The 66520-nt window shown below is 50.0% G+C and overlaps 1 protein-coding gene across 2 annotated transcripts; it reads right to left on the bottom strand.

The window, feature by feature from the left end:
- Positions 1–10862: 10862 nt before the first annotated feature.
- On the bottom strand, positions 10863–42586 carry SHISA8 (shisa family member 8). 2 transcript variants are annotated; one of them, XM_032787126.2, is made up of 4 exons: positions 41414–42586; positions 15283–15410; positions 12129–12299; positions 10863–11580 (listed from the first exon to the last, which is right to left on the bottom strand). In XM_032787126.2, the coding sequence occupies exons 1-4, from the start codon at positions 41974–41976 to the stop codon at positions 11198–11200; spliced, it is 1245 nt and encodes a 414-aa protein (XP_032643017.1). In that variant the 5' UTR covers positions 41977–42586; the 3' UTR covers positions 10863–11197. The 2 variants fall into 2 exon arrangements, with proteins under 2 accessions (XP_032643017.1, XP_032643025.1); XM_032787134.2 differs by having other exon boundaries at positions 12129–12278.
- Positions 42587–66520: the final 23934 nt, after the last annotated feature.

Below are 66520 nucleotides of genomic sequence, written 5' to 3'. Positions count from 1 at the left end.
CTCATTGACATTCCTTTACCAAGCAGAAACTAGGCACCAGCTGCTGGCTCTCTTTGCAAATGGACGCAATGAGGCTGAGCCACTCTGTTCTTGTCAGCAGATCCTCCAATCAAAAGCAATGCTGTGACTTCGATTTGAACCGAGGTTGCTGTGGCCATGGCACAGAGTACTAACCGCTATACAATCATTGCCAGCTTTTAGCTGATGAAGCCACAGAGGGGGAAATGCTCAGTTCTGTGCTCTCGGGGCGGCCACCTACCTCACCTATGGCCAGAGCTATTTCTCAAGTCTCGCTATTACTGTCACAGTTAAAATTGCAACAAAAGAAAAAAAGACAGGAGGCCAGCCTGCTGCCTGTCCACTTTTCTTTCTTCCTCGCCCCTTCCCCATCTGCCACTACGTTAGGCTGGGTGATGGTCCTCATGCCCTTGGTCAGAGTATTTCCCTTTGTGACTCTGAAGCATGCCCCGACGTGCAGGTCTTGAAGCTGGGTCCAGTGGCTGCAGGCGATGTAGAGGCTTCTGCTAGGGCAGGGCAAGCAGGCAGGGGTCATCTTGTGGGCTAATTGTCTCTTTTGGAGATAAAAATCAGTACTGTGATGGTGTGTAAACGGAGGTTGCTATAGAAGGAGGTGAGGAAGGTGCATTTTTTTTCTCCTCGGTCAAAAGGCAACATCCTCCCCACCAGAGAATCAAATCCCCATCTCCTCCATGACAGGTGGGGATATTATCCACTATACTAATAAGGAACAGGGCAGAACCTTTCCCTCTACAGAACTCTTATAGGCCAGCTGTGGCCAGGTTACACAGCATCAAGGGCCCTGCTGGGCAACAACACCCCTTGCTCTCTTCTTCTTTCCCAGGCCAACAGCCCTGGGAAAAGCCCTGTCCCTCCTCACATGCGGTTGCCTCTCACGCTCATCAGAAGATGCTTTTGATATGCCCCATGCAGGTTCTAGGGCTGCTGAGGAGGTGATATTTGCTACTCAGCTTCCTGGATCCATCAGTAATGTCCCTGGAGTCCAGAGAGGCTACTGATGAACCCAGGAAGCGAAATAGCACATACTGCCTCCTTAGCCACCCCAAAACATGCATGGGGCATAATAAAGCAAAAATTTCCCCCCAAAATCTCTGCAACCGGGGATCCAGTGGCCTATTATACCCACCACCAATGAGGAAGGCTGAATATGAGACTGTTTTCAGGAAGCTATCTTGTGCAGTGTTGTTAAATTCACCTTAAAGAGAAGATAGGCTCCCAAAGTTACATCGCTAAAAGCTATTCTTTTTATAACCAATCTGATTACAATAAAAGCTATGGTGTGCATTAGCTGAAATGAGATTTAACCAATCAGCTTTCTATGGTGTTTTTCTGGTTCCAGACTGTACCGCTTATGCCTTGGTTCTGAACACACACATTCCCCATACCAAGCAGGGGTAAAAGTACCTCCCAGGTTTGAACCAGGGTAGAACACTTACAACTTGTCCTTTTAGGAGGTTCCAGTATTGGCCTGTGAGAATAACTCCTTATCTGTTGCTATGGTAAAACACTCCTATGTCCTGATGCTGACAGTCTTACTATCTACTTAAGCCAAAACTTACTTTGGCTAATGCAAGGTGTTATGGGATACTTGGCATAAATGAAGAGGGTTATAAGAAGCCACAGGCCAATTCAGACAAGCCTTCGGTCATGCATGTGTGAGTATGAAAGTGGGTTAGGACTGTGGTACTAACACTTTCTTGCTTCCCTTGAGTGACATGGGAACAGTCCCAACACTCACCACTGTTGTTTTATTATTTTATTAATAAAGCTTTAAAACTTAGACACTTGGTGTGCTCCATCATCTCCTCCCCTAAAGATCCTGTAGCCTCAGCCTGATGCCCTGGACAGCTTGGTAACAGAAATCTGTCACACTGTCTATGCTGCAAAGCAATAGGGCTCATACCCTGAGTCCCAGCTTAACTTGAGCTCACGCCCTCCAGCAGTGCAGGGTCCTGGAACCCTGGTTTTGAGCCCTGGGTTAGCACAATTGTAGATGCAAGGGGAGGAGGGGCTTAGGCTTAAACTCAGGCTCAAGCACAGGCTTATACTGCAGTGTAGACATACCCATAGAGCCAGAAGTATTGATTGTAATAAAAATAACTCAGCATCACGCAGTTTATTCATGATTTAGGTCAGCAAGCAGGAAACCTTGACTTACATTGTTTTTTTGCGCTTATACTTTTTAGTTATTTTCCTAGAGAAAGGTTGACTTTTATTGTTTGGTAACAAGCCTTGTTACTGAGGAGGAAGTGGTAGCTGTATTATTTTGACTTTAGTAAAGCTTTTGATACTGTCTCTCATGCCTTTCTCATAAACAAACTAGGGAAAACTAACCTACATGGAGCTACTATAAGGTGGGTGCATAACTGGCTGGAAAACCGTTCTCAAAGAGTAGTGATCAGTGATTCACAGTCAAGCTGGAAGAGCATGTTGAGTCCGGTCCTGTTCTATTCAACGTCGTCTTAAATGATTTAGATCGTGGCATAGAGAATACACTTACAAAGTTTGTGGATGATCCCAAGCTTGGAGGGAATGCAACTGCTTTGGAGGATAGGATTGAAATTCAAAATGATCTGGGTAAATGGTGTGATGTAAATAGGATGAAATTCAATAAGGACAACTACAAAATACTCCACTTAGGAAGGAACAATCAGTTGCAAGCATACAAAAAGGGAAATGACTGCCTAGGAAGGAGCACGGCAGAAAAGGAGCTGATGGGTTATAGTGCATGGATAGCTAAACAGTGTAACACTGTTGCAAAAAAAAAAAAAAGTGAAAGTCATTCTGAAATGTAAGTGACACAGGAGAAGTAATTCTTCCACTCTACTCTGTCCTGATAAGGCCTCAGCTGGAGTATTGTGTCCAGTTCTGGACACCACATTTCAGAAAAGATTTGACTTTCTCCAATTTGTCTGCAGGAGAGGAACAAAAATGATTAAAGTCTAGAAAACATGACCTAGGAGAGTGAAAAATTGTTCTAATTAACCTCTGAGAATAGGATAAGAAGCAATGAGTTTAAATTGCAGGAAGGGAGGTTTGAGTTGGATATTAGGAAAAACTTCTTAAGTGTCATGGTAGTTAAACACTGGAACAAATTGCCTAGGGAGGTTGTGGAATCTCTGTCACTGGTGGTTTTTAAGAACAGGTTAGACAAACACCTGTCAAGTTATGGGTTAGTAGTTATTGGTGCTGCCTTGAGTGCAGGGGACTAGACTAGATGACCTCTCCAGGTCCCTTCCAGTCCCACTCTTTCTTTGTTTTTAATATCATATTAATAATACATATATAAGCCCAGCATATATTGGTCAACACAGAGTACTTCTCTCTGCTGTAGTACGTAACCCACCAGGCATTTAGTTTAGCAGAGACCATCCCTGACACAAGGTACTAGTAAAGGGGCCACTCTGAAAGAGCCTCGCTCCTGTTAAAGACAAACGCAGCAAGAGGAGGGAGGATCAAAGTTAATTACATTTGCTATGCCTGTGACCACCAGGGGGCAGTAGAAATCTAGCAAAGAAATAGCATGTGTCCAGGCAAAGGAAGGACTGCAACTGGCTGGGAATTTTTCACCAACTAATTTTTTTTGTCAGTTGACACTTATTTGCTGGTTTCGATGAATTTATCAACTTGAAAACACTTCGAAATTTTTTTGCAACTTTCTGTTTAGTTTTGACATCTTTTGAAATGAAAAGCTCCAGTTTTCTAGTTAAAAACTACTTTTTGTGTATCTATTTAAGCTAATTACAGTACCTTTAAACAGAAGTGATTAAATCAAACCGGAACACTTTTGACCCAAACCAATTTGTTTTTGGAGGGAGGTCAAGAAAATTGTTGAGCTCTTGATTTTTTTTGTCTTGGTTCAGCGTGGGAAAGTCTTTTTAGTTGTTGTTGTTGTTTTTTTTCCCTTCAAAATCCCAGCTTTTGATGAAATGGGAAAAGTTTCCTACTCAGGTCTACTAAAGACTTCCAATGTTACTACCATGAAAGGAAGAACTTGTGCTACATCTGATGGGTTTCTCTGGGGATAGTTTTGATGGACATAAGAATGCAGTGGTGCCTGGGTACCGGTGTGCTGATGGGTTGAGCGAATCTGGGCTTTTGCCCCTGCCCATTTCAGTGTTTCTGATTACTACAGTGCTGTACGGTGTAACAGGCATGTCTGAAAGCCCTGAAGCAATGGCCAACTTGTTCTCAATGGATCAGTGATAATCTGCACAGCTGGGGTTGGAGCTGCACCAGCACAGAAGTCTGGTCTCCCTTGGGCTTTCTGAGCAGTAATGATCAGGACACTAGCAAAGGCTTGGGAGGAGTGGAGGTGGTCTCAAAGGAGGCCGATGTAGCTGAGGCGTCTGTTATCGGGTGCAGAATAACTCTTCAGCTGTGCAAGTTGAGTTTTATGTTGTGCTCATCATTATGGTAGGAGAGCCCTAGTCACCAGATTTCTGTGTGTAGCCATTTATTCTAACTGGTGACTGCCCAGGGTCTACCCTCTGTGCTCTGATTGTGGACTCTCAAGTTAAGAAGGGTGGTGTCTGGTTAGATCTTGGTTGGGAGAGCTGTGCTGCAAACCAAGTACTTCCTAAGCAGTGGTGGCAATTCATGCTCAGGTGCACTGAGGCAGGAGGTCGCTCATTCAGGGCCGCTGCTCCCAGCGGTGCTGTGTGTCAGATGAGCTGGGACCCAGCCTCTGACCCTGGCTTGCCAGTAAAGATTTTATGGCACTTTTCACCAGGCTGGTGTGTTAGCCCTGCAGAACTGGCCATTGGCCTCCCGCTCTGATAATTCCATTGTCTGCCTAGAGCCCCTCAGCTAACCTCTCTTGGAGGCATCACTGCCTGCTCCAAACTGCTCTGCAGCATCACTGCACAGGGCAGGGTGGCAGCCTGCTCCCCCAGAGATGACTGCATCTCGGGACTCCGGCCTACTCTACACGGTGGATCGGGCACTGTGGGATGGAAAGTGCCATTGAACTGTAATCCGTTCTCATTAAAAAATGATGGGAGGGTTCTTGCGGGATTTCACTGAGAGTCCCCCCACCCCTTTTCCCCCACTCAGGAAGCGAAATCAGGTTGGCAGAGTGTCGCTTTTTGTTTGGAGAGTCTGTGCCTGTTCTGCTATTAATACTCTGGGGGGACTCCCTGGTGTAAGATGTTAGAATGAGGACAGGCTGCTCTGGGCACTTGCAGCGCTCTGTCTCCGGTTCTGTTGCTGGGATTTTTTTTGGCGTGGGTGGGTAGGGGGTGATTCATTGCTGCTCCCTCGTCCCAGCTGTGCAGGAAACCACCAGCAAGGTGCAGCTGCCCTGATAAAGCTGACGGGGCAGGGGCCTGCTGTCACCCTCAGGGTAGCAGCTGCCTGGCAGCTGGTACGTGTGGGTGAGGGGCACTGAGCCACCCCCGGAAGGCCTGAACTCTGCACTGGCCCGGTGCCAATGCCAGCCTTTGATTTCTGCCACCACGAATTGGCAGGGGACAAATAGGAGGGAGAAAAGACTGATTAGAGCAGCACGTGCTTTCCCCATGGTTCCTTGCTCCTGGGACATGCTTTGTATGGTACGGTGCAATACCGATGTCTCTCATAAACCGTGGGGGGGGGGGGGAGCTGAAGAATTTCCCCCACCTGGGGGCCTTTTCTCCATCAAAGGCTCCGCAGCTTAGTGGGGGGAGCAGGGCTCTATTCCCTACCCTGAGAGTGATTCACTGTATGACCATAGCACATAACTTCTTACCTGCCACAAAAGGGTCTGACTGTCCCTTGCAGAGCACCTCAAAAGGCTCAGCCAGAGCCAGGGCGGGTGAAACGCTCCCAGGTGCCCCAGGGTCAGGCGCTTCGTACCTGCCGTGGTTTATGAGGAAGCTGTTGTGCTGCAAAGGGCCATGCAGCTGTCTCCTCCCTGAAAAACTGGTGTGTTAACAAAGGCAGGGACAGCTGCTGCTTGGAGGGCGAGGAGTGAGGGACCCCAGGTCCAGTGGGACCAGCTAGCCTGTGGTGGGAGTGAGCTAGTGCCAGGCTGGCACTGGGCATGAGCTGGGCTCAGGCTGTCCCTGGCAGAGGCAGGAGCTGGGTCTTAGATGCCTGTGGTCTCAGGGGCCCAGGCAAGGGGCCCGCATGGCAGCAGGGCAGGGCGTGAGCAGGTGCTGGGCTGGCCGTGGGGCAGGGTGTGAGCTGGTACTATGGTCAGGGGTTGGGCTCCAAGCTGGTGCTGGCCTCAGGGGTGAGCTGGGCCTGAGATGAACACATCCTGCTGTAGCCCGTGTAGCTTTACATATGGCCCGAGCAGAGGTTGCGTCCTCTCATGTTGCTAAGGATGGCTCCTGAGTCCAGCCAATCTGTCGTTGCTGTTGCCCCGCTGCTCCTGCTCCCGCCAGCTGGCCCCCCTGGTGCGGGAGATGGGGACGGTAAAGCACACAGGGTTTTATACAGCATCGGAATAGCTGACTACGCTATCTGCAGCCTGCTGGCCCCTGGCCCCTGCATGCTGTTGTGTGCCTGGCTGCTGCTCGGACCTCGCAGCAGGAACCTGCCCCCAGCCGATCAGCTGGAAACTCCTTGCTCAGATTGACAGTATCCAGGGTCCAGGTGTGGCCAAGGGCCCTGGAGGGCTAGGTGCGGGTGTGGCTGAAGTGGGGCTATGTGATAAGTGTAGCTGCACCTATGTGGCCCATAGACTTTAAGGTCAGAAGGGCCCATTATGATCATCTAGTCTGACCTCCTGCACATTGCAACCAGGACATACAAACTCTGCACTGATCCGTCCATTCCCATTAGCAGCAAACCCGCGTTTGCCCTTCTCTAGGTTTGGAGCTTAAAGTTGCTGCAGCTTGACCAAGCGCTGGCTCCTACCCATGGTCAGAGCTCCTTCGGAGGGGGGCTGATGTGGCCACGGCTGGCTGTGGTGTGGGGGTGGGGACTTTGAAGGCATCTGTTCAAGGGCTGCTGGCGCTGGCAGGAATGTGTTTAAAATGCAGAATGCTTTCCATGCGAGCATTGCTCCATTTGTCACAAACGGAGAAAGAACAGACCCACCCCCTAGGGGACATGATTAATCCTGGGTGCCCCAAGTGGGTGGGAGCTCTCTCAGCTGAGCACGCGCTGCACTGGGGAAGAAGAGTTATGGGGTGTGTAAAGCAGCCGGTGCTGGGGGAAGTTGGGTGTTGATTGCCACCCAGACCCATAGTGCTCTTCTGGGCACAGCTCTGGGGGATGAGGCTTCCTGGCCCACTGCCTTCTTCCGCCCCAGGGTTGAGATGAAGGCCCCATGAGCCCTTCTTCAACCTTTCTGCTGCTGGGAATAGTACAAGGCCCACGACTCCCTGGCCCTATGGAGGTCACAGAAGACCAGAGTGCAAATCTGTGCCTTGACCCATGCCGCAACCTTCCTAATAGGCTGGGCATTGTACCACCCTCCCTGTATACAATGGGGGCAAAGGGGAGGCAGCGCAGGCTCTCAATGGGGACAGCTCTACCCTTAGTCACTGACATGGTCTTACTTCCCCACAGCAATCAGCATGGGGGAAGTGTCCCAACCCCACGCACTGACCCAGCTCCATTACGCGTCAGCCTCAGGCTGCTCACGTGCTGCTGTGACAGGCTGGTTCCTGGTGCTGAGAGACACTGAATGAAGCACAGCTGGGCTGAAGGGCTCCAGTAACTTATGTGCCCTCCCCGCCCCCCCCAGCCAAGCCAGTAGGGTGGAGGGGAGGCCATGTGGCCCTGTGTCACAAGCCCTTGTGGGGCAGGGAAGTCCTGTTCTGCCCCTTACTAAAGCCCACAAGGCTTCAACGCTGGTGTAGCTCTTTCTGGGCCTAAGGTCATGCCCAGTGGCTGAGACCCTTGGGCCTAAAGCTGCCAGAAGCAAAGGGGCGGCTGGATGTGTCTAGCTGAAAGAGAGGCCCTCAGAAATGCTGCGAACACCCCTTAACCTGGGATCGCAGGTCTGCACATGCACAACAGCCACTGGACACGCACTCAGTCTGGCAACAGGGGCACTTTTATTTCTGTAGGCGGCGGGGGCAGAAAGTGGGACTTACAAACAAAAATGACCCAGGGGTGGCAGGACACAAGGTTTGAGCCCCTGTGGCCATAGCCCTGCCCCTCGTACAGCCAGTGCCCTGGTTCTGCTCTGGCTGTCCATGGCCGGGCTGTCCTACCCAGCCCTCTCTCGCGTTGCCCCCTCACAGCCAGTTGCACGGCTCAGGCCCCTAGGGGTGGGGGTTGCATTTATTGCTAAGGGATCCAGCGGCTCAAAGGACCCAGGGCTGGAATGAAGAGAATGGGGGGAGAGGAGCCTTTCCCCTTTAGGGCATCAGTCCAGCCCCCAGCCCCCATTGGCAGCTTTGCCAGCTGATTGCTGCGTGGTGGCTTTATTCCAGCATCTGCCGGAGGGGCCAGGTGGCTGCAGTGCTCTCTGCCTCACACACCTGGCAATTGGCACTGATTGGCCTCCTTGTTCGCAGCCTCAGCAGAGGCCAAGAGCCAAATGGGCCTTGATGCGGCAAAGCCCTTTGATTTACAAAAAAGGCCAGTTTGGGCTGCGAGGGAGAGTGTGCTGTGGTTGCCTGCACTGCAGGGCTAAGCCCAGCCTCACCCACTGCAGGGCTTGGGCTGGCACAAGGCCTAAAGTCACTTAATATCCAGGCATCAGAAACAATATGGAAGCCCTAGTTCACCAAGGAGAGGAAGCTGGGCAGCTGGCCTGACCTCAGCATGAAGTGGGTATGCAGCCCTTGGTGGGGTCTGCACTGGCTGTCATTGGGGGTGCACACCTCAGCCAGGCGCAGACATGATGGGCCCACCGCATGGGCTGGTGCCAGAGGAGGCAGCCCATGGTGCTAACATGCCCCTGCCCCTCAGGATTGAGCAGAGGTCCATGCCTATTGGAGGCTGTTCAGTGCATTGTGCAAAGGGCATGCACTGAGTCCTTCCCACCAACGCCTGTGCCACCATGCAGCAACCAGAGCGCAGCAGGAAGGAAAACTGGCAGCTCTTTGTCAGCTCTGCAAGGCCCTGAACTTTGTGTGAACGTCAAATTAGCAGGGGAGGAAGCAAGCCGGGACTATTAGAACATTTTTGTTCCATTTTTCTTCCCGCTCGTCTCTCTCTTGCCTTGTGGACAGATGAATGGCGGGGGGGGAGTGATGGGGGTAAAAAGGTAACCCAGTGTGGCATGTTTACCTTTAATAGCCGGTTCAGCTAAGAGGTGTTGCGGCTCATCAGAGGAGCTGTCCTCTAGCTCAAGCATTAGTGGCTTATTATTCTGGTGCTGTAGGTCCCCAGTTCACATCTGACCTCAGCAGTGTCACCTGTACGCACCCTGCAAGCTGTATCCATGGTTTGGCCCTGCTGATGGCCAAGCATGTGCTTCTTGCCCAGGTGGTAGAAATACAGCTGCAGAGAGGGACTGCTCAGGGGCATGGCCCCTTTACAGGGCTTGCACTCCGCCGGGCAGACATTAGCCACACACATGGCTGTGGTACAAAGCCCTTTTGAAAAGGAATGGAGCAGAATTAAGGAAACAACGATTGACAAGGGCAGCAAGTGAGTGACCCGCACAGGTGACTAGAAAAGCCCAGCCCCTGCAAAGGGACAAGCAACGTGGCCTTTTCCCCAGGCTGACCGCTGCAGTGGCTTTTCAAACCTAGGCCGGGGGTGGGTCTCAATGGCTTGGGCACAAAGGAGATTGAGCACCTCCATGGTGGACCATAATGATTGGTTGAACATGGCCAGGGAGCCATGGGCTGACCCAGCCCCAGACCCTCTGGATACAGTTCCATGAGGCTGGGCAGCGGCTGCTGGGTGGGGCTGTGACCCAGGTGGCTGGTGTGTGCAATAACAGCTGGTAGAGGTGTGACTGAAGCCCAGCAGCTCCAGCGCTAGCAGCAAGCCCAGCGGCCAGCTTGGCACTGCTGCCTGCTCTGGAACCTGTACGAGTGGAGAGGAGAACATGGCTGAGCCTGGGGCAGGGCTGTGGGGGAAAACGACACAAGGTTGAGGGGGAAGGATTGAAGCACATGACACCTATGGCCATCACACCCAGCGTGGTGGGAGAGGTCAGGCTCTGCTCTGGAGCCACAACTCCATCCCAAGCCCCACACACTCTGCTGGGCTGTAACCTGGCAGGAGCAACCATCAGGGCCTCGTGCTGGGCAGTAGCTGCAGCCAGAAAGGCTCCATGGAAAATGTGATGCAGCCAGACCATGGAGCCTACCCACTGAGACAGCTTTGCACCCCCTTTAAACCAGCGTGCCGCCATCAGCCCCCACCTGAGCTGCCAAAGCCAGTGTTCAGCCTTGCCCCTGCTGGCAGAATGTCCCACAGAAACTAAAAATAATGGTCAGCGCCCCGTCCTCCCCCTGCGCAACCTCAGCCAGCAGTCACTGTTTACATAGGACCTATATTTTGCTACTCTGCATCCAGCAGCTGCAGCCCCACATTCACCTACTGACCCACAGCTCTGGCCTACGGGAGCTAAATGCAGCAAGAACTGCTGGGTCAGCTAGGCCCTCATTCGAAACATTCAAAAATGAGTGTAAGAAAAATCCCCACCCCGACTCAGCGCTGGTGCCTAGCGTGTGCAGGGGAGAAAGCTGAGCTGGCAGTGAAAGGAAATGTCAAACTCCTTGTGAGCCCTTGCCAGCTGCCCTTTTGTACAGTTCATTTATACTGGCATGACTGGTGGTTGTGTGCCCTTGTTTAAAACCCACATGGCGGGGAAGAGGGAGGGGACGGGTTACACATGCGAACCCAATGGGCCTTAATGGTTATTGCAATTGCTTGTCTCACATCTCCCACCGTTGTCGTTCCTCTTGTGGGTGGGGTGGAGGGTGGTGCCTTCCCCCTAGCTCCCGTCAACATTGACTGTTCTGGTACAAGTGTGATGTGATGGACAGGTGAACTGGAAACAACAGCCGTGCATCAATCACAGGGCAACATGCATGCCTGTTTCACCATGCACGTTATCCGCGTACTCTTAGGAGGTGTGGGCACCTGTGCTGGTGGGTATTTCCCTCACCTTCCTCGTCCCTCCTGACACCCAGCCTAGTGCCACCAGCTATAATGGGGAAGCACCTCTGGTACTTTGCTAGCTGGTGGTCTGGGCTGGCAAGACGGTTAGCCCCAGAGGCTGCTGGGACATAAAAAGAAAAGATAAAGGTTCTTTTTAGACAGTGACCTCAGTCTTGCTATTGGTCGAGAAGGGCCGCGAGGGCTGAACATAGTGGGTGGGCGTCTGGCTGAAGACCTCTGGCAGCTTCTCCACGCTGAACTGCCGCTTGTTGGCATAGATCTGTCGGTGGACATCAGGGGGGTGGTGATGGCTGGGATCCCAGCCTCCCTTGAAGGCAGGGCTGGCCACCCGTGGGTGGGCGTTGGTTTTCACCACTTTGGCCTTCTGCCCAGGTGTAGCCAAGCCAACCAAGGCGCAGCTGTCATGCAGGGGAGGCACGTCATTCTGATGCAGCCCTATGGGTGGGAAGGACAGAGGACCAGGCGGAGGCATGTCCACCATGGGAAACCGCTTGTAGAATTCTTCGGGTGCACTCTCTGCAGGGGAAAACAAAGCAACAGGCAGGAAGTCAGACAGACAGGGAACACACATGCCTGCCTGAGCTGTACAGGAGCCTTCCACCTCTCTGCCTGCCAGGATGGCTCTCCTCCATGCATGTCCCCGCCTCTCCCCAACGGGGCTTCAGCTCTGCTGTGAGGGAAAGAACCTTGGCCATCTCAATCTCTGGCCCCTGTTCCATGAATGCAGCAGCTTCCCTTCCTCAGCCTGCCCCAGGCCCCTTTCCTTCACTGACGCCTGTGCTGAACCCCCACCCCTGAGCTAAGCTCTGCTCTAACTCAGCACACACGATACTTGAAGCCCTTGCCTCTCTCTCCAGGCCTGCAGAACCGCCAGCGGTGGGGGCTGTGCTGCTCTCCTTAGCAGCAATGATGTCCTGTTTCCTCCCCTCTGGCCTTGGGGAAATCACAGTCACTGCTGCCGTGGGATCAGGGGAGGGAGGAGCTGAAGCAAAGACAGAGGAAGCACCAGCTGGTGAAGCAGCCCTGTCTGGCACCTGGGCCTGCGATGCAGTGGCAGCACATACCTACGGCCTTGAGCGTGGCATACTTGGTGTAGTCCGGAGCTTGGTGGGGCATGGTGCTCGTCATCTGCAGCCAGTTGCTGTGGGCATGTGGCAGCCCCATCTGAGGGGCAAGAGGGGTGCTGACCACAGCATTATTCAAGTGCATATTGTCTGGAAATGCAAAGAAAGATTCTGAGAAGGAAGGTTTAAGGGGTCAGAGGGTCATAGTTTAAGGCCAGAGAGGACCATTAGATCATCTAGCCTGTCCTCCTGTTCACCACAGGTCATTCCATTTCACCGGCTACCCCAGTACTGAGCCCAGGAACTTGTGCGTGGCTATAGCACAGCTTCCAGAGAGGCCTCCGGTGTTGATCTGAAAGCAGCAAGAGCCTGAGAATCGACCACTTCCCTTGGTAGTTTGTCCCAACGGTTTCATTCCCCTCACTGATAACAATCTGTGCCTTCATTTCAATCTGAATTTGTCTGGCTTCAGCATCCAGCCATTGGTTCTTGTTATACGTTTCTCCACCACATTAAAGAGCTTGTGTGTTCTCCCCATGAAGGTGCTTGTGCACTAATCAAGTCACACCTTCTTTTGGCGAGGCTACGCAGATGGCGCTCGGTAAGTGGCTCACTGCAAGACTTCTCCTCCCGCCTGTCAATCCTCAGTTGTTGCTCTTTTCTGCACCTTCTCCAATTTTTAAACATTCTTTTTAAACTGCGGACCCCAGAACTGGATGCGGTATGCCAGAGTCAGTCTCACCAGGGACATACACAGAGGTAAAATCATCCCACCTCATTTATACACCAAAGGAGCGTAATAGCCCTTTAAGCCACAGCATCGCACCGGGAGCTCACGTGGTGTCCTCACTCCTTTTGCAAGTCACTGATTTCCAGGATAGCGTGGCTGGCCTGCCTTCCTTGGTTCTAGTTATATATATTTGCATTTAGTTGCATAAAAATGCATTTTAATGTTAACAGGCTCACTCTTCCCCCAACCTGGCCTCAGGTTTGGATACACCCTTCCCCAATGCATCCCCACAGTCTTCCCTGAGCTGTCAGACATCTGTGCTAAGAGCAAACATCACCACCTGCCTAGTGGGACTGGACACCTCGGACGATTGATCAGGGAACCTTCCATGGCTGTGGCTCTGGTGGCACTCTGTCCTCAGATCAGGAGAGGCCAAAAGCCCTTTGTAACTGACAGCTGTTTGGTGGCTGGTGTGAAGGACGAGTTCCCATTTCACTGGGACACCCACAGCCCTGACACGGCCATTCCCAGAAGCACTAACTGGCCCCCTCAGCAGAGAGACCAGTGGCTGAATGGGCCACAGGATGTGACCCAGCTTCCCGTCACTCCTAGCAACAGTCCCTTGGTGCCAGGCTTGGTGTGGGCCATGGGAGTGCAAAGCTAGGAGAGTGGCTGCCCGTGTACCTGTTAGACTTCAGTCTCCAGGCTCTTGGTTGGGTGACATTCCCCAGCAGTAACTTCAGCTCAAAGAGTTTCCATGAAAATTCCCCTTGCCCCCTTTAATAAGCGTCACTGGGAAATGAAGGAGAAAACAGAGTCCTACCCATCTTCCCTGGGCAGAGCAGAGCTGAACCAAACTTAAAGGCCATTGGATTAGCAGCCGATTTTCCTGTGTTACACAGCTGGAGACTGCAGTGGTACCAGTGACTCGTGGCCCCACCACTCTTCCCATTGCTCCTGCACAGGGGAGTGCCAAGGGGACAGCATGGAATAGTGATCAGCCCATTCTTCAGCAGAGGAGAAACACTTGCCCACACCCGCCCCGAAAGCAGATCCCCTGTGGGGACATCCCCCCTCCACATGCTAGATGACCTCACCTGTTGCCATTCACCAGCACTGGGTCTAGCTCCAGCTTTGAGGGGGAAATCCCTACTCTAGAAGGATGAGATATAGAATGGATCCCACCCACCCCAGGTACACTCTGGCAGTGCCGGACGCTGACCTGCACCTTATTCTGCAATGCTTTGCACAGCCTAGCTTTAAAGAACCCAAGTGATGGGACTTTCCCCAGCACCACGGGACTGTTCCACCACCTAACACACCTCACAACTAGGACAGTTTTGCTCCCTCCTCCATGCTCCTAGCTGCTAGTCTGGGTGCAGCTAGTAGCCCCCATCCTTGGGGGCTCCTGCAGCTTGTCCTAGCTGGATGACTGCACTGTGCTCTGACTTGTGAGCTGCAAACATACACTGGCTGCTGCCAGGGCAAATGTCACTTCCGATCTTTCAGAGAAGCAAGCAGGGGACTGTCAGCCCAAAGGGGGAGCCTTCCCCCAGAGGCAGCAGGGAGCGCACTGGAGGAGGAGCAGAAGGCACAAATGCGACTTATGCAAGCCTCGAAATCTGCCACCCCACGGCAGGGACAGACACAGCCGCCACACATCCAAATCAGGATCGTGTTCCCCTGCACCAGCTGTTATTGGTGGGTACAGTCCCAGAAACAGGAGTGGAAGCATCAGGGCACCCATCCCTCCTGAGCCTCAACATACCCCTCACCCACAGCCCCTGCAACATCCACGAGAGCAGCAGCTACAGGGAGGGTGGAGAAAGGCACGGCTCGCTTCTCAGGGGCGTGTCGACAAAGAGCAGTGACAGGGTCCCAAGTGGGAAATCCGGCCTCTTGAAGAGGAAGGAATTCCCCGTTTGAGAGTAGGGTTCTGGTGAATGAATTTCCAGGCACTGTATCCTCCCTGGGAACCCCTGATGCCAGTATGGTGCCCCCAGAACTTCTCATGACCAGCCCCCATCATGCTGGGTTGACATTAGGAGAGGAGCTTAATGCCTGCCATACTCCCCATGACGAGCATTTTGGCAGGGGGCACTCCCTCACACTGGAGTCCACCGCAGGAGGTAGCTCCCCATGGGCGTCGGGCTGCCTTTCATGCTCTACTTTAAATAGAAAATAACAGAAACAAGGGAACAGATTCCCTCCCGTGCATGTTCTGCTACTGCCAGACACCTGCGACTCTGTGTAAACTGCCCTGCTTGGTTTGCTCCACTTAGGAGCCCCCCAACTCCCATCCTGCCCCTTCTCAAACCTCATTCACAGAAATGGAAGGAGCCCGGCAGACCCTCTGCTGCCCACACACTGGTGTCTGCCCAGCACAGCTGGGACTGTGACGGGGACGGGAGGCGATGGTCTTACCTGTGCCATTTCTGGGGGAGCTCCGGGCAAGCCCGTCACCCATCTGGACCTCGATGCTGCCCACGTGATCGTCAGTCATGTGGTCCAAGGGGCTGTGGCCTGGTTGTTTCAGTAAGTCTGTGAGCGTTCTGGAGATGGCAGAAAGGAAAGCAGCAAAGCAGCGTCACATGAGGGGAGTCTCCACATCTCCCCGCCTCATGCGCGTGTGACACAGACACTTGGTGCAGACATACTGTCACCCTGCCAATGCACCTCAGTTCAGACCCAGAGGGCAGGCCTACACTTCATATGCTGCGTTGGTGCAGCTGCACTGCTGCAGCATTTTAGTGAAGATGAATGACGCCGATGGGGGAGAGCTCTCCCTCGGCATTGTTAATCCACCTCCCTGAGAGGCGGTAGCTGTGTTGGTGGGAGAAGCTGTCCTGCCATGATAGCGCTATCTGCACCAGCGCTCTAGGTTGGTGTAACTACGTTGCTCAAGGGGTGGATTAGTCACATTATATTGAAGTAATTTTGTAGCGTAGACCTCCCCATAGAAATCCTGGTTATTCCAGCCTAGGGCTCAAGATAGCACTGCCAATGCACCTCCACTCTGCCCGTAGATCCCACTGCTATTCCAGTGCTGGGCCACTACGTGGGTCTCCCAGTGCCTCTCACACAACCGCTTTCCAGTCCTGCGCAACAATGGCCAAACAAACCAAAAGTCATGGTGGCCAAACACCAAACTCACCTGCCATCCGAAGTGGGATCTGAACTCTGTGCTAGACTGGAATAGAAGGAAAGGCCAAGCCCCATCTAGCCACGCCCCCTCAGCATGCTCAGCCTTGTAGCATGATCCACTTCCTCTTGAAAAGCATGAACACTGTGGGCACTTTGTCAATATCACAAGGAAGGCCCCTGCCGCCTAGTAAATCGTCAGTTGTTGCTAACGTTAAAGGGGGTGGGGTCGGGGGGCAGGAGAACGAACTAGTGAAATCTTTGTGTTCATCACACTGCCCTCTTCCCCCTCCTGCACATCCAGAAGCTGGAGACACCCATTTGCATGACTAGATTAAAATAAAGAAAGACATGAGGCTTGGCCATGGTTATGGGCTTGGGGACACAATACTTAAAGGGTGTAAAAGCAACGAGGAAGAGGAATTGTTCCAAGTGAACCGAAGGTGTATAAGTAGGTGTAATGGGGTGAAACAGAGGCAGAAAACTCAGGCTGAATAACAGGAGAGGTTTCCTAAGAGCGAGAACTACCAAAGTGTGGAATTGTCTGCTGAGGGAAGCAATGGAAACCACAGGGCTTGAGTAATTTCAAACAGAAGAGGAGAAAGCCCTGCAGAAGAGACTGTAGGGAAAGATCTGGCATCAGCAGGGATGTGGATGAGCCAGATGTGACCTTTCTTGGCGGTTCTGTCCATTTTTAATCATCCCTTTATTAATAATGACATTAAAGAACATTACATAAGCATCATTTGTTTAACATTCATGTCTGAAGACATCCCAGAAATTCCATGGTGCACGGAAGCTCCCAGAGCAACGTATACGTTCAGAAACCAGAACAGCCAGGGACAGCAAGTCCCAGGATCAGATACCCATGGTGCTATTTGCATGAAAATTAGCATGAAACCCAAGCCTATCCTGCCAGGAAAGACCAAGCAAGAAGCATCCAGATAGATTTTTTTCTGCCTCTAATCCGTATGATCATTCTCCACCCCCCGCCCCCACTTTCCTTCTGAACACGGATTCGCTGCTTTTACTCCATATTTATCATATATTCCACTGTGGATGCTTCTGTCACAACCTGGCCCTGTGCCCCCCGTCTGGACAGACACCAGTCTCTTGGGAGTGGACCCAACTAGTGGATCCCACAAACTCCTAAGCCAATCAGGTCTGGCAGAGCCTGGGCATTGGTCCTAGCTCTGGGTTTCTCAGAATCACTCCCAGGTATCTGTCTGTGACCCTGTGTGCCTAGGGCAGCCCTCACTGGAAATGCCAAGGTCAGGCCAGGCTGCAAAAGGCAGAGCAGATACTCCCAAGACTGGTGGGTAACACTGAAGTTGAACTCCACAACCAGTCACAAATGGTGCTTCTGCTCCACACACTGGTTAGCAAGATGCAAAAAAATAAATCTCACAGCCCCCTTTATTTCATTCCAGTTCTCTGGCTGCCAGTCAGCACATAGGTCCAGTACAGTGAGAAATTATTTTAAACTTGGCTTATGTATACAAAATGTTTTTCTGACCCCAAAGGGTCAGTCGCGTTACAAGATCAGTATGAGTTTGGATCTTACCCAAAATACAACACTGCCAGCCAGTCCTTAAGCATCTAAAACTAAAGGCTTATTATAAAGAAAAAAGAAAGCATAAGTAGCGAGATGTTAAATGGTAAAATAGTCACATACAAACAAAGATTCAAAGTCCATATATCTGTTTCTTAGCAGTATTGGTGAGTTTGCTGGCTTGAATGTCCTTCTGGACACATCCACAGCTTTGTTCAGAGCTTCCTATATAGGAAGGTTACTCCAGAGGTAAGAAGCAGGAATGAAGACAAGAGGCAGGACTGAAGACAAAATGGAGAAGATGAAGCTGCCTTTTATAGTCTTTTACCAGGCCACTTGTATTTCCTTTGTTTCAAACACAAGCTGCCCAGCACATGGCCTGTCTACAGGCACACCGCTGCATGTCTTGCTGAGTCCCATGGTGTATCTCTGACCCTTTCAATGGGTTCATTGTGCATCTGATGTCCCTTGATGGGCCATCAAGCAGAGTAGGCAGTGCTAATGCCAATCTGGCTGGGGGTGTCATCCAGATGTACAGCATGAGTTTGAAATACAGATACACCCTACATATCTATAACTCAGAATAAAAAGATGTTACAAGCATATAAACAAAATTAGCGTACGGTAACTCATCACTTAACGTCATCCCCGTTAATGTTGCTTCGTTGTTACGTTGCTGATCAATTAGGGAACATGCTTGTTTAAGGTTGTGCGATGCTCCCTTCTAATGTTGTTTGGCAGCCGCCTGCTTTGTCCACTGCTTGCAGGGAGAGCAGCCCGGTGGAGCTGGCTGGTGGGGGCTTGGAACCAGGGTGGAGCCCCCTATCAGCTCCCCACCCCACTAAGTTCCCTGTGCAGCAGTTGCCCAGCAGGCTACCAAATGCAGCTGTCCCTCCCCCCACTGCCATGTGCTGCTCCTGGCCTCTGCTTTGGAGTTGCTCCCCGAGACTCCTGCTTGCTGTGGCGGGGGAAGGAACAGGGGGGCTAATGTCAGGGTGCCCCCCTCCCCTCTGCTCCTGCACCCTGCTTACCCCATCTTCCATAGAGCAGGGGAGACACACGACAGAGGGAGCTTCCAGGCAGCAGCAGCTTTCAGGGTCAACATGGCAAGCAAGCAAGCAAAGCACTAAAGAGTTACAGAGTTTTGCAAAATACGAGTTCTGAGACGTATCAGTCCTGATTTTGCTCTCACCCTTTCTGTGAGGCCAAGGTCTGGTCAGCATCTCAGGACAGGCAGAGTGCCTTCTGCCTTCTCTCTCTCTCCAGCCTGGTCTCCTGGCATGTGGCAGTGGCCAGCCCCCCTCACAGAGATCATCCTCCTCAAATACCTTCTCTGACCCCTTGTGCCCATGTTCGCAGGCTGAGACTCTCCAGCCCCTTCCCCTTCTGGGTAGTGAGCTTGTGTTCCATGTGGATGGCCAATAGTTGAGAGACTGAGCTGATGACTCTAGTTTGTTTTGTGATGGCTTCTCAGTCACAGTCTTTCAGCAAGCCCCCCCCCCCCCACTGCTCTTGAGAAGGGCAGGGTGTGGGATGTAGCATAATAATCTGGCCCTGGAATAGGTGAGACCCGGGCTCGGCTCCTAAAATAAAAGGATATTCTACTCCAAAATGGAGGTTACCATCCAAAATGGAGTTTGCAATTTGATACAGACATAGCCTACTTTGTCACAGCTTCTATACATGGGTCATTCCTGTATCACGTTTAATTGTGTCTTGGCATCTGGACAAAGAACTCAGACTCAGTACTGAAGTACATAACCATGAACTTTACATTAGTTTCCCCTGCACTGCGAGGGAATTCTCACAGCTTTCACCAAACTTCTAAAGTCCCAGACTAGCGTTCACAGTGCTGAATGTAAAACCAGAGATGGATTCTCTGAGGCAGTCCCTTTGTCAGTTGTTCCACATCCCTGTCTGGAATACAGAAGGGCTGTTCCACGACCTTTATGTTTCACCCCGGCCCCTGTCAGTGGTTGGCGAACATCATAAGCTAACTCTAAAACTGGGGACAGTGCTTAGAAAGCAATTGCCATTGGGTGATCATCTTGCATCATTCTCTGAGAATTCACACCAACTGAGATCTTGGGCTTTTTGTTAATCTCAGAATATTTCAGTGCTGGTCTTTTGATAGCAACCTTTGTTTAATTCCCCAACAGTTTTCTTTTGCCAGCCATTGCTGTACCATTCTGTATTAGTCTCCAAGAGCATTCTGCCCGTGACAAATGAGAGATAGTTTGCTTAGGTTGACTAACATGGTCACGAATCTCCATAAGTGCTCCTTGATTTGGGGTCTTTCTATTTGCACAATTGACTCCACTTTTCTTGGGTCCAGTCTTTGTTGCTGAGTCCATGTCCCACATAACTGCCCTCACTCAGCCAGACCTGGCATTTGTTCCTGTTTGATCTCTGGCATGCTGCAGGATTGGTTTCATTCTAAATCAGCAGATCATCAACAATAATTACTTTCACTCCATCCAGATCCTCAAAGATCTAGGACAGGACAAAATAGTGCAGCTCAGGAGCTGAGGCAATCCCAAAAGCAAGTAGCTTTAGCCTGCTTCCTCCCCCCTCCCCCCAAACCCAAAAGGGATGTTGAAGGCACCACAGAGTTTTGGTTTCATTTGTATTTTGGTGTGAGGATTTGAACTGGGTTTTCTTTTATAAGAATTGATTCACATTCCTCCCCACTCTGTGCCCCCCCACCAAAAATACTAATTTTTCACCTTTTTACAGCCATAGCTATGAGTCAGTTTCAGCAGGCTGGAAACTGGTGGGCTAGGCTTTTATCTTTTGTCTCTGGCAGTGGAAGAACATTTCTGTCACTGAAGACCATACTGCCCGAGGCAATTGGCTTCTTCTTTCTTTATCAGCACTCAAACGGGCTGTCAGGGCCGCTTTCCCACTTTGAACTTTAGCGTCCAGAAGGTGGGGACCTGCATGTGCCTCCTAAGCTTAATTCCTAGCTTAGATCTGATAATGCTGCCACCAACTAGAGATTTCAGTGTCTAGTGCACTTCCTGTCCCCCCAAAAATCTTCCCTGGAGAGACCCAAGACCCAGTCCCCCTGGGTCTTAAAACAAGGGGAAATAAACCATCCCCCCTACCTTCCCCCTCCTTCTCTCTCCCCCTCCCAGACTCTCCCTGAGAAAGAGACGCTGATCCCAACTCCTTGGATCTTAACACAGAGAGAAATTAACCTTTCCCTCCTCATTTTATTCCTTTCCCCCCACCAATCCCTGGTGAGTTCAGACCCAGTCCCCTTGGGTTTTACACAGGAATAAAAAAATCAATCAGGTTCTTAAAAAGAAAAGCTTTTAATTAAAGAAAGAAAAAGTAAAAATTATCTCTGTAAAATCAAGATGGAAAAATGTTTACAGGGTCTCAGCTTTACATAGACTAGAGGGACTCCCTCCCCCCTAGCCTAAGTATAAGTTACAGCAAAACAGAGGTAAAATATCCTTCCAGCAAAATACACATTTGCAAATCAAGAAAACAGATATAAAGACTAGTTCGCATTCTATCTAGTACTTACTAGTTAGAACACGAGAGACTGTTTCAGAAAGATTGCAGAAACCTGGTTGCATGTCTGGCTTCTCTTAAGCCCAAGAGAGAACAAAGAACAGGACAAAAAGCACAAAACAAAGACTTCCCTCCAACAAAATTTGAAAGTATCTTCTCTCCCGATTGGTCCTTTGGTCAGGTGTCAACCAGGTTCACTGAGCTTGTTAACCCTTTACGGGTAAAAGAGACATTAACTCTTAACTCTCTGTTTATGACACGCCCCCCAAATCTCAGACAGTGTGGAACCACACTGGCAGTGATTTCTTCCTAGAACTTCAGAATAAACAGATTAATACAACACATGCACCATTACATATACTACTAAGTATGTAAACTACAAGACTTTGCACATTTTAAGGACAATTTTTAACCAGTTGATTCTGGGAAACTTTCACGGGAGAGTGCATCAGCAACTTTGTTAGAAGCTCCTGAAATGTGTTGAATTTCAAAATCAAAATCTTGGAGAGCTAAACTCCATCAAAGAAGTTTTTTGTTGTTTCCCATTGCGTATGAACCACTTAGCACAGCCATGTCGGGTTGTAGCTGCGACGAACCGTCCCAAACGTAGGGCGTAGCTTTGCCAGGAGCATACACAAGGCATAGCATTCTTTTTCACTGATGGACCATGGCTTTCCCCATCAGGTAGTTTCTTGCTGAGAACACAACAGGATGGAAGTTTTGATACGGTCCTTGCTGCATTAAACGCTCCACACCGTTCAAGATGCATCCGTGGTTACTAGGAATGGCATCGTCAAAGTCCGGGCCCCTTAGCACAGTCAGACATGACGGCGCGCTTAGCTGAGTTAAGGCCTTACTGGAACTCATCATTGCAGGGGATCCGGGTCCACCACCTCTTCTGGGTCTCTGGAACACGAGGGGCCCCCTGTGAGACAGTTTCAGGAACAGGGATGGTCTGGAAGTTTTCCACTGGCCTGGCTGCTGATACCATTCCCACCCTCTGGCCCGCTCACCTGGTTGGCCAAGGTCTCCCGCCAGTAGGCATGGGGATGGAAATAATTGTCATAGACTGCAAAAGTCCACATCCGACCAGCCTTGTACGACAGGCGTTCAGCTGTAGCAAGTCTAACAGATTTTGACATAAAGGTAAATTGTCACTTGGGCCTTTTGGGTTGATGAATTTGGGTCCACGAAGATTGGTGGTAAGCTGACACCTTGTGCCCCCGTGTCTCTCACGCGATACACCTTCTTTCCACCACTCTCAAAGTTTCCTCGCTCCGAGGGTATTTGACGAGGCATTGGGCCTGGGGACTTTGTGTGATGGTGGTGTCAATGACTGTACTATGGATTGGGGTTCTTGGGGCAGTTGGCTTTTATATGTCCCACCCAGTTCATTACATTTAAAGCATCTTCCAGCTGACTGGTCACTGGGCCGAGGTGGGTTACTGGAGACTGGTGAGGTGGGATAATAGGGAGTCTGGGACTTTCCTTGGGTTGTAGGTGGGGTCTTGGGTTGCCCTCAGTTATAGGGTTTATTGTCGGTGTGCCCCCTGGGATATTCGCTCCCCTTGACAGTAACTTTTTTGTTTTCTGCACTTCCACCCATCTGGCTGCAATCTCCCCCGACTCGGTTATAGTTTTGAGCTTCCCATCTAGGATGTACCTTTCTATTTCCTCAGGAACACCCTCTAAGAACTGCTCCAATTGCATTAGGAGGTGCCTGTCGTCCAGAGATTTAACATTGGCTCCTGATAGCCAAGCATCATAATTCTTTCCAGTGTGGTAGGCGTGTTGGGTAACTGACACATTTGGTTTCCACCTTAAGGCTCTGAACTGCCGACGGGCATTCTCAGGTGTTAGCCCCATTCTGATTCTGGCCTTGGTTTGAAAAAGTTTATAATTGTTCATGAGTTAGCATCAGCAAGTTCAATGTTATTTGACCTACATTTTCTTGGCCCTCTTTGTGAAGTCTAGTAATTCTTTACACGCAACTTTCCCCCTTGAAATAAAAAGAACATCTACACCAGCAATCCAAAGCAACCTTACAATATCAAAACTGTGTAGCCAGCTCTCAATGAGAATTGATGCTATAATAAAAACAGAGTGCAAAGACCAACAGTAAGCAGCAACCCTATAAACACAATGAAAGTTTGCAAAGCTTTATGTGCATAAGCAACCCTATAACAACAAACAAAGCTCACTGTCTCAAGCAAACCTCCCCCACTCCCAGCCAACACAAAGAATATACCAGGAACTGCTGCAATAGCCAAGAGAACTCTTAAATAGGGGCGATGTCACGAACACCTTAAAGTATCCAAAAATATTAGATTTTACCACCCTCCAGAGTCACTGTCTAGAGCAATGGTTCTCAGCCAGGGGCACATGTACCCCTGAGGATACACACAGGTCTTCCTGGGGGTACTGCAACTCATCTAGCTATTTGCCTAGTTTTACAACAGGCTACATAAAAGGTCCTAGTGAAGTCAGTACAAACTAACATTTCATACAGACAATGACTTGTTTATACCTCTCTGTATACTATACACTGAAATGTAAGTACAAGATTTATATTCCAGTTGATTTATTTTATAATTATATGGTAAAAATGAGAAAGTCAGCAATTGTCAGTAACAGTGTTGCTGTGTTCTTATATCTGATTTTGTAAGCAAGTCATTTTTAAGTGAGGTGAAACTTGGGGGTGCGCCAGACAAATCAGACTCGTGAAAGGGGCACAGTAGTCTGGAAGGGTTGAGAAGCCCTGCACTAGAGCAACCCCACAACAAATCTATGTGTTCTGTGCACTGTTAGTGTAACACTGAGGGGGTCATTAGCAGCAGGGCTTGGGTTTGGAACCTCTGGAGCTTAATGCACAAGCCTCTACTGCTTGAGCTAAGACCCAGGGCTGTTAAGCTTGCTACGGGGTGGGCTCTCAACCTTTATGTGGCCTAACCACCACTGAGTGGGCATGTCTTACGCTAGCAAAAAAACCTACAATAGGGCATCGTGAACAGCCCAAACAAACAACCAATGAGTGTATGCAAACATTCCTGAGAATCCCTCCAATGACAGACTGGTGTGACCACCCACAGAAACCCATGTGCACAAACCAGTGCTCAGAAAAAACCCTACAGAAACAAAAGTGTCACAGCCTATCACTCAGCAACAGCCCTTTGACAACAAACATACACTGCCCAGTGTTCTTCAGCAAACCTAAAACAATCGCCAGGCACATGCAATGACAGAAACATGTTAGTAAAGATGGAGAGATCAAGCTGGGGAGCCAGAGCCTGACGATCCAACCAAGCTCCCTGGTCTGACTAACCCCCAGCTTTTGGATACTTTGGATCCAACCCCGACTGCAGTTGAGGCCCATCTCTGGAGGGACCCACCGGTAATTCTTTTCCAACCCATCAGCAAGAGGACTCAGAGCAGGGCGAAGGAGACAATGTGGCCATCCAAGAAGCAGAGCAGCAAATTAGTGACAGTCACGGGTGACATTGCCAAAGCCAGGATGAATTCTTCACCTCTGCACTCAGAGGGAAGCTGAAGGTCTCAGGCTGGTGACTGGCAAGGAGAAGCAGGGAAACCAGTGAATCACTGAGTGAACAGAAATATGGCGGCTCAGTGGGGGTGCTGCAGGGTACCTACCTCAGGGCCGAGTTGGGTTACTGCACTGGCCTCCCACAGTGAAGTTCAAATCATTAGCTAAAGCAACACGTGAGATAAGCTTGGGAGTCTCAGCTTAGTCTCCAGTGGAACGGTGTCAGCATGACTTAGATTGTAAGCTCTTTGGGGCAGGGACTGTCTTGCTTTGTTTGTACAGCACCTAGCACAGTGGGGTTGTGGTCCATAACTGGGACTCCTAGGCACTGCCCCAATACAGATAATAAAGCAGCCATCATCACCACCACATATGGACCACATAATTCATCAAGAATGGCCATCAATTGCTGAAGAGAGGCCCACTACAGGAGTGGCAGGATATGTTGTAGGTCAAGATAAAGGTGCATTGGCTAGCCTGGGTCTGGAATAGCAGGAGGTGCTGACAGTAAGGACTGAGGAGACCTGGCAAAGCAGTGGGAGAAGGAGTGGGTTTGGCCCTTGGACTGAAATAGGGGGTGGGGTAGGTCAGGATCATGATATTGGAGCGTTATGAATGCATTGTTGCTGCTAGACTATTATTTGTATTCTGGTAGCAAATAGAGGCCTATTGTGATAATCGAGCCTGCAAATGTACCCTTGTCATGAACAGGAATGGGTCTGGAAGCTTGCCTGGCTTGGCTGCGTGTAACCATTCCCACTCTCTTGGCCCGCTTCACCTGGTTGGCCAAGTCTTCCCCCAGTAGCATTCCCAGTCTCTTGGCGCCGCTTCATTCCACCTCGTTGGCCCATATTCTTCCCCCAGTAGCATGGGGATGGAATACATTGTTTCATAGACGGTGCAAAAGTCCACATTCCTGACCAGCCTTTGTAACTGGTTACAGGCAGTTCAGACTGTAAGGTAAGTCTACAGCTGTTTGATCTATGAAGGAGGTTGGTAATGGTCAACTTTGGCTTTTGGGTACGTTGATGAGTTTGGGAGCCACAAAGGAATTGGTGGATAGTACTGACACTGGTGCCCCGTGTCTCTCCACGCATAGACTGGTTAACCTTCTTTCCGCTCCACTTCTCAATTAAATTCTTCCCTTCGCTCCAAGGGTTTATTTGAGCGGTATCTGGGCCTGGTGATTTTTGGTGTGGATTGGTGGTGTAATGACCATGCACCCAGGAAGGTGGGGTTCGTTTTGGGAAAGTTGGCCTTTTATATGTCCCAAGTTCATTACACTTATAGCATCTTCCAGCTGGGGGAAACGGTCAAACTGGGTCGAGGTGTTTTTGGGAGTTACTGGAGACTGGGTGAGGTGGAAGGAATAGGAGTGTCGGTGGCTTTGGTCCTTGGTTGTAGGTGGGGTTTTGGGTTGCCCTCGGTTGTAGGGGGTTTTTTATTGTCGTCGGTGTGCCCCCTGGGGTTTTCATTGCCCCCTTTTACAGTAGCTTTCTTGGCTTTTCTGCCGACTTCCATTCCATCCATTTGGCAATCCAATTCTCCCCTCGCCTCGGTGAGAGATTTTTGGGTTTTCTTCCATCTAGGATGTAACCGTGTTATGTCCTCAGGAACACCATCCTAAGAACTGCTCCATTTGGTATGAGGAGTGCAGTTCGTCAATTGGATTGAACATTGGTTCCTGATATCCAGACGCCTGCAATAATTTTTCTTTCCAACGTGAGTAGAGCGTGTTTGGGAAACTGACCCATATCTGGTTTCCACTTTTGGGTTCTGAAACCGCTGACGGGCATGATCCGGGGTTATCCCCATTCTGTATCTGGCCTTTGGTTGTGAACAGTTTATAATCAATTCATTTGGTCCTTTGGCATTTCAGCTGCTCACCTATTCTGCTAAGGGTCACACTGAGGTGTGACCCTCGAGCTCTAACATTGATATTGGTCTCTCCAGCGATGCTGTACCGCCCCCCAATTGCAGGCCCTTTCAAAATTTTTTCTACAAGAAGGTCCTCAAAGTGTCATCATCTGCCTTGTAGTTGGGAAATTTCTTGTGCGGTTTGAAACAACTAACTGGGCGACGGGGGTGTAGGATTGGCTGCGTTCTGTCATGCTATAGCCCTGTTCTTCGTTCCCTGCTTAGCTTGTTCTACTTCCAGTTCATGCTTTCTCTGTTTTTCCCTCTCTTCACTTTCTTTTTGTTGTTTTTCCATTTCTTGGCGATGTTTCTCCCTCTCTCGTTGGAGGGCTGCATCTTTGTCTGCTTGTTCTCTTTTGTGGGCTGCCTCTCTGGCTGCTTCTTGTTTTTGTAGCCTTTCCATCTCTTGTTTGTGAGTGGCCCCGTCTCTGGCCATCTGTGTCCTCAGTAGTTCTCTCTGTTTTTCCATTGCTTCCAGCTGTACTGCTTCTGGTTTTCATGACATCCTGGTTCCTGCTGTCTTGTGTTGGGCTGCCTTCTGGTGTTCAGTGCCTGGAATGCTTCAGCATTGGTGTTTAGTTAGGGTTGCTTAGTACCAAAACTTGTTTTTCGAGTTCTGCCTAGCAGACTGCTAGCCTATTTTTTTTCTTCTTGAAATGTAAATTAAATCAAAAGAAAACTCTTTATTTCCATGGGTGTTTTGCTGGGGGGTTCTTGACTCACAATGGGAGTTCTATTGCTTAACAAAAGACCCTTTTGTCACCTTTAATGTCTCCTTGCTAAAAATGCAAGCCAAACTAAGCAGGAGAGAAACAGAGAAGAAAAAAAAATTTCTCTCTGGCTCCTTTAAAAACCAAACCCTTTTTCTCTGCTAAAAAGCCCCTAGCAGAGAAAAGAAAAATATAATACTCCTACTGGCTTCTGGATTCTTACCTCCCGCTGCTGCCACAGACACAATAGCACTACAGAACTAGTCCAACCAGAAAGGCCTACTGATATAACTCAAGAACTGTGTTAAGATCCTGCTTGGCAAACAAGAAAGTGTGGGTCCAGAATTCAATTAACCAAAACTGATGGGTAAAACATTCAGCCGAATTGGTGAACAAAGTAAGAGGGGGATGGGCTATTCCACCCATCACTCCCTTTTTGGGTCCTTAAAGAAAGAGATTTAGTGTGGGGAAATATAGAAAACCAAAACAGACAGAGGCTATTGGAGTGAGCTTCCCCATGATGGCTGCCACCGCCATCATCTTGTGCGACTCTTGATCTTCTTCGTCCTAATCCTGAGAGATGTCCTGACCAGACCAGGCCAGAGAGAGGGACCCAGATGACAATCACCACCTCTACTGGCTCCAACTGAATCCCAAATGCCACCTGAATAAAAAGGAATTGAACAACAGCAACGACAATAGGTCCAGCTCATCTCAACTAACTTCTTCTCTTTTCCCCCAAAAGGAGTTATTATCATCTTTGACACCACCTCAGAGACTGTAGAACTAGGGCCGGGGGGTTCCTTCTAAAAACTCTGTCTAGCCGAAGAGAAAGGGAACAGGGATGCTGTTAAAATGAAAGCCTCACTTAATACTTTACATCATGGATGCTTTCACTGTTTTTGTCTCTTTAATAAAAAGTTACGATTTTCATTAATGTGTTTTCCATAGTACTAAGCAAGTGGATATTTGTGCACACCAAACCATGAACCTTGTTTAACACTCTTTAATGTTAGATAGGAACTATGTTACATTAGCACCTTTGGCCCATTTATTCTATATAAATGGACACAAGAGGCCCTGCCCAAGATCAGGGCCCCATTGTGTAGACCAGGTGTAGGCAAACTTTTTGGCCCGAGGGCCACATCTCGGTATGGAAATTGTATGGTGGACCATGAATGCTCACAAAATTGGGTTTGGGATCCAGGAGGGGCTGAGAGCTCTGGCTGGGGGTGCAGGCTCAAGTGTGGGGCCAGAAACGAGGAGTTCAGGGTGCAGGAGGGGACTTGGGCTGGGGTAGAGGGTTGGAGTGCAGGATGTGTGTGTGAGGGCTCTGGCTGGGGGTGCAGGCTCTGGAGTGGGGTTGGAGATGAGGGGTTTGGGGTGCAGAAGGGTGCTCCAGGCTGGGACCTAGGGGTTCGGAGGGTGAGAGGGGGATCAGGGCTGGGGCTGGGGCTCAGGGGTGCAGGCTCCAGGCAGCGCTTTCCTCAGGCAGCTCCTGGAAGCGGCGGCATGTCCTCCCTCTGGCTCCTAAGTCCATAGACACCGCTCCTGCAGCTCCCATTGGCCACAGATCCTGACCAATGAGAGCTCTGGGGGTGGCACTTGGGGTAAGGGCACTGCGCGGTGCCCCCTGACTGCCCCTAAATGTAGGAGCCAGAGTGGGGACATGCTGCTGCTTCTGAGAACTGCATGGAGCTGCAGCACAGGCGCTTGGAGCAGCTGGCGACACTGCTCCCCAGTGGGAGCTCGAGGACCGGATTAAATTGGCTGGCGGGCCGGATGTGGCCCGCGGGCTGTAGTTTGCCCACACTCCTGGTGTAGACACAGCACATTAGGTCCAACTGAGCTAGCAAGCTAAACATAGATATATAGCTGCAGTGGCCTGGGCTGTCTGCCCCGAGAAGTCCCACCCGGGACCCTAGGTACTTCCTAAGGCAGCTGCGCTGTCCTGGCGCCCGTGACCATCCTTCTATTTTTAGCGTACTAGTTTGATCAAAGCTAGTGCACATGTGATTAACCGGACTGGAAATGACACCTCCAGCCTGCAGAGCCAGAGGTACCCTCTGAGACAGTCCCTGCTCCAAAGAGTTTATAATCGAAGGACTGGCAAAGGAAGCAGATTTGCCCCAGGCCACATTGCTGATCAATGGCGGAGCCAGGCCCAGGTCTCCTGAGTAGCATATCCACTGCCTTCCAATTCATGTGACCATCTCCCTACCAATCAGACAGGTCCCTTCCCTGAGGTAACGGTACTGCTGTGCTGCACGATAGGAAATATGCTATTAGGGCAGATCTAAGGAGACATGACGGATGTCAAAGAGCCATAACCTTGTCTAGCATTCTCAAGCTGTCCCATATGGGGGCAATGGCTCAGCAACCGCTGTGAAACAATGGGACTAGGATTCCTGCTAAGACTTTCAGCTACACCAGAATGCACTAGCCCCAGAGCACCTCTGCTCTGTTCTTTTCACTGGCTGTAGGGGCTCCTCACTCTCTAGGCAGGTTTCAGAGATCCCCTCAATCCAGAGGGAGCAAGTTGCCATGGCCACAGTGTCGAAATGTGTCAGAGGCCTGACTCCTCTACTGACTCATTCAGGTGAGTGTTCAGCTTAGCCAGAAAGGATTAAAAAGCTCATTTTTGTCCCTTCCCACCGGGACCTTGCTCTGCACATCAAACAAATGAGCAGAATTCTACTCCCTTTGCCCAGCTCCTCACTGCCCTGGGTCTGTTCTCTCTGCAAACACCAGGGGCTAAATTCACACCTGGAAATAGCAGGCTGCCCCTTTTGGCCTTTGAAAAGGAGCAGAGGAGCAGTATTTGGTGCACCCATCCCACACTTATGGAGAGAGACGGACAGACAGAAGCAGGAGGTGGAGAGAGATAAAGAGAAAGGGCCTGATCCTGCTCTCACCCCAGGGCCAGTGAGGCACTACTCCTACTCCTGAGGGCATTCTGTGCCAAAAAATAAAAAATTCTGCACCAAAAAAATAAAAATTATGTGCACTATATTTTAAAATTCTGCAAATTTTATTTGTCAAATAAATGTGGAGTCTCCAGCATGGCATTGGTGAGCACAGGCCACTTGGTGCACAGAGTTGGGGATCACTGTTCAGCTGCCCAGCGGAGGCGGGGGTAGGGCTTGTAGAGTTTCCTTCAGCTGGGGCAGAAATCTGGGGTGGGTCTGACCTGGCCCCAGATTCTGTGCAAGGGAAGAGGAAGTCCCATCCTCCCCAGCCCAGCTGGGACTAGCAGATGAGCCCGGCGCAGGGTAGGAGCCACCAGCTGGGTCTTCCCCAGTCCTGCCCCCTGCCCCACAATGATTTATCTCTCTTCCTGGGCCCCTAGAACATACTGTTGGGGAGGGTCGCATGACAGTTCTTGTGGCTTCCCTTTGCATCCTTGTCAGAAAAGTCATTTTTCTGTAGGGAAGCAAAGAAATCTGTGGGGGACATAAATTCTGCACATGCACAGTGGCACAGAATTCCCTCAGGAGTAAACTCCTCCATTGAGGTCAGTGGAGTTCACAGCAGCATCAGCCTGGTGCATGCAAGAGGGAAAGGATCTTCTAATACAGCACTTTAGTCTGTGGTGTGACCACTCCAATCTTGTCATGCATATCCCCCAATAGCCATTCAGGCCCCCTTCCCTGCAGCTTCCACCCTTCTCGTCTACTGCTTGGTTGCATTAGGACAGATTTAAGGAGGTAAGATGAAAAGGAACTCCCTTTAATAGGATGGAGTAGCTGCTGCTTAGGTTTCTGCTCTTACAGGAGGCTACGATGCTGCTGTCCTTACTCTCAGTGAGCAGCACCAACACTGCTAATAGTGCTCCTAGCAGAACAGGGTCTTAGCCCACATGAAGCAAGGTGGCAGGCTTGGGGATATTGATTGGAAGCTCTTAGGGGCATGGGCTGTATTTACTTCTGGGGCAGGTGTGATGCCCTTCCTCACACCAGAGAATACCTTGCTCCATTGGCTTCAGGGGACCACCAAAGTGCAGAAAGGTACAAGTGCAAATAAAGGCAGTGCAATCGGTCCCTCTGTTCCTGTACAGCACCAAGCACACCTTGATCCTGACTGGGGTCCCTGGGCACTATCATAATGCAAATAAGGAAATAATACATCTCCCCCCGCCCTGTACTTCTCTGTCAGTTTGTTCTCTCCCCCAAGATCTAGGACTTTACATGTCCTAGGACCAACCCTTTCCTCGTAGCCTGCAACTTCTCCTGCCCTGCTCCATTCTCCCCAGATCTTGCTGCAGTTTGGTTCTGCCTCCTGGGGCTTTGTCCCCACTCTGACCATGCTTTCAGTTGCAAGTGCCATCGCAGCTGAATCCACACCAAAGAAACACCTGCCCCAGACAGACGTGAAGCAGCCCCACAGAGCCCTGAGAGGGGCTGACTTTTATAATGTCAGTTGATCAAAAAAGCTTCTAGAAGCTTATGACAGCAGGACTAGGCCACAATTCACTTACTGACGGGTGAAATTTCTGCCATTGTGACAGAGACCACCCTGGAAGTGCTCCAGGAACCATTGCGTCAATATGAAGTGAGCCTGACTGGCCGCCATGATACACGGCCAGTACATGCCGTAAAGGGTACAAGGTGTTACCAGCCACCCTTTGCGCCAGCTATGTGAAGATAACAGTGATGTTCTGTCACCCTGTATGTTTGTGGCGAGCATGAGCATGGACCCAGCCCACTGGAACCTGGGCCTACTGCATGCAGATTGAGACCATGCCATCGGGACGCCTGCCTGGCCATCTACGCAACCAGGGAGAGGAGGTTTTCCAATGGAGACTCCTGTGACTGTGGGGCTTATTTCTGATCCTTAGTCCGTTCACGTATCCGGGCGGAGTTCCTCTGGGTGGCGTCCACTAGCTCCCTTGATGCCTTCGAGGAACTGTAGGCGCTTTCCGGGGTTCTCTGCTCGGTGTCCCCATCAGGCTCCCTTCTTATGACCGTCTGATCGCACTCCTGTCCCTGTTCTGTTATTAGTTGTCCCCCGGAATCAGTTGGGTTCTGAGGTCCTGTAGATCCTCCCCTTAGGCTGGGAGGTGGGATTCTTTAGCATTGGGTGGGCTTCTGCCCGCCCAGTTCCCAGAGACCCAATAGGTACAGGTAGGTTATTTGTCATTCACAGATGTATAGAAAAAAAAATGCACCCTTTTCAACATGTGGGATTTAAAGACTTCTGCTGCAGCTCTTCACCCAGGAGCCTGATCCTCCTCTCACCTGCGTGTCAATCACATGGCACTTCACTGAGCAACACCAGTGTAAAACAAGACCAGTTAAAGTGGGAGCCATGGGGAGCCTCCACCAATAGCCTGCGGGGGCTGTGGTGAGTGTGCACAGATATGCTGAGTGTGTTTCCGATCACATGCCACCTGTTTTTACAGTGATTGCGGCCAACATCCTCTCCAGAAGAGGCTACCCACAACCTCTGCCAAGCATGAGCCATGTGATCGTTGTTGCAGTCAGTGGCACTGTCTTCTAGAATCTGGACTAGATGACCTCCTGAGGTCCCTTCCAACCTTGATATTCTATGATTTCTATGATCTCTTCAGACCCATGGGCTGTCCTCTGCTTTCCTTGTGCAGCACAGACCCCATTGTACCAGAGTCAGGACTCTGACACATTTTGACAGTGAGGCCATTGCTCCCTCTACATCAAGAGATTTCTGAAACTAGCATAGACCCTGTGCTACCTCTGCACAGACAGTTCATGCATCCTCTCCTGGCCCAGGCAGCTTATGCATCCGTTGTTATCTTCCCCCTCTGGTGCGGTCTTGTTAGAGGCCATCTCTCTGGGCACAGGTTACCAGCTTTGACACTTTTTGCTGCTGGGGCTGCTGGCCTGCATCACCAGGCCGTCTGGATTTGTCACAGTTGCATTACTGCTTCTGTGCACTTGCATATGTTGTGAGACATGCCCCACTCCTGCCTCTGCATGCTCATAAGTCTCCAGTGCATTTCACTGGATAATGCTGGTGCGTAACATCTCCTCCCTGCTATTAGCACTGTGTAAGTGCAGCTTTCCCCTTTCCAGGACATTTTCTGTCAAAGGAAACTGTCAGGCTTATAGACAATATATTTCATAATAAACTGGATACAGCATACCCGTGCTACTGCCCTCTGCTGGAGAGTGTCAGAACTCCTCAACTGTGTGTCAAAGAGCCTATGCTGCTAACAGAGAGAGTCTTTTAACTCAAGTGGTAGAAGCCAGAGGATGCAAGTTCTTTTGCTGTGAAGTTCAGAAAGACCTTGGTGCTCAGCACAGCAACAGCCATTCAGTGCTCTGGTAGGTGGCCAGAGATTAGCTACCATACGCCATACCAAGAATGGGCTGGTGTGGGGTCCTACTTTTGTCACAGGGAAGAAGTGCAAAGACATGCAAGAAAAACCTGCCTTTTCCCGCTCCATATGCTCACGTCCAAAAATACGCAGCTTCTGGGGAAGAGATCTGTTCAGTAATGACCCACATATTTCAAAGTATCGTCCCATGTGATTGGAATGTATGTTTATGGGGAGCTAGACCCTGAGGGGGAGCAGAATACATTACCAGCTTGGTTAAACAGGGACCACTGTAACTTGCACTAGTGAAGGGGAAAAAAATGAATGCTCAGATCTGGCACCACAGAATCCAGGCTACAAGGAAAAAACAGGTTTCCTCTGGTTAACACAATCTGCCAAGAGGACAGCTCACTCGTTAACCCCTGATGGCAAGAAATGCAGGAGAATAAATGGAACCCAGCCACACATATCCTGAAGAAAGATCTGATGGTTCTCATTATTGGACTAAGAAGATGTGATTCCCAACAGTGGGCTAAGCTTTTGGGGTACTGGTGTATCTGCATATCACTGCTGGGCACTACCAGTTTCATGGAAAGTCTCTCTCTCTCTCTCTTCCTGTTACCCACACACATGAAATGGGAAATTACCCCCCCCCCCCCCGATATCATATGACTAAACACAGCCCCAGGCATGGCCAGGACCAGGCGAGGGAAAAGCACATGTTGCTGAGATTCCAGCAGCTGGATCTGGCAGCCGACAGCTCCTGGGGATCTCGCTGATGAGGTTGGTAGGGCACCAATTGAGTCCCTAGTTCAAGCGTGTAGGTAGGCACTGCCGGGAGGGAGCTCACATTGCTGGCCAGAGAGGAACTATAGCTAATGGCCACCAGACAATACTTTCTCTCCCCTCTTTTCTCATTGGTTTCTCTTGGAGAGAGCAGGGTTAGAACATCCCCCTTGCTCACACAACACATTCTTCATACCCCACTCCAGCCCCACCAAACCCTCCCATCACAGAAAAGGCAACAGGCCTTCTCGGTATGCCCCAACGGAGCTGAGAGAGGTGTGTTATGACAAGAGTCATCGCAGCATCCCTGGGGATGTAGTGTCCTTTCTCCAGTTGTCCCAGCCAGGAAAACAAGCGTGTGCATATGCGCACACCACACACTCTTGGACGCGTGCACACCCCAAGAGTGCAGAGAGCTCCTTCCCAGAGCAGGCTAGTGGCAGAGGAGTTGGAGCGGAGGGAGGCTGGAGGAGTTTGTATCCATTCGGTAGTCCTGCAGGCAAACGAGGAACAGAGAGGAGGTGGAAGGGTTCGGGGCAGACACAGAGACAGAGAGGACTAGGCTTCATCTCATACATAGAGGGTACGTCTACACTACGGGATTATTCCGATTTTACATAAACCGGTTTTATAAAACAGATTGTATAAAGTCGAGTGCATGCGGCCACACTAAGCACAGCAAAGCTAGTGTCGATTTCCGGAGCGTTGCACTGTGGGTAGCTATTCCATAGCTATCCCATAGTTCCTGCAGTCTCCCCCGCCCCTTAGAATTCTGGGTTGAGAGCCCAGTGCCTGATGGGGCAAAAATCATTGTCGCAGGTGGTTCTGGGTAAATGTCCTCAGTCATTCCTTCCTCCGGGAAAACATCAGCTGACAATCCTTTCGCGCCCTTTTTCCCTGGATTGCCCTGGCAGACGCCATAGCACGGCAACCATGGAGCCCGTTCAGCTTTTTTTTTTTTTTTTTTTTTTTTTACAGTCACCGTATGTGTACTGGATGCCGCGGACAGAGGCGATACTCCAGCGCTACACAGCAGCATTCATTTGCTTTTGCATGATAGCAGAGACGGTTATCAGTCGTTCTGTACCGTCTGCTGTGCGGTGTAAATTGGCAATGAGATGATGGTTATCTGTCCTTCTGTACTGTCTGCTGCTATCATGGGTGCCCCTGGCTGAGATCGGCCGGGGGCGCAAAAGCAAAACTGGGAATGACTCCCCGAGTCAATCCCTCCTTTATGGTTTCTAAAAATAGAGTCAGTCCTGCCTAGAATATGGGGCAAGTGTACTAGAGAACCAGTGTATCAGAGAGCACAGCTGCTCTGTGTCAGATCCTGCAGAAATGATGAGCTACATGCCATTCACGGGGGGTGCCCCTGCAACAACCCCACCCGTTGCTTCCCCCTCCCCCAACCTTCCTGGGCTACCGTGGCAGTGTCCCCCCCATTTGTGTCATGAAGTTATAAAGAATGCAGGAATAAGAAACAGTGACTTGTTAGTGAGATAAAATGAGGGGGAGAGGCAGCCTCCGGGGCTATGACAGTCCAGGCAGGACATTAAGCGGTGCGGGGAGAGGAGCCCAGCATGCTGCTGCTATGATAGTCCAGGCAGTACAGAATCTTTTCTTTACACAGGAAAGGGAGGGGGCTGATGGAGCTCAGCCCCCAGTTGCTATGATGAAGACGGTTACCAGCCGTTCTGTACCATCTACTGGGAATGACCGGGAGTCATTCCTATTTTTACCCAGGTGCCCCCGGCCAGCCTCACCTGAGGCCAGCCAGGAGCACTCACGGGCTGATGGTGAAGGACGGATATCAGTCATATTGCACCGTCTGCCACCGGGGAGGGAGAGAGGAGCCGGATACTGCTCTTCACTGCTGCAGCATCGCGTCTACCAGCAGCATTCAGTAGACATAGGGTGACATTGAAAGAAGTCAAGAAACTATTTCTTTCCCTTTTCTTTCACGTGGTGGGGGGGGGGTAAATTGACGAGCTATTCCCTGAACCACGCCGGACAATGTGTTTGACCCTACAGGCATTGGGAGCTCAGCCAAGAATGCAAATACTTTTCGGAGACTGCTGTGGACTGTGGGATAGCTGGAGTCCTCAGTACCCCTCCCTCCCTCCATGAGCGTCCATTTGAGTCTCTGGCTTCCCGTTACGCTTGTCACGCAGCACTGTGTAGCCTGGAGATTTTTTTTTTCAAATGCTTTGGCATTTCGTCTTCTGTAACGGAGCTTTGATAGAACAGATTTGTCTCCCCATACAGCGATCAGATCCAGTATCCCTGTGGTCCATGCTGGAGCTCTTTTTGGATTTGGGACTGCATTGCCACCCGTGCTGATCAGAGCTCCATGTTGGGCAAACAGGAAATGAAAATCAAAATTTCACAGGGCTTTTCATGTTTACTGGCCACGGCATCTGAGTTCAGATTGCTGTCCAGAGTGGTCACAGTGGTGCACTGTGGGATACCACCCGGAGGCCAATACCGTCGATTTGCGGCCACACTAACCCTAATCCTATATGGTAATACTGATTTTAGCGCTACTCCTCTCCTTGGGGAGGAGTACAGAAACTGATTTAAAGAGCCCTTTATATCGATATAAAGGGCCTCGTAGTGTGGACGGGTACAGCGTTGAATCGGTTTAATGCTGCTAAAATCAGTTTAAACGCGTAGTGTAGACCAGGCCAGACTGAGACTTAACTGAACGTTGATTCAACAAAATGTTGGGCCTCCTAGTCCTGCCTGCTCCCAGATGGACACTTGGCTTCCTCCTTAGCCCTCTGCCAGTCAGGCAGCCCCCAGCTCAGCAGGCAGCTGGCTACTAGTGATCACTGTGCATGGCACTGCCGTTTGCTACTCTCCTGGAAGAGTGAGTCTCCTCAGAGCATGGGGCTGAATCTTGCCTTCATCTGTTCCTGTCATCGCCTCCTCAGCGCTCTCATTCCTCCTCCCCCATCCCAGCCCTGAATGGCAGCTGCCTTTCAAGGGATTCTGTAATCACCCTGCCACCCACCCCAGCCTTCTCCTCTACATCTGCTGCTCAGCTGAGTCAACCCTTGGGGGGGCAGAGCTTTCATGTCAGTGACTGGCAGGAGGTGGGGCTTCTCCCAGTGCTGACTCAGTGGCTGCCAACAACGGGAGAGCAGAGGCTGCTACCCTTTTGGAGACCAAACGCAGGGCATTTAGCTGCTACAAAATTGTATAACAAAGCAAGGGGGATGAGTGCTAAGGCCCCAGACATTTCAGGGGATGTAGATATTTTGAGATGCTCTCCTGATCATTTTCTGTCCTGGGCAGGCATTTCCTCAGGCGCTCCCTTTTTAATAGACCCCCTAACACAGCCCCATATAACGGAGTCATCACTAGATCTAACCCCCTGGCTGACAATCTGCAAACTAAAACATGCACCTCACGATTAGAAACTCACCCACGTGCTTGATGGAATCATGTCTACGCTCCGCCCCCTTTGTCTCCTCTCCCCCTCCCCTCTGTCTATGCCTTTCCCCATCCCTCTTGTCCCTATCATCCACTCCCCCTTTGCTTTAGATCATCCAACTTCCTTACTTCTGCACAAGTGCTGTGTTCTGCGACCAAGGGATCTCTGGTGCTGCTGATCAGCAGGGAGATGCCCTGGCAGAGCTGTGATTGCCATCAGTCAGGGTAGGGGCAGGCTGGGCTAACAGGAGGTGCTGGAGATGAGGAGTCATGGGCACTGGCAGGGCTACATGTGGAGCCTCCATGGCTGGCTTAGAAGGGGAAGCTCGGGGGCAGCACTGAGGTGCATTGGCAGAGCTCTGGATGGGAACCTTGCGCCCTGCCTGGCTCCACTGGCTCTTATTAGCACCTCACTGCGGAGCATAAAACTTGCTAAAAAAAAGAAATCAGCCTCAGAGAGAAGCTGCAAAAAAGTAAAAGCAACAAATCTGTGTCGATTATGCTGCTGCTGCTGCCCTTCTTCCCCGCTGCCAACAGCCGTCCGTCCTGACCCCCAACACTGCCAACGACCCTCCACTCCCAACCCCTCAACACTGCTAACCCCCCCACCCTGACCCCCAGCACTGCCAACGACCCTCCACTCCCAACCCCTCAACACTGCTAACCCCCCTACCCTGACCCCCAGCACTGCCAGCGCCCCTCCATCCTGACCCCCATCACCCAGCTACTCCAGTGCTAGCCCCCCACCAAGCGCTGTACCAATGCCCCTCCATCCTGGCATAAAGCATGCATTTTTATTGCAGGCCCTTTGCCAATGTGCCTCATCTCTGTCTTCCACCACTCCATAGTGTTCCAGCTAGGGGGGGCCCTCTGCTGCCCTTGGAGCAACAGTCCCCATCAGCTGTGTGACAGCCCCTAGGAGACAATGTCACCACATAGGGCTTTGTCTACCAGGACCTAGGACAAAACCCCAACCAAACTCACCACACTGGTGACCAAAGCCAGAGCCGAGATATATGAATAGCAAGAGGTTACATTACTGATTTCCTTTTCATAGCAAAGTGCTGTACAGAATGAATGTTTGGGGATCACTCACACGGCCAGGAAATATAACTGTCTCTGGGGTGGAATGCCATGGCTATGCTTACCCAGCAGAACATCCAGCCACGCCATAGTCTGGGTACGTTAGGATAATTCTTTCCTTTGAAATGTGAGAAGGAATCTGGGAGGTGCAGTGCAGTTACCTAGGGTGGATTTGACTGAGATACCAGTTTTAACCCCCATTCTCTGGCAAAAAGACCTGTGGGGCCTTTAAAGACCACATGCCTGCTCCTCAGGATGGTTTACATTGATGCCAGTGGAGGATCCGGCTCCCGTGAGGGGGCAAGGTAGCATTTTCAGGCTTCCCTTGAGAGACGGCACTGATTCCATGATCCCAGCGTGGGACAGTTCAGAGTGTGGCATCAGGGGACCGCTCGGAATGGCACAATACACCTGCTTTGTATCAGGCGCCCTGTGGCCAGCAATGGGCACTTGGCATAGCTCCAGTCTGTGGCATCACAACATGCCAGCCTGCCCTAGAGACCTGGTGCACGGAAGTCAGGACTTTCCTAAGGAGTTTGCCTCTGGAGTCACTCTCCTTGGCTGCAGTTCATTAGCAGCTCTCTCTCTGCCTGCCACTCAACAGGGGTCAGGGGAGCAGCTGGTTGCAGGCACAAGGCTGAGGGCGTTCCCCCAGGCCATGCAAGCTGGGCTTTCTGGCAGCCCTAGTGAGTCTGTCAGCGGGCGACGCACTCTCACATTAAATCTGTCCCCCCACCGAAGCACCATGGCACCTCGCTGGCTGCTTCCATGCACCCAAGCTCCACTAGTGTCATGAGTCAGGTAAGGTCTCATGTTCTCCTGTCCTGCCACAGCAGGAAGCAATGAGGAGGGGAGGTCCTGGCATTTTAAGAAGCTGGCATCTCAGGTGCCACTGCCTCCCTGCACCTGCCTACACACACACACACACATGCTGCCTTTCATCATGGACAAGCCCCTGAACCACCCCCCCTGCCCTGACAGAAAACTGATAACAACTGAACGTGCTTGAAAGGACGTAGGGCCTCTGGGGGCCATCGCTGGGGCAGAGTGGCGCGGCTGGGGGTGACATACCTCTGCCCCGATCTGGGACTGAACCTTCTTAGAGTGCTGCGGGGGCTGGGGGGGGGGCGAGACGTTCCGGGAGCGGGAGAGAGAGGCTGCGTGCAGAGAGCTAATCAAAAAGGAAGCATATGTGTGTGTGTATGTAGCGGGGACGGGTCGGGGGGACACGCAGAGGCGGTGCTAGCCCATTGAGGGCCCTAAGAAGAATATTTTGGGGGGCCCCTCCGAACACATAATAAAAAGTGGATTGTCCCCCCGCAAGCTGCTTGGGGCCCTAAGCAATTCCTTAATTGGCTTCTGGGAACACAACAAGAAGAACATTTATTTGAAGTGAAGAACTGACATATTAAGAGAGCGCATACCAGAGAAGAAAAGAGAGACCAGGCGGCACACAGCGAGGGAGGGAGGGACAGACAGCAATACAGAGACGATGAGAGAGTGAGAGAGAAGGAAAGAGGAAGAAAGCGGGTGCGATGGGGGGCGGGATCCTGTAACCTTTCCCCATCTCTGTTACTCTCTCACTGCTGGGAAGTCCAGCCCCTCGGGCTTGCTGGACAAAAGAGAGGAGACACAGAGGTTGTGCAGAGTCCCAGCAGTGCCATCCTGATCCCTCGTTCCCCCACCCATCCCTTCGCCTGTCTGCCTACTCCTGCCTGGCACCTACATGGTAGCAAAGCCACCTCACCGGAGAAAGAAGATGCCCTGGCTGAACTTTCTGCCCACAGCATGATCAAAACCAGCCTGGACAATGATGCGGTTCTCTGACAACCTGCTGGCAAGACGGGGTGAGGGTCATATGGTAAACATACAGACACGTGCACGACGCACACACACACCCTTTGACAGGACAGAAACTAATGAAGCTGCTCAGCGAGGTCTCTCCCAAAGCAAGATGCTGCAGGAAAGCTAAGACGTTCATTGTAAGTAATCGTCCTGTATAGAATCTAACTCTGAAATGCCCCCAAACAGATGGCAAAACTATGAGCCTTACACTCAGAATCACAGAAATCAGGGCTGGAGAAGACTGGTTAGAGTAGGACACGTCTTGTCCATTCCCTGAGGACTGTTCCCAGGATCTGACCAGTCCATTGTTAAATGACCCAAGTGATGGGGCTTCCATCCCCCCACCCCCTTTGGTGGACTATTCCATAGCCCAGTAGGCCTCACCGGTAGGAAAGCGTTCCTGATCTCCAGCCTAAATTTCTTGTTGCTCAGCTTCACCCAACAGCTCTGATTTCTACCCCCTCATCTCATTCCTCTCCTGCCTCGGTGTTTCAGACACCTGGATTCCCCGTAAATTCTCTTCTCAGGGTCCAGACCACATCAAGGAGGGTTTGAGGGGTGGCAGGTCACTGTGGGGATCTGGGGTTGGACTGGGTCTTGCCCTCTGGAAGGGAAGGTGAAAATGCAGCCAAGAATGAAGTCTGGAAGTATCATCTATCTGCTGTGGAGGGAGGCAGAGGGAGCTGGGACAGAGACAGAGAGGAAAGGAAGGAGTGAGTCCCTTTTACCTGGACATGGTCATCTCCGTCGGGGGGCTCCGTGATTTCTCCAGGCCCAGCTTGGTGAAGATGCCCACCAGCACCATCATGGCCACCACGCCACAGATGATATATACAATCATGTTGGTCTTGTCTCGGGTAGGATCCTCGGGGGTCTCATCCACCCGGGCTGGCGGCTGGCCTGTGTTGACCCAGTTGGGGGTGTCGTAATTGGAGCATCCACTTTGGTCCAGCCGCCCGTGCTTGAACTGGCAGCAGAAGCGATACCCGCAGGTCCCACAGCAGTACCGGTAGATCCCTGAGTTGCAATTGAATGGAGGGTCCCATTGCCCCATGACATCGTAGTAACCACGACACCTGTCCCCACCTGGCACAGCCTCAGTGGGGGCCACCACAGTGTCCTCCAAGGTGAGAGCCCAGCTGGTGTTACCATGACTCTCCATCTGTCCCTCCAGCTCAGGATCCTGGGTGCTGGGCGCTCTGGTCCAAACTCGCCCTGGGTCCAACAGAACCAGGCAACAGACTCCGAAGATGTAACCCCGCTCCATCCATGCGCCACTCCCGCTTGCCATCGCAGTCGCCTCGTCAATGGGGACGGAGGCTGGTTAGTGCCTCGCCCTCCTCCTCGGGGGAGAAAAGCCCTTCTCCTCCGGAGACGCAGCCAGGAGGGTGTTCAAAAATTCCCGGCCAGATGCTAGGACACAAGCTGTATCACTCCGTCAGCCGGCAGGAAAAGACAAGTCACCTCCGCCTCTAAATGGCTCCCCCTAGCAAACCCCACAACTAGAACGAGCCACTGGCTGAGCCAAGGGCTTAGGGTGGGATGTGGGGCAGGGGAAGGGAAAAAAAGGAGAAGAGGAAAATACTAAAGATAAAAACAACAGTATGGGGAGTGTCAGCCTGGCATCAGGGCAACCCCTGAAATTCCTAGCGAGAGCCTGGGTGCAAGGAGGCAGGAGATACAGACCCCCCTCTGCTTCTCATCCTTCAGGAGTGAATTTTGTATCTTTGTAGTGTCAGTCGAAAGGCTGCCCTGGAAACAGCGAGGGCTGTTCCCATCTCGGGGTCTCGAAGCTGGGAGAGGATCCTGGAGGCAGCCAATGCAGCTCTGTCTCTCTCCCCCTTCCTCGGAGACACTGAGCTTTCTGAAAAAAACAACACACACACACACACAACCTTCACACCAGAGAGGGAGGGAGCGAGGGAGGGAGGGAGCAACTGAGAGCGTGGGAGGGAGACCAAAGAAGGGGAAAGAAGGCGAAATAGTCCTTATTCCTTCCTAAACCAAGCGGGCTCCTGCGCCACAATTGTCTGACAGTTACCAAAGGAAACCAGGGAAGAACCTTAGCCAAGTCCTCTAGCTGCACATCCACTGTCCCCCGTGCAGAGGCTTGGCTGGCAGCCAGAACCAGGCTGTCACCAGGCCAGAGGGGATACAAGAGGACACTAGCGACTCCTTGTCGACTGTAGCCACAGGCACTGGTGCACAAGTGGCATGAACAAGAGAGACACCCACAAACACACACCTGTCAAAGGAGGGATTGAAAGCGCCTGGACCTGTGCAGGGCTACCCCCTGCTACACACACACACACACACACACTGCAGGGCTAGCCCTCCCCCCCCCCCACACACACACGCTCTCCCTCCTCTGGCAAAGCACTACCACCCTGTAAGAGCCCACTGCAGTGAGAGCCCCAGCCCTGCAGTAACCTGGTTTCAGGCCAGCACGTCTGGGCCCTTGACTGCAGTGCATTTCCTAAGGCAATACCCATCCACCTGAAGTTAGACCTTCCAACCAGGTGGGTGGGTGCGGGGGAAAGGCACTGCTCTGAGGAGCCTGGAAGGGTAATACATGACATCGTTTATAAGAATAACCCTCTGGAGCGAGCTTTTGCAGCTTCAACTTGGGCAAAGCTCCCTATTGACTTCAGTGGGGCATTTTGCCAGCAGGAGCACTGCAGGGTCAACACATCCCCCCAGCCTGACCCATACAACGGGCCCTCAAACAGGGGTGCGTGACGTTAGGCTCCCAAGTCCAGATGTAGGCACCTAGATAAATGTGCTGCTTGCCAGGAGTTCTGAGCACCCAATGAAGTGCTGAGTTCAGTGGGAGCTGCCGGGCGTTTCGAAAGCCAGGTCCCTTATTTCAGAATCTATGTCCATATTGAGTCACCGAAGTAGAGGCCCCTGGTTTTGAAAATCTTGGCCCTAGTTAATGGGCCAAGGGGGCTGCGCTGGCTCCAGAGGTTGAGCATGTGGCATGGAGCCATCCGCCTCTACATGGTTCCAGTCCAGACTCAGGTGGCTGATGACCAAATGCCCTTTATTGGACGCTCTGCCAGCTCTTACGTGATGCCCATCACTCTGGGCTGAACACTTCCAGCAACACATGAAGCAAATATATTAGCCTCTGGTGCAATGTGCACAACCACCCCACACACCACCATGGATACCTGCAAGGAGCTCAAGTCACACACCCCAGCGTGAACAGCAAGGACAAGGAGGAGCTGGACGAGGACAATGGGGGCTGTGCAACCAGGGGATGGTGATCCAGCTACGTCACCTGCCAGGACCTGTTTAGGACGGCACTGCAGGCCAGTCAGTCCCAGCAGCTGAGCACAGGTGAACCTGATGCAGGAGAAGGAGCCCGATGTAAGTGTGTAAATGTATTTCCTATTGCAGCGATGTACTGATGGCACCTCTGACCTAGCAGGACACAGCTATTGACTTTTCAGGCACTTACTCTTACTAGGAACGATGGAGAGAGGTGGCATTGGCTGCTGTTAATTCCCTTGTACAGTGAGGTGGGGGCAGGAGGAGCAGCTCGTGCACACAGGGATGTCGCCTGAATCCTCCTGAGAGATCTCCAGGAAACTTCCCTGAGGCTACTCTGCAATCCCCTCCTGAAGGTTTCTAGGGACGGCAGCCTTATTTCTTCCTCTGCAGTGGGACATGTTCCCAAGCCGGTCAGTGATCACTTTGGCAGGCACCATTGCAGAGCACAGACTAGCAGCATACAGGCCTGGGCAGCTTTGGGACTCCTGCAGCAGCTGTGCTTTCTGTGCCTTTGTTACCCTCAGGGGTGAGATAGCAGCTAAAACCATGACCATGTGGAAAATGGTGCCCATATTCAGTGCCAGGGCCCTATATTCATAGTTTCATGCAACGGCACAGTTCCCTCATTTTCCTCACCCTTGACAGGCCATTCTCACCATGACTGGTGTTGTGAGTGGCACCATGCACAAGCACTCAGAAGTGGAACAACAATAAGCATGTCTTGTTTCAAATGGGGGACTGAGGAAAGGGAGTTCTCAGTCTTAACTTTCACTTTCCATTGTGAGTATACTGACAATGGTACCTCTGGGTGTGATATCTGCAACTGCTGCTGTTGCAGCCTTGAGGGGTTCCCCCGCCACACCTGTGGAACGCTTGAGCCAGATGAGAAGAAAGAAGAGGACTCAGGATGACATGTTCACTAATGTCCTGCAAGCCAGTGCTGCATCAGGCTATGAGCAAAGGGCCTGGAGGGTGAACACTGAAGATAGCTTGCAGAAGGAAAGAGCACACAGGAGAAAGGCCCAGGAGTCCCAGCAGGAAGAGGAGAGGGAGATGTACCAGGACATAATGAGGCTTCTTCAGCAACAAACACAGATGCTGCAGACTCTTGTAGACCTCCAGCTTCAACAGTATGGGCTCACCTCCCTTTGGTCCGTGGGGAACTCCGTTACAGCTAGGGTTGCCAACAGTCCTGTATTACAAGGGATGTCCCTTATGTAACCCTTCTGCCAGTTGAAGTCAGCAGCAACAAGGGTTGGGTTCAATATCTAAGAGTTCCTTTTCAACAGTGCACCAAAGAACTATCTGGAGCCCCACTCAGTGACCTGGGGCAATCAGACATCATCCCTTGGGCACCTCTAGAAGCAACACTTCCCCTCTCACAAGCGCAGAGTCTGAGCCTAGAAAAGAAACGTAATAAAAAGGGGGAAAGTAACTTGGCATTAACTTGGGAAAACGCTGCATGCAGGATTCATAAGCATTAAACCATGAACAAAACCTGCACCCAAGAGCATGTTGGGCAGTGTCCTTTTGCATCAGGTTCTTAAGTCCAAAAACCAAAAATTCCTTTAACATGCCTCTCTCTTCTCTCTCCAGTGTGCCCCATTCACAGTGGTTGTTCTTGGTCAGTGAAGACTCAGAGTTCAGAGGTGGATCTATGTAAGTTCACCTCCCACTCTGGTAAGGGTGAGGAGGGAGAGAAGGCATCTTACTTGCTCCATTGTCCAGATACACATACTCATCCTCACCCTCCCTCAACTCTACTGGAGTTTGGCACCCCTGTCCCCTAACTAGCGAGTACAGTTCAGTTGAGGGTGAACCCCTCAATCAGGGCATGCTAAGCACAGTTCTGCCCACCTCTTGGTTCACACAACAAGGATAATGACCCTTTATTACCCCTGCCCCCAATAAGAAAGTGACTTGTGATCCAACAACCTCATCATGCTGAGCACCTAGGCAGGGTGAGTGTGTCCATGTAAACAAGGTTGGCTCCTGAAGTCTTCTTCCCCAGCTCATCACTAGATGTCAGGGGAGAGCTCATTCAAACCCTGCTTATGCTTATTTAAATAGAAAATTGCCTGTCGTACAGGATGCCTTTTAGCCCGTATTTCAAAGTGTTAAAAATAGTCTTATTATGCAAAGCCAGTTTTATTATTACCTCACTCTCCAAATATATAAAATTAGACAATTTAGAATTGGTCCCATGATTTGCTGACCCAATGTACTTGTAGTGCAAAGGTTCACAAACTGTGGGGCATGGCCTCAGGGGTAGGGGGTTGAGAAGGTTATCAGGAGTGCATTAAGACATGATGAGGCCATGCTGAAAGGCTGGAGTCCAGAGCGGGTTGTCTTTTCAGCAGGGGAAGCGAACAGAGACCAGACTCCCTGCCTGCCTCACTCCCCTACTGCTGCAGCAGCCACCAACTAGCACTTATGCTCCTCTGCTAGGGATGTGGCAGAGACTTTGCTAGCAGGGAATGGAAGGTTATACCCCAGGAGTGCTGACCTCCCTGCCAGAAACAGCCCCTTCCTGTCCCTGGCCCTTCAGTGCAGTTCCAGGGCACAAAGCCCCATCCACTTGCTCTGCCAGATGGAGCCTGCACAGGAAAAGCAGATGGGGCCATGCTCAAGAGCTGGAGTCAGCAGGGGGCCCAGTCCAGAATGGGACCAATACTCAGGGGTGCATCTTTCCACTTCCCTCCCTCCCCCACCCCTGCACTGCTGCCCTGTTCACTTCCAGAGCTGGGTCCCGGCAGCCAAGACTGCTTCAGGGAGTGGAAGGTTTCCTCAGCTTCCCCATGATTAGTGCTCCCCATCCTTTGTGACATTGGGAGCCCCCCTGGGTGCAGGGTACTCCTCCCCCATGCTAAGAAAACAATCTTGTATATTTTTGAAATACAGCCATGGCAACCCTATTTCCAGCACCTCCCTAGCCCCTCTCAACATTCCACATGGCATCAGGGTCTGCATCCCTAGCCCTCCCACTCCACCCCTGGGTGCGGGGACATTAGAGGACAACCCCAGCTTTATATACACTGACCTGTGAAAGCCACGGATGCTGTCTGTGTAGCTAAAATGGAAAGGCATGTTCTTTCCCCTACTTAAGTTCTGTTTCATTCCTTCATTAAGTTTTTAGTGTATTTGCTTTTAAAGTGCACAGATTTTAATTTGCACTGGTTTTGTTGCTCAATAAAATTTTATTATTTGGAAAATAATTCATCTTTATTAGTTCATGACATAGGCTGCAGAGCGCCTAGCAGTTCGGAAAGCATCCACTTACTTGCTGTTGTATAGTGCGACGACTCGTAGGATCAGTGAAGAACGGCGTAATAATCATAAACGTACAGCAAGCACCACGCAATTAATAGGTGCATTGTCAGTGTTATATTCAGAGATGTACACCAAGCACTGCGCAATTTCTAACAGGCTTTGAAACAGCAGAGCCACGTAGAGCACAGTACATCACAATGCATCACTGCGGCTCACTGTTAAAGTGCTCTTTCAAAGCCTCCTTGATCCATTGAGCTCTTCTAATAGCCCCTGTGTTCAAACAGAGCAGACAGCTGCTCCACCTGCACGCCGGCGGCAACTTTGCTTCACAGATACGATGCAGGACACAGCAGGCAGCTATAGCCATTGGGATGTTTTTTTCCACTGAGATCCACTCTTGTGAGTAAACAATGCCAGCATCCCTTCACACTACCAAAAGCACATTCAACTGTCATTTTACACCTGTTGAGCTGGTGTGGGAATCTTTGTTTGGTGAAGTTGAGGTGGCTTTATGAGCCAAGGAGCAAGGAGTAGGCTGGGTCCCTCAGGATCACTACTGGCATTTCAACGTCGCCAATGATAATCCATTGGCTGAGAAAGATCCCTGCTTGTAGCTTTCTGAACAGACCTGTGTTCTGAAAGATGTGAGTGTTATGCACCTTCCCTGATGAGCCAACACTGATGTCAGTGAAGTATCCCTGATGATCCACTGACACTGGAATAACCATAGAAAAGCAGACCTTTCTGTTGACATACCCTGTGGCAAGGTGGTCTAGTGCCAAAATAGGGATATGCATGCTGCTTGTTGTACCACCGCAGTTCGGAAATTCCATTGCTGCAAATCCTGCCTTTGTGTCCTGCACATTGATGAAAGCCACAGTCCTGCATAGCAGGAGACAATGAATAGCCCTACACACTTGCATTACAATGGTCCCCCCATTTCTCAGGCCCAGAAATGGCCCTCCACCCTCTGCAGCTGCTCTGTGAACACCACCAACAACCGTGAACTGGTTCTAGCTGTGTCCCCCAGCCATCTGTTCTCCATGAAACCACCATGTTCCCTGCTGATTTGGTTCTCTTCTTGCAGCTCTGCAAATACTGGAGGGTTGTGCATCCTGTGCTTGCAGAACTTAAAATAGTGCAGAGCTGTGCAGGCTTCGTGCTTCTGTCAGAGATGGCGAGTAGTGAAGAAGGCCAGACAGGTTCATAGGATTTTTTTAAAAAAAAGGTGCAAAAATGATGGGCTATAGCTGACATTATGGGATGAAGACAGTTGCACCCTGGCAAGTTGACCCCTTGCTCCCAGACACCCCTCCACTACTCATTTCTGTCCCACCATGCGCTGCCAAAACTTTCCAAAAGCCAGTGCACTGGATGGTGGCGGTTGCACACTGGGATCCCCACCCATGATGCACTGCAGTGTGCATTGACACAAGCTCTCCTGGTGAGTACCTGCAGCACTGATGCAAGGAGCCAAATATGCACGCTCACAAGCGAAATACTAACTGTGGTGGCTTTATACTGACATAATTTGCATTGGCAAGAGTTTGTAGTATAGATGTGGCATTAGTTTCTCAGAGCAGAGACTGTCTCTTACCAAGTTTTACAGTGCCCAGCACAATGGAGCCCCCAGAGCCTCCAGGCACTACTGTAACATACATACTAATAATAACAACAACAGAGAAACAAACCATTGGATGGCTCATAGAGATTCAACCCCCTCCTAGAGGTGGCTCCTTATTACAGGATGACTGGCCCTCTTAAGAGGGAGCAGAATCCAGTGCGCCTGTGACTGATTACCTACTGTCCAACTGGGCTTCAGATAAAGACACTGCAGTGTCTAGCGGGGGGCGGGGGCGGGGGGCGCTGTCACCAGATCACTAGAGGTCAGGGGCTAATTTTTTTGACCCCTGAAGAAGATGGCACCTCTAGCAACCCGTGCTAGTGCTATACAGGAGCACTGGTTCATGGCTGACTGACCCTGCAGGCAGAGTGCCCCTTACTGAGTCACCCACATCACTTCCTGCAGCACCTTTAGTTCTCCCATCCAAGTACTGACAAGGGCCAACGTTGCTTGTTAGAACTGAGAGGATTACAGCCCAAGTTACTACAAATCTCAGCAGCAGTCAAACCCTTTAACCCAGGGGTCAGCAACCTTTCAGAAGTGCTGTGCCGAGTCTTCATTTATTCACTCTAATTTAAGATTGTGTGTGCTGTTAATACATTTTAACCATTTTAGAAGGTCTCTTTCTATAAGTCTATAATATATAACTAAACTATTGTTGCATGTAAAATAAATAAGGTTTTCAAAATGTTTAAGAAGCTTCATTTAAAATTAAATTAAAATGCAGAGCTCCCCGGACCAATGGCCAGGATCCAGGCAGTGTGAGTGCTGCTAAAAATCAGCTCACGTGCCGCCTTCGGCACATGTGCCATAGGTTGCCTACCCCTGCTTTAACCAGTCAGATCACCCAGTTCCCGCTGAAGCCCTGCCTGAGATCCGTTTTGCAAATTAACTCTACTCCCGCCGCCTTCACAAAATGACAAAAAAATTACATGTAATATTATTAGCAGTTACCCGATGGCACTATTGTGTATAGCCTTACAAGCCTGTTTAACCGCATGTAGAGGCAGTTAGATCTTGGAGACGAGCTTGTTGTTAGCTGTGATACATACAATACTTCCTAGAAGTTAGTCACCAGTAAAGTTTGTTCCCTGCCTGAGTGCCAACACGAATAATCTTTTAGGTGCGAGATGCTGCTTACAGTCGTGCATGAAGAAAAAAACATTCCAGGGCTTGGAAGGCCTGTGAGTGCAGAAGCAGCCTAAGAAAGGAATTGACCAAAGTTAGGGAGCTTACTGGAATCTAGTTGCCCATGAGGAACTGGGAAAGAAAGAACCTTCCTGAGGGCTGGATGAAGTTCACACAGCAGGAAGCACTTGTCTTCAAGGGTCCCCTGAAGTCTAAAGAGGAGAAAAATGACCTGCGAGCACAGCAGACTATATTTGATTCATATGTCCCACCTAAGCTAATCCAATTGTTTGCACGTTATACAAATACAAGGTCCAAGTAGACCCTAGATGAGCGTGTCACAGAATTAATGTTTCTATCTGGAGACTGTGCAGTCACTGACATGGATGCTCTGAAGCTGTGGTTGCTCAATCTTATTGCTTCACATTCCACCTTCTTCTTCTTAAAAAAAAAAATGGATGTTTGAAATACCACATGCAAATATCTTCTACTTGTGTGTATTTATTTTAGGTATTTCTGGGCTCTACAGCAACATAAGTTCTAAGGAACCCTAAAACATTGGCTTATAACTTCCTTTTTAAACATTGCAGGTTTTTATCAATGCAGGTGTGGTTTTTTCAGGTGAGGTGGGCTCTGGGAAAATTACACAGAACTATGCGTGTTCGCCTCAGTAGCCCAAACGGTCTGGCTTGGGGCAAGCTGAAGGTAGGACTAGCAGAAAGCCAGCTGGATGCTGCAGAAGAGGACAGTGCCCATCTGCACAGCCACAGTGCACGGCACATTGCTTAATAAAACAGTGCCAGTAGGGTTGGTGAGTGTTAGCCACCAGTATGGCTGAAAGCAAACAGGAAAGTGCATTTTGATTCTGGGGCATTTTCTGGCCTATCACAGTGCATGCGACAAGTGTTTGTTTGAGACTGAAAGATGTTTACGTTTTTGGCATCCCACTTCCAACAAGCTCACGTATTGCTGCTGTTTGGAACCCCCTGCTCCAAAGTAGGTTGAGGCTGGTGTCAGCACAAAACCAGCTCCAAAGTCAGGGAACCACAACCAGAATCTGGCTCGTGCCCTAATGAGATGCCCAGCATGGTTCTGTGTTTACCAGAATGAAGCAACTAATCGCCAGTTCAGGCTATGATATAAGTCAAAAGTGCATCAGTTCTAGCTTTTACATCCAGCTTGGAGGGGCTGTGCTACTGCATGAAGGAAAGCCGGTGGTTTGTGCATTCAAGACTCTCACTTGCATGCAAATAAAGTGTGCACAGACTGAAAAAGCAGTGCGTGCAGTTGTCTTATCTGAGTCCTTTTATGAATAGGTGCACAGGAGAGGCATTACAGTGGACTCTGGCCATAAGCATTAGAGGCCATCATGCTAATAATTCCTCATTTGTGTTAGCCAGCTATATATTATACATATAACTTGCACAACAAGTTAAGCATATGATGTGAATATTGTAGGTATTGGGCAGTTCTGCCAACTGAATTGTGTTGTTTCTCCCACAATGCTGTTCACTCTTGTTCACTAGTATATCCCACAATGCCTTGGAACAGGAAAACTCAGTAGTTGGCATAAGCCGATAGGAAAATGGTCAAAGATCAAATTAATATTCTGCCCCGATAAAAGCTGGGGCGGTACCTTCACAGACCAGTACCTGGAACACTAGTATCAAAAACAATAAGAATGGTACAGAACAAGTTAAGGAACTGGTACAAACTAAGGGGTTGGATCTTAGAAAACACTTCATACATCACCTAATTTGTAAGCAATTGCTTTGTAAATACAAGTGGTTCTGGGGGCATATCTCTGAAGCACACCTACTGTGTAAGGTGAACATGCTGAGATATGAGGATTGCTGCCCAAAAGGAGGGGTATATAGGTCTCCCTTTTATATTGTGCTAGTTTGTCTTAGACAAGAAGTTGGCTAACTTTAGTTATTTGCAAAGTCCTGTGGCACCTTATAGACTATCAGACGTATTGGAGCATGAGCTTTCGTGGGTGAATACCCACTTCGTTGGATGCATGGAACTGGGAACTGCATCCGATGAAGTGGGAATTCACCCACGAAAGCTCATGCTCCAATATGTCTGTTAGTCTATAAGGTGCCATAGGACTCTTTGCTGCTTTTACAGACTAACATGGCTACCCCTCTGATACTTTAGTTATTTGGTCTCTTGAATATTTTTCATAACAAACTGCAGGTATAGTCGGCTAACTGTCTAAACAACATAATCAATATGTGGCTGCACCACCAAGGCTGTAAAAGAGTGATGTTGTACCTGCGGAAATACGATCCTGTAGCTAAACACAGGCTAGAGGAAGCTATACCAATCGCTGACACTGTAAGCAGATCCTTTGTGGCAGGGCATGACAATATGGAGGAGTCATTCGAGGCCTTAGTCCTTTTAGTCACAGCTGGTTAACCCTAGTCAGACAAGAAAATCAACCAAACTAAGGGCTGCAGCTAAGTAAGAGCCTCAGTGAGCTGCATTGCTGGAAACAATCGTCATTGACCAGCCAAAAGAGAAGTGTGTGTTGCCAGCACCAGCATAAGATCATGAAGCAAAGTGGCTGGGAACCACCACTGTCAACAGACACATGAGAGGGCAGGGACCTGCCACAGAGGCCATCCGCCCCCTTCCCAAGGAATAAGCACAGAGTCACCTCCTCACTCCCCTGGCAGGGAGACGCTGGCACAAGCCAGCATTCCGATACTGTGGGCCAGGTTGTGAGGTTTTTATTTCCATTTCTTTCTTCCCCTGCTCTCCCCAGCTGCAGCTGCATCAGTTCCTGTGGGCTGGGCTGGAAGGAAGGCCAGTGGTGTGGGTGAGCCATGTGGGGCGTGAGGGGGGGAGCATTACAGCAGAGGGGGAGGTGGTGAGTAAAGCGAGGAGAAATTGCAGCTAGCCCGCTTTGAACTTCTGCCAAGTTCACTGATTTGTTGTTTGTCTGTTGCCTTTCGTTTGTCTTTCTACCACCTTTCGTCTGTTTCTGTTTGTATTGTCTTTTGTGACTGGAAGTTCTTCAGGCTGTGGACTGTCTTTGCACAGCACCTACCACAATGGGGTCCTGATCTCAGTTGAGGCCGTGAGGTTCTACAAAAAACAATGACGATGCATTTAAAACATTGCATGAGGAACTTACAGTTGGGGATGAGAGGCTCTTTAAAGGTGAAAGACTTGTGGTGCCAGGAGTTGGGCCATCCACTGGGGATACGTGAGAGTGGAGAAGTGCACAGTCACATGTATTGTGGCACGAATGCACAAATCAAACAGTGCTTTCAAGCTGGCAAGTTTGCCTCCAGCATCACACATCAAATTTGAAGGAGCTCCTAATCCAGGACATACCATCCTGACCGTGATTAAGGGGGGCAGCAGATCTTTCCTCACTGGATAGTGAAAACTAGGTGGTGGTAGTGAACTATTGAAGTTCTGACTTTGAACTAGAATGACTGAGAAACAAAACCCTCCCCAATGATTGCCAAGCACAGAAGCCCCTTTGCCTGGCAAGGAATATCTGCAGAGTTGCTATCAGATGGGCCCTGCCTTGCCCCACTCATGAGAATTCCAACAGCTTGCCCATAGTCATGATTTTTGTCAAAGCTCCCATTAGTCACAATCCAATGGGCAAACAGAAACAACAGCACATACTGCGAACTGCTTACTGGGTACAGATAAAATACTGCTTTCTGGGACAGATAGAACAGAGCCAAGGAGCCCAATGCTTTGCTCTGCTGGAGTTATGGAGCACACAGACTGATGGCATGGGATCTTCTGCCAAATTCCTGATCCTCTTTGTCAGTGAAAACCAGAAGTCATCAGTCCAGATAAAGCTCAGGAAAAGTTGAAGGCTAGAGAAGCCTGACAGACAGATAGAACACTAGGAACTTCAGAGCCACACCTCTTCTCCAGGAAGGAGAGAGAGGATGCACGTGCAGAACCCTGATGGTCAGTGGCAGCTGGCACTGTCAAAGCCCATCTGGTAACAACGGACAGAGGAGGAATTTAACTTTAACCCAGTTGGCTCTAATTTTTATTCAAGAAGGTCTCTGTTCAGCCCACAAGGCAGATTTGATCTCCAGGAGGACTTCACACTACCTCTGACGGTGCTTGAAGTTTGGTTGCCACAAACCAAACTTTTGGTTGCCGCCTAAAAGACATGGACAATCATTTTACCTGTGATGGCTGTATAGCAAAAGCACCTGGGAAATCCAACTCTATCAACATTTGGGACAGAGTTAACCTCTGAATAATGAAATTTGAAGTCAAATAGTGTTCTGAAGGTAGACTTGGGTACAATGTTTTTTTAAATATTTGTAAGCAGAGTCAGGATGAGCTCTACCCTGACATCTGGTGGAAAGAATTTCAGAGAGTGTATTTGCATAGGCACGCCTACCCCATCCCAGACTGCCGAGCTGTGGGACTGCTTTGTGACAGAAATGACTCAACCTCAGTTGGGTGGTACTTGCTAGAAGGGAATGGGTTCAAACCCAGTGGAACTGAGAGAGGCTGGGGTAGGTATTGTGCTGTGTGCAGGCTTTGTGGAGCCAGCGTTCAACGCCTCTCTCTCACTTTGGATGTCCGATTGATTTGTTTTTTATTCTTAGACCTAGATAAGGTTATGACTGACCTTTGGGGCTATGGGACTAGCATGGGCTCGCCATATATGATGAGATACTAAGAGCTGAATTAAATTTGAGGAGAGAGACTGAGTATGTTTTGCTATGTGGGGGCTGAAGCTATATGCGGAACAGGGCAGTGGCGTGAGGAGTGAGGCTTTGCGGACGGTGGTTGGACGGAGGGGCAGGAGCGGGAGGGTTATGGGCAGGATGGAGCGGCTCACAAGAACAAGCCAGATCGGCAGTTAGCGGGACAGATGGAGCAGCTCACGGGACGAGGTGGTAGGAGACGGCGTGGTGGACAGCAGTTTGTGAGGACGGCTGGAGGGCAGTGGTGTGGCTGGTAACAGCAGCGTTCGTGGAGAAGGCGGAAGCAGAACAGCCTAGGAGAGCAGGGCAGTTGGGCCTGGACCAGTAGGTCCTTTTACCAGGTTGGGGAGGGACTTGGCAGATAGTCCTGAACTTTGGGGCTCTGACCAGGCAGAGATTTTGGATTGGGGGAACTTGGGACTGTGGGTGATTTGGGGGTTGTTGGACTCAAGAGCCCAGGGGAAAGGGCCCGCTCCAATTTCCTGGGGTGGGTCTTTGTGCGCGGTTTGGTCTAGGAACTCTAGTTGAGGTGTTTTCCCAATTTAGTGCTTGTTGTTTATCTCATGTAATTAAACTTCTTCTGCTACATCGAGACTCTGTGCTTGCGAGAGGGGAAACATTGCCTCTTTGAGGCACCTAGGGGTGTGTGTAAGATTTTCCCAGGTCACTGGGTGGGGGCTCAAGCTGGTTTGGCATTGTGTGATTGAAACAGAACCCCTGGATACTAAACCCGGCCCTTGTTGCTGCCAATTCAGAGGGGCAGAAGGGTTACATATTAAAATGTGGTGTTCAGCAAAGGTGAAGTCTGTGATAATAGTAAACTTGATAATTTTTCTTTTTCTTCTCTCAGAAGCATTAGGAGTCACCAGATGGTCCTATTATAGTCTTACAAGATCCATTTAATGGCTGGCATAGTGTGAAGGCTGATTCCCCATTCTGGTGCTTTGAGTGCAGAAGGTGGGGCCCCGCAAGGATTCTAAAAATTAACACTGGCCACTCCAGGCTTGTATTAAACTCCCAAGGTTACAGCTTCTCTCTTACCTTGGATGGGTAGATGCTGCCACCACCAAGTGCAAAACCCCCTTTGAGAACCCAGGAAGGCGCACCTGGGAATTCCTTACTGTGGGGTACCTTCAAGTCCTTTCACCCCCCCTCTGGGGAAGAGCTGAGAAAGAAAACAAAGGAAATCAGCTGTTGTCACCAGCTAATTAAACAATGTGCACAAACCTCTTAGGACACCAAATCCAATCCTGTTCTTAAAAAAGGTAAATTTTATTAAAAACAAAAGACAGAAAAAAATCTGGAACTTAGGCTTTTTTCTAGATTAAAAAAAACCACTTACAAGGATTAAGAATCAAGATAGCTCTCTTGAGATCCAGTTTAAAGGTTACAAGGAAAACAAATGCGCCTGGGGTTAGCACAGAGGGAATCACAAGCCATAAAGAATTAAAAGAGACAAACCTGATCGCAGCTTCCTAGACATTTCCTGATCTACTTACATATCTGGGGTTCCAAATGAGTAGTTTCTAGGCATGATTTGATTATTTTTCATACCTGGCACAAGCTCTTGCAGCATAGTTCCAGTTCTGTCGCTGCTCTCCAGGAGAACAATACAGACAGACAAAAGGGGAGTCTTGTTTCAATTTTAAAAAGTTCTAGCTTTCCCATTGGCTCTTTAGGCCAGGTGCCCACTCACTTCCTTTTACCTTTGCATCACAGTGATACTTTTTAACCCTTTACACATAAAGCAAGTAGAGGCAGCTACTGAGAGGAATTTATAGCTAACTGGCTGGCTGGGTGTCCATAAAAGGGAGCCCCTCCCCTTCTTTTTAGAAACGTGATGCACTTGGATTTTTTTTCTCTCTAATTTGCACTCCACATCTACATTCCTGGTCATGCCAAAGGGAACATCTGTGCCATGTGTAAGTGTAAGTGCAAGTCAGAGTTGCACCGGAGTAAGACTAGTGTAAAGAAAGAGAGGTGTTTCCTGCTTTTGGCTCCATACCAGAGGAATGACCTTTGCACCAGCGGTGATTTTCCAAGTCAGACTTAAAATGTAGCTTTTTCCTAGTTACCCTGGATTCATTCGTGTTATTTATATTACAGTGGTGCATCAAGGCCAAGATTGGGGCCCCATTCTGCTAGGTGCTCCACAAACGCGCAGGAAGAGAGAGCCGTTGTCGTAAAGAACTTATGAACTAGGTCAACAGGACAAATGAAGGAAGTATTAGCAGCCACACTGGACAGCTGCAGCCCGGAGCAGTTAGGTGACTTGTCCAAGGTCGCACAGGAAGTCTGTGGCAGAAGCAGGAATCACACCTAGGTCTCCCAAGACTCACTCCATTGACTTAACCGCAAGGCCTTTATTCCTCTTACTGGATTTGGAGTTCTGGTTGTGGAGGTGCCCTGATATAGGATTTCTAAACCCATATGTTAATGAGATGAAATACAGAAACTGAGGTTCATTTAACAGCAAGATTACAATTTTAAATACCCCAAAGTCAGGAAATGCAAGATTTAAGGTTCCCAGAGGAGGCCAGATTCTGATCTCTTAGTTACAGCCACAGAAAATCCCCTCAAACCAGTGGAGTTATTCTGGATTTACACTGCTGGATCTGAGATCAGAATCTAGCCCAGTAACCTTAAATCCACATGGCAAATGCAGGAACCCAGTCTTGCCCGCAGATACATCTGTGCAGCTCCTGCTGAAGTCATTCGGAGCTGCATGAGACCACTAGAGGCACAACTGGGCTTGTGGCATATTAAGTTTACATTTCACAGTATTATTTATAATCCCAAATATTCCAAAGGGCCCATGTTCATTGGTGGTGTCCAGGATTACACAAGCATATATTAAGCGCGCCAGGTGAGAGTGCCTGGAGAGCATACCCCGCATGCAGCCACAAGTCACCGGTCATGCAAGGGTGGCAGACTCACCTCTGGTCACTAGAGAGGAAGCAGGGGTGGCCTAGTCGGAACATGGGAGTGAGATAAATGCGCATAGGTGCATGATCTTGGGTACTGACCTTTATGCTCAGACTGCAGAGGCATCACAGTGCCTAGGGGCGACTCATAGACTCATAGACTCATAGGTCAGAAGGGACCAATATGATCATCTAGTCTGACCTCCTGCACAAGGCAGGCCACAAAACCCTGCCCATACACATTTATAACAACCCCGAACCCATGACTGAGTTATTGAAATCCTCAAAATTGAGATTTGAAGACCCAAGCTGCAAGGGAACACCAGCAAGCGACCATGCCCAACGCTGCAGAAGAAAGCGAAAACACCTCCCCGGCCCCTGCATCGCCCTGGAGGAAAATTCGTTCCTGACCCCAATATGGCGATCCTAACCTGAGATGTGGGCAAAACTCACCAGCAGCACAAGAAAGAATTCTCTGCGTAAACTCATCGTTCCCCATCCCATCCAACATCCCTCACACGACATTGAGAGACTTATCTGCCGATAATGCCAATCATTGCCCAATTAAACTATCCCATCATACTAAAGAACCGTTCATGCCGGCTTGAAAATATTGGCGTTGGGGGCGCGCTGCGTACAGGGCGGGCGGGGGACAACGGCAGAGCAGTCGCGCGTTTTGTTCGTTAGTGTGCGCAGGGCTATCTATGCGGAGGGTTTTCGTAAGGCAGGAACGTTAGCGATGGATCTGTCTTGAAGAGCAACAGAGGGAGGCTTAAGGTCTGGGTGGCGGATTGGTAGGCCTTTTGGCCGACGATTTAGGATGGAATGAGATAAAGAGGAAAAGATTCCACGAAGTGTGCAGAGTAGAGGAGCAAATTACGACCTAGGTATGAACAGAAAAGAATACATTTCAACTATAAAGGTGAAGCACAGTGCCTCCATTATACGTGTTCAGGCTTAGTCTTTAAAGGGCAGATAAGTCTTTTGCCCCACTACTCCTCGGAAGGCCGTTCCAGAACTTCACTCATAATGGTTAGACACATTCGTCTAATTTCAAGTCTAAATTCCTAATATCTAGTTTGTACATTCGTCTTGTGCCTACATTAGTACTAAACTATAAAATTCCTATCCTCCCTAATGTTAATCGCCCTATGATATATTGTATATAAGAGCAAGCATATCCCAGAAGCTCTTTTTTGGCAGGCTAAACAAGCCAAGCGCTTTAAAAGTCCTTTCCATAAGGCAGATTTTCCATTTCCTCTGTAGATCATCCTAGTACCCGTCTCTGAACCTGTTTCCAGTTTGAATTCACCTTCTTAAACATGGGACCACAGAAACTGCACACAATTCGCAGTGGGGTCTCACGGAGCGCTAGTAATATAACGCTAACTACCTCCTGTCTCCTTGCTGGAATAACGCTCGCCTGATGCAATCGCTAAAACCGCATTTGCTTTTTTAACAGCCATAATCAGACAGGTTGGCGGCTCATAGTCATGCCTGGCTATCAGACCAATACCCCAAGGTCATTCTCCTCCTCCGTCGTTTCCAACTGATGCGTCCCAACGTTATGGTAAAATTCTTATTGATATGCCTAAGTGCTGCCTCGAGCATGGTCTAGTTGGACTGTTTCCCGCAGGCCCGTTTCCATGTGCAAGTGCTCAGTGCCTTTGACACATAGGCAAGACAGGTTCCCAGTTCTCCTGCATTCCTTCCGAGGGCTGCTGAATCCATGCCCCGCAGAGTCCTGGCAAGGTCTCCATGAGCGTCTTCTTTGTATTTCTGGAGGAAGCAGCGTCTCAACCTTATCCTATTTCTTACGGGGTTGAAAAGAGTTCCTGAGACGACTTGATCGAATTATAAAGATAAACAACAACAAGCCTTTGTTCAGTGCTATATGAGCGCCAGCAGGGAGAGAGGTAAGGGGTGTTGGTTGTGGTGTGTTGGCAGGAATATATGGTGAGCAGCAAGAAATAACTCATTGTGCGAGGTCCGCAAATTGGAGCGAAAGGCGAAAGCACCTCACGCTCACTGAGCGGTGTGGGGCAGGGTCTGAATCTGAGGCAATAAGGCACACTCACACTCGTCAGGGCTGTGGGGCAACAGCGGTCAAGTTAATCCCAATGGACCGGACAGAGAGCCAGGGGAGGTGACTGGAGTAGTACGCAGTTGTAGGCTGTGTCATAAAGCATAAGTCCCATTCTGGAACCTTAGCGTCGCAAAATGTGGTGCATGCATGAACCACTCCAAGCTATTTACCAGCTCTGGCATCTGATACGGCTGGCACCCGCCAGAAATTCCAGTGTCTGGCTCACCTGGTCTCCAAAACCTTCCCTGGGGGCCCAACTCAGAATGCCTGAGTCCTCACAACTAAAGGACTAACCACCCCTTCCCTTTCCTCGCTCTTTACCTCCTCCCGATCTTTCCGCTGGGTACACTGGAATTACGCTGCTTCATTCCTTGAAACACAAACACAGAGAGATCAAGTGTCTCTCCCCCTCACCCAGAGGCTATACAAATTCAAGCTTAGTAACTCTAACAGACAAAGAGGATTTATTTTCTTCCCCCTTCTATCGTCCTCACCACCAATTTCCCTGGGAGCTGCAAGACTCAGTCTCCTTGAGCGCCACTAAAAAATCCAACAAGTTTAAAAAAGAAAGCTTTATAATAAAAAGAAGTAAAAAGACATAAACATGGTCTCTGTATAAGGTGACAATATACAGGGTCATTTGCTTAAAAGAAAACAAAATGAATAAAACAGCCTTATTCAAAAGAAATAACAATTTAAAACCATTCCAGCAAACTACGCACATGTAAATACAAAAACAATATAAAAAACTATATTTTCTTATAACCTGTACTTACAAACTGGGAGAACACAGAAAGATTAGAAAGCCTGAAAGATAGAGAAGATCACATCTCAGAGCCGGAGAGCAATCAGAACACAGACAAAGGACACACAACACCCAAAAATTCCCCTCGTCCCTGAGCTTTGAAAAATCCGGTTTCCTGATTGGTCCTCTGGTCAGGTGTTTGGTTCCCTTTGTTAACCCTTTACAGGTAAAAGAAACATTAACCCTTAGCTATCTGTTTATGACAAGCTGACAGCAGGGTTTAGCCCCGTTTACATGATTCCTTCGATCAGGAGATAGCACTTTACACCAATGTCAATGTCACACAGGGCACAATGTCACAATGTCACAATGTCACACAGGGCACAATGCAAAATGACTTTTCAGTCCCACCCAACAGAACTAGCTTTCAGAAAATGTGAAGACAGGAAGAGGCTTAGACTGACCATCACTTCACCTACAGCCATAGCTGCCAAGCAGATGCTGTAATATCCTGACACTGCCTCCACAAATGCCCCACCCACCTCAATTGAAGGCCCTGAGCTGGCCCTTATTGCTGGGTTATCTGAGCCCCTCACAACATCCCTGTGAAGCAGGGGGTGCTAGTAACTCTGTCGCACAGAATGACTTGCCCAAGGTGAGGTCACACAGGAAGCCTGTGTCAGAGCAGGGAATTGAACCCACATCCTCAGCCAGCCCCTGTACTAGCTGATGCCCTGCACAGCAATGCAGCACAGACTCTGGTTTCTTTGGGTCCCATCCTGAGTGGTGTAATGCTCTCACATTCCCAAGAAGTGTAAAAGGGACAACTGCTGAGGTCCTTACTGATCCTGGGAGGTGCTGAGCATCTGGCATGAAGGGCTGGACTGAGGCTTAATTCTGCTCCCACTGAAGTCAATGGGAGCAGAACCAGGGCCTTCAATGGGACCTGAGACCACTCAGCCCCTCATGGGATCGCATTCTTATTCCCAGTGCAGACGGAATGCCTCAGGCAGTCAGACTGCCACCGCACCCATTTCTGCAGAGGAGTTGCCTTTGCTCAGCTGCCCACCTGACCCACAGCCTGGGCTCCAAAGGATGACACAGCAAGACTCACGTGCATTTGGGTGTGCAACGGGCCGCTGTCCCCCCTACCACTGCAGGACGGATCAGTCAGCGGCAGTGCGAAGCCAGTTGCGGGAGCTCTGCCAATAAAATACCGTTGCTGGAGGTGGGAAGAGGAGTCTGTTCCCCATTCCCCTCCCAACACAAAAATCCTAGCTCCAAGTACCGGAACTCCTGAAAAAGACCAAGTGTTAAAATACTCCTGTGAATGTCGGTAGCTGGAGCTGTTAAGAAATGCTGAATAATTCAGGGCAAGAGACCTCCAAAAGGAGAGAGCACAAGGAGGAAGCGAATAACAGTGCCCCCCCTCAGAGTCTCAGGGGCCTGGGGGAAGGCTGCTGAAGGTACACTGGAGACCACACAAGAGAGGGTCAGGCAGGGGCCAGGCAGCCTCGCCTCTCCCTCGGAGCGCCTGTGTAATTCCTAGTCAGGTTGGTGGAATTCAGCACTTGCCCAGGTGGGAAAACTCCCAGACAGAGCCAAGGAGACCTCCCATATTTCCTGCAGTCCTTCCGTTTCCCTGCCTGCCGACCCCTGCTCCATTGCCACTCAGTGACGTCACGTTGGCCTGTGCTTGTTATGTCTTTCAGGTGCAGCAGGGCCAGGCTAGGCCCAAGGATGCTCAGGGCAGTGCAGGATGGTCCAGTAGGGGATGTTCTCCTCTCTGCATCAATAGTGAGTCCGTCCCCTAGTGCTGTGCTGCAGGAAGGGACATCTCCAGAGGAACCCTATAACCAAGTTCTTGACCACTTGTGGCCATTAAAGACCCCTTGGTGTGTTTTGCCAGTGTAGGGATGCAACCGTTGTGCCTTGAGTCTTGGCCAATTCCAGCTATGTCATTGAAACAGAGATTGCAACAGCAGAAGAGACCAATGAGCATCTATGCTGGTATCCTGTATTTCTCAGCGGTCTGTTCCTGAAGCATCGATGGGAGGCAAAAACCCTACCTTCCTCACCTCATTGTGCATGGCGGTACCACAGGGGGACATTTCCTTCTGCCTCCAGCTGGTGATTGGTTTATGCCCTGAAGCATGAGGATTAATAGACCTTGTTTCATTACGTTCTGCAGACCTGCAATTCCCCAGGCCTTTTCACTCAGAGGAGTTACTCTTCACTCTCCTTCCCTCAGAGAATTACTGTGTGGGGCTAGTGGTGCAGAATGGGGTGGCTGTGCTTTGCATACCCTTCTCAGTACAGCACTGTGATGTCAGGGTATCCAGACCAGTTGAACCGGGTTAGTAGGACCTGTCTGTGTGTTTTTGTTTTTAGAACAGGACAGTCTCCATGATCTGGCTGGCTCTCAGGAAGCCAGGGGTTTGTCCCAGTTTCTTTAGAGCCAGCTGATGGATATCCCCTCTGCCATCCTTTTTTCAGCTGCCCTCTGGCCCAGAAGCTGCCTCTGTGCTCGACCCGATGCCAGGCCACCTCCCAGGCTTCCATGTGGTACTGCAAGATGCTGCAGCTACATAGCTGGATGCAATGGAGTGGCAGCTGGCAGTGACACAAGGGGCCCAGCACAGAGGCAGCTGCTGGATCTGATTGAAGTGTTCAAGTATGGGGGCCTCAGACCAAGGGGTGGGGGGGGACATAGCAATCCCTGTGACAACCATCTGCCTCATCCTCTTCCAGAATCTACAGCTCATGCTGGGTGGGATGAAAACAAGGTGAGCTGGGGCTGCTGAAGGACACCCAGAAGGCAAAAGCTGGCTCCGAGGGGCTGCCTCTCGCGCTGACCGAGTGCACACAGACCCAGTGAAGGCAACAGGAAGGAATTTGGCCCAAAGTGTATAGCAGAGCTTTGTTCCCAGAGCGGGTGCTGGCAGGCACTTCTAAGACTGGGTTCTGATCCTTGCTGTGGCTATAGGCAAGACATGTCAGCTCTCTGCTTTCCCTCCCATCCTTTGCCTTGTCTATTAGACTGCAAGCTTTCTTGGGGCAGAAACTCTTACTCTAGTTTTGTACAGCCCCAAGCAAAGAAAGCCCTGACCTTAGGGAACTCAGCACTACTGGGAATATAAAAAATAGGTATAAAACCAGCCAGAAAAGACAGGAAGGTCTGAGCCCCTCAAATGTCTGCTGTCCTCTGCACTCACTGGACTTGCCCATCTGGGCAATGCCGACCTGATCCTAACAAGTAGCCTCATGCAGAGAGAGGGGAACTGCTACAAGAGGAAGAGCAGTCTTTTCTGCCTCTACATCTTGCGATTGGTTTCACCCTGTTCACGCAAATGAAAGTCACGGCAGTTAAACAGCAGCGTTCCCGCTGGTACAGAAACGATCGGTCCCCATGCTGAGATTTGCCAGGCTTGGGGACTCGGGAAACAGCTGCAGCGGAGAGACTTTTTGCATTGCTGGGCAGTGATTTTCTGAGCGCTTGTGTCTGGCTAGGCAGAGTTGCTCAGATGAGAGCATATGGGCCGGAACAGTGAGTGGCGTGCCTTCGCTGTGGCAGACCGGCAGCAGGAGGCAGAGCCTCTCTTCAGGAAGAGAAGCTGTGCCAAGCTCATTTGGAGCCAGAACCGTGTGCACTTAGGAGCTCGATAAGGCATTTGGGTAGCATAAGCAGTGAGCGTGATGAGTCCCCAGCTTTGTGGCACGCCAGGCAAAGGTGTCTATTGGACATGGGGCGACATGGCTGCCCCTGCTGTGTTGTAGAAGAGTGAGAACCCCGCCAGGAAGAGTGACAGGATCTGTGTGGGGAATCCTTTGTTCTGCAGCCCCAATGACTCTTACAAAGCTTGAATGGCCTGGATGCCTGTTACGCATTACTTTTCTGCCTGGCTGCATGGTGGAATGTGACAGATGCCTCCATCGGTGCCTTAACCTGCCACCAGCTCCAGCTTAAATTGGCCGTGCACGTGGCCCACAATGCTTTGCCTCTCCCTGCTCTGTGCCATGCACACCCAGAGCTGCCTCCTTCTCTGTTTTGCTACCCAGCCCAGGCTCTGTTTGCCCTTGGTTCATGGAGGGCAGCTCTCAGCTGTGGGAGGCATTTGTTGTTTTGTGTCTTACCTTCCTTTGGGTTTATGAATCACAGGGGAGGGAGGGGGCTTCCATACAGGAGGGCAGGGTACAGACTAGAGTGACCAGATGTCTCTATTTTATAGTGACAGACCCGATTTTTGAATCTTTTTCTTATATAGGCTCCTATTACCTCCTACCTACATCCTGATTTTTCACACTTGCTGTGTGGTCACCCTAGTACAGATAGACCCTCCCGCTGGACTGTGTCAGTTTGCAAGTTAAGCAAGTTGAGGCCTGCTCAGCCTTTGGCTGGGAGAACTATTAGGGAAACCAAAGTGGTGATTCAGTAAGGGGACTCTCCTCTGAGACACTGCTAACCCAGCCAGGCCCAGCTTGCTGTTCTGTGGAGGTGCTGCCTTTCACAGAAAATGTAAAACCTAGCTCCTGGCTACTCATGGCCAGTATTGAGCTGGGGCATGGTGTCTAGCAGGGTACTGCAGGGCTCAGTTTTAGCACAGGTCTCACGTGACACCTTCGTTAATTGTCTGGAACATGGCACATTAGTTACATTCATAGATGACACTGAACTGAGAAGAGTTTCAAATGCCAGTCACCTCAGAGAAATAAGACACAGGGGCCTACAGAGTCTATAATCCAGGAGTGCTCTTATATTCCTCACCTACACTGAGCAGTCACACAGCAGCATCTGCAAGTAACGCTTTCTATCACCTTGACTTGGCTAGGAAGCTCTGTTCCGTGCTGGTGGATGAAGACCTGGCCTCAGCTATTCATGCCTTTGCCATAACCTGACTGGATTACAGCAACACAACCTACGAAGCCTTAGGCACTTAGGAAACTCCATCTAGTAGCGAACATGGCAGTGCATCTCCTCAGCAACACAGGCTATTGTGAGAACATCACACCTGCCCTCTGCTCTCTACACTGGCTTCCCGCAGACTAGCAAATCAAGTTCAAGATCTTGGTCCTTATGGTCAAAGTGCTCTATGGCCTGGGCCCAGGATGTCTAAAAGATCATCTAAAGCTGCAGGACAAAGACCGTGGTTGACAGCTTTGCTCTTCTGGCACAACAGAACTCTCAGCAGTAGGAGTAAAGCTTATCTGTGAGGGAGAAAGAACTTTCCCCAGGGCTAATCCCAGACTGTGGAATGAACTCCCACAGAAACTAAAGACCATCGCAAACCTCATTTCCCTCCGCTCCAAATGCAAGGCACATTGCTTTGAGCTCACCCTCTCCAACGTCAACACACAGCCACAGGTATATTATTTACATAAGTCAATTAACCCCCCCCCCACACTACCAAAACAAGACATTCTGCTGCACGGATGTCTCTTGATGGGGAGAGGATGAGAGAACAAACAATACATGACAGATGTGCAGTCCTGTCACTTAATGCACCATTGGATACTATGGAGATGGGCATGGTATAAAAGCCTACATAGAAAAGCAAACTCAGCACTAGAAAGGTAGCATAGTCTAGTCAGCAGGGAAACAGAGGTGGACTCTGGAGAGCTAGGTTCTATTCCTGGCTCAATCAGTGTCTGATTGTGGTTTGTTGCCCTAGCTTCTCCTTCACTTCCTTATTTTCCCTCTGTCTCTTCAGATTGTAAGCTCTCTGGAGCAGAGACTGTCTTTCGCTGTGTATATGTAAAATAGAGCTTAGCAAAATTGGTTCAGTGAATAGAAATTTTGCCAAAAAGTACATTTTTCAAGGCTCCAAACTATGTGTGAATTCACATCAGATTCCATGAATAATTTTATCTGGAAAAATAATTGGAAATGTTGAAACATTTTATTTTAAAAATGTCAGTGTTTTGTTTTGCAAATGTCCCTTTTGGTGACATTTGAAATGTTTCCTTGGACTCGAGCAAATCTCTTTCTTTTTTGCTTTGTCAAGAAAAATTGAAACATTTCTGTTTTGATTCAAAATTAACCAAATTTGTCTTCAGATTTTTCAGTTCTGCCACTGAA

Source organism: Chelonoidis abingdonii, chromosome 1, assembly GCF_003597395.2.
Source record: "Chelonoidis abingdonii isolate Lonesome George chromosome 1, CheloAbing_2.0, whole genome shotgun sequence".
In the NCBI taxonomy this organism is placed as follows: domain Eukaryota; kingdom Metazoa; phylum Chordata; order Testudines; family Testudinidae; genus Chelonoidis; species Chelonoidis abingdonii.
The sequence above is the reverse complement of the archived record's forward strand: the minus strand, read 5'-3'. Positions and strand labels throughout refer to the sequence as shown.

What these genes read in the sequence shown, in the direction of transcription:
- SHISA8 (XM_032787126.2), bottom strand. Translation starts at nt 41,976, where the DNA reads ATGGCAAGCGGGAGTGGCGCATGGATGGAGCGGGGTTACATCTTCGGA. An exon ending in ACGGAGATGACCATGTCCAG is followed by an intron (nt 15,411 to 41,413) that starts GTAAAAGGGACT and finishes TGCCATCTCCAG; the next exon opens with AACGCTCACAGACTTACTGA. An exon ending in CTCCCCCAGAAATGGCACAG is followed by an intron (nt 12,300 to 15,282) that starts GTAAGACCATCG and finishes CTTCCTTCTCAG; the next exon opens with AATCTTTCTTTGCATTTCCA.